Source organism: Epinephelus fuscoguttatus, linkage group LG9 (assembly GCF_011397635.1).
Source record: "Epinephelus fuscoguttatus linkage group LG9, E.fuscoguttatus.final_Chr_v1".
In the NCBI taxonomy this organism is placed as follows: Eukaryota; Metazoa; Chordata; class Actinopteri; order Perciformes; family Serranidae; genus Epinephelus; species Epinephelus fuscoguttatus.
Window position 1 is genome coordinate 14,480,078 of NC_064760.1, and position 59,737 is coordinate 14,539,814.

At 40.6% G+C, this 59,737-nt stretch overlaps 4 protein-coding genes across 9 annotated transcripts; 2 read left to right on the top strand and 2 right to left on the bottom strand.

Annotated features, from left to right (window-relative positions):
* Window positions 1-6,112: 6,112 nt before the first annotated feature.
* On the bottom strand, window positions 6,113-12,563 carry LOC125894672 (RE1-silencing transcription factor). Its single transcript, XM_049586238.1, has 2 exons — window positions 12,426-12,563; window positions 6,113-12,083 (listed from the first exon to the last, which is right to left on the bottom strand). The coding sequence occupies exon 2, from the start codon at window positions 11,989-11,991 to the stop codon at window positions 9,511-9,513; it is 2,481 nt and encodes an 826-aa protein (XP_049442195.1). The 5' UTR covers window positions 11,992-12,083; window positions 12,426-12,563; the 3' UTR covers window positions 6,113-9,510.
* Window positions 12,564-15,194: 2,631 nt separating this feature from the next.
* gsr (glutathione reductase) lies at window positions 15,195-29,036 on the top strand. Of its 3 annotated transcripts, XM_049585525.1 has the most exons (13): window positions 15,195-15,499; window positions 15,911-16,085; window positions 17,109-17,135; window positions 17,249-17,337; window positions 20,787-20,856; window positions 20,989-21,136; window positions 21,283-21,337; window positions 21,422-21,521; window positions 21,614-21,868; window positions 24,419-24,530; window positions 26,246-26,377; window positions 26,507-26,640; window positions 28,373-29,036. In XM_049585525.1, exons 1-13 carry the CDS (start codon window positions 15,438-15,440, stop codon window positions 28,520-28,522), a joined length of 1,509 nt encoding a protein of 502 aa, XP_049441482.1. In that variant the 5' UTR covers window positions 15,195-15,437; the 3' UTR covers window positions 28,523-29,036. The 3 variants fall into 3 exon arrangements, with proteins under 3 accessions (XP_049441482.1, XP_049441480.1, XP_049441483.1); XM_049585523.1 differs by lacking the exon at window positions 15,195-15,499 and having other exon boundaries at window positions 15,796-16,085; XM_049585526.1 differs by lacking the exon at window positions 15,195-15,499 and having other exon boundaries at window positions 15,803-16,077.
* Window positions 29,037-30,777: 1,741 nt separating this feature from the next.
* Window positions 30,778-45,081, top strand: slc30a9 (solute carrier family 30 member 9). 3 transcript variants are annotated; one of them, XM_049586244.1, is made up of 19 exons: window positions 30,778-30,908; window positions 31,320-31,469; window positions 31,590-31,787; window positions 31,934-31,951; window positions 32,046-32,093; window positions 32,243-32,342; window positions 32,624-32,716; window positions 32,870-32,952; window positions 34,503-34,561; window positions 34,938-35,005; window positions 36,499-36,657; window positions 36,856-36,991; window positions 37,158-37,197; window positions 37,286-37,357; window positions 38,890-38,997; window positions 39,228-39,393; window positions 41,417-41,546; window positions 43,335-43,448; window positions 43,579-45,081. In XM_049586244.1, the coding sequence occupies exons 2-19, from the start codon at window positions 31,361-31,363 to the stop codon at window positions 43,621-43,623; spliced, it is 1,746 nt and encodes a 581-aa protein (XP_049442201.1). In that variant the 5' UTR covers window positions 30,778-30,908; window positions 31,320-31,360; the 3' UTR covers window positions 43,624-45,081. The 3 variants fall into 3 exon arrangements, with proteins under 3 accessions (XP_049442201.1, XP_049442202.1, XP_049442203.1); XM_049586245.1 differs by having other exon boundaries at window positions 31,937-31,951; XM_049586246.1 differs by lacking the exon at window positions 31,934-31,951.
* A 5,668-nt stretch (window positions 45,082-50,749) lies between these two features.
* Window positions 50,750-59,076, bottom strand: grxcr1a (glutaredoxin and cysteine rich domain containing 1 a). 2 transcript variants are annotated; one of them, XM_049585925.1, is made up of 4 exons: window positions 58,547-59,076; window positions 54,312-54,545; window positions 54,161-54,226; window positions 50,750-51,026 (listed from the first exon to the last, which is right to left on the bottom strand). In XM_049585925.1, the coding sequence occupies exons 1-4, from the start codon at window positions 58,943-58,945 to the stop codon at window positions 50,847-50,849; spliced, it is 879 nt and encodes a 292-aa protein (XP_049441882.1). In that variant the 5' UTR covers window positions 58,946-59,076; the 3' UTR covers window positions 50,750-50,846. The 2 variants fall into 2 exon arrangements, with proteins under 2 accessions (XP_049441882.1, XP_049441881.1); XM_049585924.1 differs by having other exon boundaries at window positions 54,312-54,551.
* Between the last annotated feature and the right edge of the window lie 661 nt (window positions 59,077-59,737).

Sequence of the window (59,737 nt, forward strand, 5' to 3'; positions counted from 1 at the left end):
CAAGGCAATAAGAAGAGAGTAGTTCTAATAGGTGTCGTACTACACAAGAACATGATGAGGAATGCTAATGTAATGCACTTGTCTATGATCTATTATCTATTTCTGTATGAAATTGCATGAAAATAGGATTTCGCCATGTGATGTTTCAAAATTTTCTCGGGGGAGAACCCCCCAAATCCCACTTGAAATCTTTCTTTTTGTCACAACAGGACATATTACTGTATTTTTTAAGCAGATGATCAATACTACCATCAGATTGATGAAACTGACCTTGATCTGCGCCATAAAACAAATATTAGGTGTCTATGGACGTATGTGGGGCTTAGGCCTATAGATATGAATATGTAAACGTACGCTCGTTTCTTTTGTTTGCCACATGTGCATATTGACTTTTTTGGTAAAAAAAAAAAAAAAAAAAAAAAGTGCCGCCGGCCGTGTCCACATATGTTCATGACCACGCACAAATGTCTGGTAAGGTGGTACTCATAACCTTTCTTCAAGGTTGGCAGGTCTGATAAAGTTTGGAGTTTGGGGCACCACCCTCCTAATGAGGGAAGTGACTAATCAAATTAATAACTCCATAAACCAATTATTAGTTCCTCAGCACACTTATCAATAATGAATCAATCTCAATATTTGGGTTATGAATTCTCTATACAGTGATCTTAATTCCTGCTCAAAAGAGATATCCACAGAAAACAACTTGGTGATAAATGACAACTTATTTAGGCTCTCTTAGCAGCATTGGATCATTTTCCTGATTCTCCCGAGGACCCCTGGACTGTCGCCTTGCAACTCCGGGACTTCCCAGCAGAATGAAACTGGCAGGAACACAGTGGTGGAGTGAGTGGTTGAGCCTGACTGCGACGTCCTTTAGGTGGCTCTCAAACGTTGGTTCTCTTGAGCTGCAGAAAGTCTCTGGGTTTGGCAAAAGAACCACTGTGACAAGTGGTTGGCAGCCGCTGGCTCTGATGAACTTTTGATGGAGTGACAGGTCGAAAAGCTGATCTGTTTAGCTGTGGCTCCTCGCTTATAACAAAGTTGAAAACAATCTCATCGGCCGTTCGATATTATTATCAAAATTATTAAACACGTAGAAAGAATGTTGCAATCGGCTGGCTTCATCACTGCAGGTATAATGTTACTGAAGGCACTGGAAACAAAAGAAAAACTGGATAAGTAAAACTTAAAAATTTAGAATAACTTTGATCGTGAGCAAGAAAGAGTTACGCAGGAACTGAGTTTAAGAGCGTAACGTATTCAAATAGAAAAAAAAAGAAAGTAAAAAGAAAAAGGGTAAGAGAAGTGACAGAGTGAAAGAGTCAAAAAAATTAAAAGAGGATGAGATGCGCCGAGCTCACTTGTTTTATCCCACCCTTGAGGGGGAGCGTCCGAAGTGGGGCGGGCCTCTTAGTCTAGACATTACTGTATTTCGGAGGAAACTTAATGAACTTTTAATGAAACTTTAATTTGTGAGATTATATACTTCAGCAAGTTACATGTGATGCACACACTCTAGACTAAGCAGTAGTTGCAATAAAACAGAATGAGACGGCACATATTCATGAAAACAAGTCAATTAATCAATCCAACTATATTTTAACTCTAAATATAATATGGGCCTCCTTAAGGTAACCCACTTTAACTACTGTCACAAGATGGCAGCATGGCTCCATGTTAAATGAGGGATTAAAAACCTTAATTCGTAATTTCCTTATATTTTGTCTTACAAGATTAAAAAAACATCATTCAACTAACAAACAAGGGTTATGCACATTTACAATATTATAACATGGATATATTTTCCATAAAACAAACTTCATAGACTGCATTTTTTCATCTGTGTAATATTGCGAAAATTAGGCCTATCCTGACCCGAAAAGATGCAGAAAAATTGGTCCACGCTTTTGTTACCTCTAGGCTGGATTACTGTAACTCTCTATTATCAGGTAGCTCTAGTAAGTCCTTAAAAACTCTCCAGCTAATTCAGAATGCAGCAGCACGTGTACTAACAGGAACTAAGAAACGAAATCATATTTCTCCTGTTTTAGCTTCTCTGCACTGGCTCCCTGTAAAATCCAGAATTGAATTTAAAATCCTACTGTTAACTCATAAAGCTCTAAATGCTCAAGCTCCGTCATATCTTAGAGAGCTCACAGTGCCATATTATCCCACCAGAACACTGCGCTCTGAGAACGCAGGGTTACTCGTGGTCCCTAAAGTCTCCAAAAGTAGATCAGGAGCCAGAGCCTTCAGCTATGAGGCTCCTCTCCTGTGGAATCATCTTCCTGTTGCGGTCTGGGAGGCAGACACCATCTCCACATTTAAGACTAGACTTAAGACTTTCCTCTTTGATATAGCTTATATTTAGGGCCGGCTCAGGCTTGCCTTGTACCAGCCCCTAGTTAGGCTGACTTAAGCCTAGTCTGCCGGAGGACCCCCCTATAATACACCGGGCACCTTCTCTCTATCTCTCTCTCTCTCTCTTATGTCCTGTTACTGCATGTCACTAACTCGGCTTCTTCTCCAGAGCCTTTGCGCTCCACTGTCTCTCAGATTAACTCATATCGCAGTGGTGCCTGGATGGTGTGACGTGTGTGGTTGTGCTGCTGCCGTGGTCCTGCCAGATGCCTCCTGCTGCTGCTGCCATCATTAGTCATACTTCTACTGTTAATATACACATATGATTATTGTCATATATGTACACTATCAGATATTAATATAGGACAAGCAGGGACAGGACGTATTTGGACTTGAGAAGCATTGTCTTATGACGTCGTGTTGCCCCAAGATGAATTCTTTTAAGATATTATTGACATTCAGGACATGGAGGGGTCTCAAGTGACCTTTTTACCTCTGCTTGGCACAAAGATGGCTGAAAGGAGTGTTTGTCAAGACGAGGGGTTGAGGCTGGGGGCAGAGTCCTAAAAATTTGACCCTTTGGTGGTCTCTCGTTGGTCTGTTCATTGATAATCCTGGTTCAGGGGGAATTCAAAAAGAGGGTGTTCCTCTACAGAAACAATGGTATCCGGAGCAGGTACCAACCTAATACAACATAAAATGTGTTCAAGCTCAAGTGTATTGGTCACGCAGGATCGCAGCCTTTCCCAAACACATGGGTTATATATGAGTTACTGGCTCAGGATTACGAGGGATATGTCCAAACTTTGGTGATTACTTTTTGTAGGAAAATGTCCCAACAGTGCACGAGAACGGTCTCGTTGAATACAGGTATAAACAGGAAAACAGTGTGAGAGAAGAAGTGTGTTTTTTCCATTGCAACATTTAAACATGTTCCTGTAGAAACCCAAAATACAAGTATGAACCTGTAAATGATCATATTACGGGACCTTTATAGGATACGACAACAATAGGGAGGCATGACTCACACCATCTCGATGGGGCATGAATGAGAGTGACTAACACACACAAACACACGCTCACACAAGAATGTCTGGATTATTATGTGATCTCACTCTTGGTACATGTTATTGCTAGTTATGTTTTTCATTGTTTATATGACTTAAAGTAGTGTTTTATTGCATGGTGTTTACTCTATGCAATATTTTCAGTGATGTCTGAAGTCATGCAGCTGTGAATCTCTAAATATCAAATGTAAGAAAGCAGAGACGGTTGACAACTGGGAGGGGTCTGCTTTATGCCAGTTTGGTACCTGACACTGCCCTTCAAAATATTGCTGTTAATTGGAAATGACCCCCACCATCTCTCTCTTTTACTCCGTCCTTTTCTTCTATCTGCACCCTACTCGACCCTGCAGTTGACACTTTATCCGTTTATCCGTTATCCAGGACTTCCACACTCTTTCTGCAACTCCCTCCTCTTGAAACACATGCAATCTGATCTGTATGAAGGTATTATTGGAGCAAAATAACTGAGCACCTGTTACAGTGGAATTCATAGTTGTAGAAAATATAGCAAATATGAAGTCACAGAGAAAATGCTTCAGATGTTTAACCTTTTTAAATTCTTTGTTGCAGCTGCACAAATGCTACAAATTATGGTATTGTATTCTAATTAATGTTACTCGAAAGCATCAGTCCCTTTCTTCTTAGTTTCAGGATCGCCATTGTGTGTTGATGTATAGTTTCTGTCTCTCTGGAATGTGAGAGTATTAGCAATCCCCAGGTTAATGTGAGTTCAGGGGACTGTTAATTGGGCTGTCTGTCACTGGCTGTCCATTAGAGCCAACCTTTGAGTTTTACCAGACCTGTCCAGAGCCCAGTCGTGGGTGAGTCCAGTCATTTAACCCTTGGAAAGACAAATCCTGATCCTCACACTATAGTATCAAATGCGAAAATACTAATTATGCAGGGAAAAAAAAGGAGGAGTCACTTTATCTATCTACCGTTGGGCAGTTTGATCATTTTCATATGTAAACTTTTGACAAACAAAAGCGCTCAGGTCTTTTACATAAGCAAAAATAGCAGCAATCATAGTGTAGAAATACTCTGTGAGAAGTCCGTGTTGTAGAAGAGTTACATTCAAGAGCAGAGTGGTTTAAACTGATCTATAGGTACAACTGAGTTAAGTTTTAAAGTGTGTTGTTAAAGGTTTCAGGTGTGTGCAATAAAAGGCTAAAAATGGTTTTCTCCTAAATTTAGTGTGTACACATGGGACAATATAAATACATCAGGCAGCAGAAACCAAAGAATGCAGAAGGGGAGGATGAACCATCATGGAGGGACAAGCCCCTGCACGGCATGTACCACAGACAGACTGAAGAAGTGGCCGACATCAAGAAATCCTATTAGAGAAGGCTGGACTGAAAGACAGCACAGAAGCACTAATCATGGCTGCACAAGAACAGGCACTTAGTACAAGATCAATAGAAGCAGGAGTCTACCACAGCAGACAGGACCCCAGGTGCAGGCTGTGCAAAGATGCTCCTGAGACAGTTCAGCTCACAACAGCAGGATGTAAGATGCAGGTAGGAAGAGCGTACATGCGACGCCATAACCAATTGGCTGGCACAGTGTACCGGAACATCTGCACTGAGTATGGGCTGGAAAACCCAAGGTCACAATGGAAGACACCTCCTAAGATGGTGGAGAATGACTGAGCTAAGATCCTGTCACTGACAAACTGGTGATGGCTAACCAACCGGACATTGTGTTAATTGACAAACAACAGAAGAAGGCAGTGGTGAGAGATTTAGCGACAGCAACATCAGGAAGAAGGAACACAAGAAGCTCGAAAATACCAAGAGGAGCTAGAAAAGATGTGGGGAGTAAAGGCAACAGTGGTAATCGGAGCACTCGGGGTTGTGACCCCAAAACTGGGAGAGCGGCTCCAGCAGATTCAAGGTTACAACATCTGAGATCTCTGTCTAGAAGAGTACAGTCCTAGGAACAGCTAAGATACTGCTCTGAACCCTCAACCTCCCAGGCCTCTGGTGAAAATCAACTATACCAAAGAAAATAAATAAATAACTTAATCATTAAATACATTACACCCTAAATTATAATCCACAATTGTTTTACATTTTTGATCATTTTACATTAAAATCATTTTGCATTTTCAGGCTTTTTCAAATCAGCACTGAGTCCATTCCATAATTTGACTCCCAAAAATGAAACACATCTGTATTTTACACTGGTTCTCACTTTATGCATTTAAGAAATAAAACAACCCTCTTAAATTATAATTTCCTTCTCTTAATTAAAAAAATGGCTTACAGACAGGAATGTCCTGATGGAGGATGAAGTATAAAGTAGCATAAAATGGAAACACCTACGTAGAGTAAGTCATAGTATTTTACTGTAATGACCACCAGCCAATCAGAAACAAGATTTTTCCTTGGTATACTCTAACTGAAATCTTAAAGTAAGGACTTTTTGCCCTGATTTAAAAATATATCATTAACAGGGTGCACATAAACATGAACTGATGTGTTCTGACAGAAATCATAGTCTAGTTTATTTACATAGCACATTTCATATGACAGTTGAGACTCAATGCGTTTCAATTAAAAAACAAATAAATAAATGTAAAGACAAAGATCATACATGATAAAAACATATACAGGAGCAATTAAGATAAGGAGGTATTACAATGAAACAAATAAGATAAGTAGATATAAGTGAACGGGAATAATAATAATACATATTAATAAAATAAAGGATTTTCCGTTAACCAAAAACTCAGAACTTAACCCTTTTATATGCTTTTAAAAGAAGACACTCTTGCTCTTTTGGTGCAGAATTCTAAAACGTGGCATTGACTAAAAGCAACATAAAGTAAGTGATTCAGAATTTATAATGGGAAAAGTGAGGAGCTCTGTGAATTCAGGAAGGAGCTAAACCATTCATAGATTTAAAAACAAGCAGTGTTTTGAAGTCAATTCTTTGTTTTACTGGGAGCCAGTGAAGAGTTAAAAACAGGAGTTGTGTGTTCACACCTTCTGGTTCTAGTCAACGAGATACAAATGCAAGAACCAGCCTTTCAGAATCTGACAGGTCGTCTTTCCTTGAAGACATTTTGACTTATCGCAGTAGAAAAACACAGGTGTAAATGATAAAAATGAATTGATGAGGGCTGAATTCTGTTCAGCTGCTTTCGCTCCAGTGTCCTGGTATTGTGCCTGCTGCACTGTGCTGTCATACTTAATGGCACACTTGTACAAAATGGAGCCATCATTACTGTTATCACATACACCTGTGCTCTTTACTGAGGCAGGTCAAGCCGTGTGCTGTGAATGACACGCAATAAACCCCGCTGTCGTCATGCTCCAGTGGTCTCACTGTTAACCAATGGGGCTTGAGAGTTGCTCAGTATGTTATGAGCCCTGTTGACCTACCATGAGAAAGGTCACATGACGATCCTGTGCTCTTTATGTAATGCCATTCTGATTAACAAAAGGGAACAGGCTGAACAAATTTGTGATCATGTTTTAATAGAAAAAAGAGGAGTTACACAATTGTTATTATAAAAGCATGAAACACGATAATGAACACTGAGAATGTTGTAAAACCAAAAAACAGTCTCAACAGCAACATGGGGTCATTGTAACACAAATGAGGAGTGAGTGAAAAGCAAAGGAAAAACATTAAGAAACAACTGCCACGCCCTTAAACACCTTTAAAATAACTGTATATATAACAAAGACAACACGGCAGCTTCAGGCGCCGCAGTGCCGGGAGAGTAAAGCACAACGTAACCGCTGTCGCAGAAGAGGCTGTGGAACGTTTAACCATCCCCTACCGAATATGACCACCAGTTAGCACGTTTTATATTTATAGGTATGTACACGATAAAATCTGTGGGTGATCGAAACATATATACACAATAAAAACTGGGCAACCAAAACCTATACATTGGATCATAGGTCTAGCACCTCGTACATCATGGTTACATTATAAACAAGAACACACAGGTGTCGTTATGCTGTCGCAGGAAGATTAACAGGGAGAGAGTTTGTGTCCCGAAAAATATACATGTTTTTTTTAAGCAGGTTCCCAGAATCACCACAGTCACTTAGTATGTACAGGAGATAAAACACAAGTATGTGGCTTTCTGTTACAGTAATAAACCAGCTGCTTTATCACGATCCATCCGGTACCACCAGTTAAAGCTGCACAGAGGCTATACATGGAAGTGTAACATTTAAAAAAAGGCAAACTATATGGCACAAGGAGTGACAACAATCCAACATGGTGTTAACACTTTTTCTGGGACTGTTACCTCTAATAAGTTAATCACAAAATATCTGTGATGAGTTATACATTGAAATTTTATTAAAACAAACTAATGTCATAATAATAATAATAATAATAATAATAAAAATCATTAGTAATCAGACTGAAAATGCAGAATTATTCTTTAAGACTTAGAGTTCACCTTTTTTTTTTATCCATCCGTAAGGAAGTGAACGGTTTAGCTTTTAGCTTCAGACGCCTATAACTAACGGTGCATTCAGGCACTCTTCGCCATCTGGTAAAGACAAAAACATTCAAATGTACCACCAAGTTGTAAACACTTGTGTGAGAACAAGGGGGCAGGCTCCAAGTTTACAGTACAGCCATGACATTTCACTTCGCACAGCACACACAGGACGACTGGCACACCTAGTGTCTGTTTCTCCGCAACACCGTGATTCACGACACACTCAAACTGATAACAAAGACAAACAGCGGCAGGCACACCCAGCGTCTGTTATATACACCTTGCAGTGCCTATTTCATTAGCCCAGCTCATTTGATGAATCTACCAGTGACTGGTGGCCGTGTGGCAAATACGACACGGTCATGCAACATTTCCCCAAATGTAAGAGTTTGCAGAGAGTGCCTGAATGCACCATTACACCACTGACCGATACTGAGTGCCGCACATGTGACGCTGCCATTTCTCTTCCGAGCTTTGGAAATGAGATGGGCCTCAGTCACCACTTTTAAAGTCATCAGTGCTGAAATGTTGAGTTTTTTGGAATGCAGCTCCTGCATTAGTGTCTAAACAAGTAGCCATCATCACAATAAATGAGGAATGTGGGACAGTGTCCAAGAAGCAAAACTTTTTATAGGCGTTTAAGTACTTAATGCTCATATATGCTGACTGTTTGTTTTCCTTGCCTTGGATTGGTCTGTTAATGTGAGTGTTAAAAACAGAAAAAATGTGGGTTATACTGTATTAAGACATTCTTTCAGTGTATATTTTTTGTGCTAAATATTGCATGTGAGAAGCAATGACGTCTCACACAACACGTGATGGTTACTTAAAGGTATACTACGCAGGATTGTCAGTTGAAAGTAACTATATTTGCATTTTTTTCAGCACTATGTCTCTGCTGCTTCCCTGGTTGCAACCTTTTTCTAAAGCCCCGACCTCACCTAAGTGCTGTGGGGTCACACACCCTTAACACCCGAACACAGAAAATGGGAATATACAGAAAAGAAGAATAATAAAAACACATGGCCACACACTTCTAGTAGGTCGGAAGTGATGGTTGAGAGGGATACTTTTAAATTCATACATTTCTTTAGGACAGTCCTGCATAGTATACCTTTAATATCCACCACTGATTTCCCTACCGTCAAAATAAGGAGCCATGCATGGTCCATATCATGGCATTTTAGTATTCTGAGATTAGCACACAAAGATTTCTAGTCTCAGGTGCACCTAGCGGGAGCCACGCGAACTGCAAAATAATACTGATGCAAATAAAAATAAATACAGTATCCTTTTTAAGGTAAACAGCATGCATTTACACCTCTGCTCTGACGGCTTGTCTGGTTTCTCACACTTCCGAAACAGTACTTACACTGACTGCAGTCTACTACAGCAGATGGTCCGTGTTTCATTTTCATTGCACTTGAAATAATCCGTATCCCATGCCTATATAAACATAACACAATGTTCAGTGATAATCACATGTCCATTCTTTGCTCCCATAAAGAAAATAACTGCCCTAATATTTTGATGTTTTTCAAGTCGGCATCTTCCCACTGTAATAATAGTTATTTTCTCGTTAATGTACACCTCTCCCTGCTGACATGTTCATGGAAAGACTCCAACAGTGCATCCCATCACCTCGTACTTCTGCCCCACCACTTTGCTCAGCCTCATTTTTAAGATTTGGCACTTTGGAGCCGCCTCAGAAGCGCCTCCCGCATCAACTAATGAGTCTGCTCTCGCTCCCTGAAGCGAGGACCGCGGCCTCGGGTGATTGAGCACCACCACAGGCTGGTTGGGGCCTGGTCGCTTCACCAGCTGGTCCACCTTCAGCGGCATCGGGTAAACGACTGTGTAATCTGTTAGACTGCTCATGGGTACCTGAGTCTTGTATTTGGATATTCTAAGTTTCAGTCCTTTCTTGTTTTTTTTCCACACGCCAACTTGTACCCGTTTCAGAGAGACGGTGAGGAATTTTGAGGAGACATCCTGCTCACTTTTTTCCATTTGCTGAACAGGCTCAGGTGAATTTACACGAACGGACACAGAATCTTTTTCTGTTGAAGATTTCGGAGGAGGAGTGTGGCTGCATTTGTTATTGTCTGTTTGCTTAGTGCTATATTTTTCCTTCTTGACGTGGATATGGTTGTTGGTCAGCGCGGGAGGGTGCTGAGTACCTTTATCCTGATCCTCTACCTTCACAGGCTCACTAGTCTGCCTCGTCAATATGAGGTTGCCGGTGATGGCTCCATCTTTTGTGGCCATCCGGGCACAGAACCCCACTTTTGGCGCCTCCCTCACCTGCACCGTGCTGTTTGTTATCTTGATGCGATCTGGAGTTGTACTGGCAGAGCTGTTACTTTTATCCATCACTATCCCGCGCAGAGCCATTACAAGTGGTTGCATGTTGCCTTGAACATCTTCTGGTTGTTGACTCAAAGAGAACACAGACGAGATGACAGGAAACCCCTCAGGCTCCGCCATGTCTCCTTCTCCGGCTCTCTCATTGGATCTGACTTCCTGTGTCCAAGCCGACGTCTTTGAGTTTAAGCAGTTTGAAAGCACCGGTGTTTTGACTGATATGGGCTCATGAACAGCCCTGGGTATTGAAAAGGATGTCTTTGCAACGTTATCCTTACAAGATAGAGTTGTTGGAGGCCTCACCTGGGCAGCTGTACCCAGGAGACGACTCAAGGAAGGAGAAGCAGATTTTTGCTGGTTCAAGCCCACTGCCTCTTTCTTTATTTGTGAAGACGTGTTGTTCTTCATCTCCCCAGGTTCCAGCTTGACAGCCACCGACATGTTATCCCGAGAGATTTTCATGTCGTTCGCCCTCCTGGGTGGGATGCTCTTGGAATGCTCTGGAATTAAAGTCCTCCTCTCATCCATCGCTCTCTGAGAAACACAGGCTCCCATGTTCTCTGGATGCAGGGTGCTTGTGAACCTGTTGACAGCCCTGCTGGAGATGACAGACGGCAGAGCTGCACTGTGGTTCACAGGTTCTCTCTGCGTAACTTTGATCCCGCTGTTTCCCTCTCGTACAGGATTGAGGATGCTTTTGGGAACCTTGTTTGGAACGACTGTGTGACTCTCCAAGTTGATTACCTCTGACGACACTCTTTTCAAGGCGCTTTTGTCTTTGCTTACTTGACTCGGGATGTTTTTGGAAACATTGACTGAGCGCTCAGTAGGGCGCTCCACATTCACAGTCTTTGTTTCACACTGTTTCCTGTTGACGCTGCACATCCCCATGCTCATAGACTTCACCGTGTTTGGATGATTTAACGTGGATAAGAATGGCTTTCCCACAGCGGTGTTTTGAGAGACCGTGGTCCTTGTGTCTTTAATCACAGACTCGTTTTCTTGCTGAGAGACGAGCCTCAGCTTTAGCTCCTTTGTCCCATTGACAGTTTTCACCTCGACAAGTTCAACCAAACAACCGGCGGGGATTGTTACTTCCTCTGGAAGAGACACCGTCAGAGCCCTGTTCTGCTGAATGAGTCCATTCAAGGGGGACAAAAGTTCGGCGTTACCATTAGTGGTGTTTGATAAATTTGTTTCCAGTGTTTTCCCTCTCTGTTCATCTTTCCCCAGCCTGACTGCAGGTGTACTCAGGGGGGGCACCATCACCCGAACAGCTGGTCGTAGTGGTGAGGGCTCAGCAGTGGGCACACTTGATAAGGCACTGGAGACAGGAACGTGTGGACTTTTTGTCGTGCCAGGCTTAGCGGGAACTTGATTGATGCTTTTACTGTGCAAACGCTCGATGTGTTTCACAAGGCACAGCCTCCTCATGTAGCCCTGTCCACAGTGAGGACACTTGAACGGATACGTTGAGTTGTGTAGCTTCAGGTGAGCGTTCAACTCTGCCTCACTGAATGACACCTTGTTGCAGTAGAAGCAGTAAAACCTCGTCAGCCCCTTGTGCTCCTGCATGTGCTTCCTGAACTCTGCAGTGTCTGTGCATGCAAAGCCACATTTCTGACAGCTTTTCAGGTTTGAGGTGCTCAGTACGCGGTCCAGGACCAGACTGGAATGTCCACCGCTCACAGACGACAGCATGCTCTGATAGCTGACGGGATTCATGATGAGCGGTGAGGTCTGCTGGTCATCTGGCAGCACGTCCCACAAACCCAAAGGCTGAGATCATACAGTGGAGACAGGCAGACGTCTTGCCTCTGTGAAAAACAGGAAAAACCACAGTGAGCCCATGAACCTTACAGTGCTGACATTAACACAAGGCCCTCAGAGCCCCTCCCCCTCACACAGCTCATGCAGATTTTTTTCTAACGCCTGCAGCTGTTTGATCTGCAGTTAACGGATTGCAAGCTAAACACACAAAGCGGTTCCCTAAATTAAACGTAGTCATTTCTATGTGCATTTTCCTGCAGCTGTCCCGGGCTGCCTTCCGTTGAACACAACGTAAGGCCCTCTCTGACCACAACAAGGGGGCTCGCAAAGACGACGGCCCGCATTTCAACTGTTTAGTTTCCCAACAGAATCGAATATAACGCACATACCTGACAGGAGTGTTGTGTTTTTATCTGTTAAATGTTTTAAAGTGGATAAATCCTTTCCGTGGACGTGATATTAGCGCTTGTCAGGGCGGCCAAACGAGCCGCTTTGCTTTACCGTTAGCTTGGAGTTAGCTATCTGTAGCTAGCAACAGTGCTACCGGAAGAGGGTCGCTTTTTCCTTCAAAATAAGTGCAGTGTATACAAATACATTTCTAACAATAATCTGTATATTTTATTTGATTTTTAAAGGCATTTTATGTGTTACAAAACGTTACAGTGTCGCATACTGTTATGCTCACGTACACGTGTCAAAATATATTTACTCAAGAACAGTAGGTCTGTTGAGTACATATTTACACACTGGTTTTTGCAACATGTACACATCACTGTCAAATATACATATGTCAGTATATATAACTACATATATGTCAGTACAATTACACAAATATTAATGTATACTGACATGTATAAATGAATACTGCAGTATCCACTTACATTGTGTATATAAAGCAACCTGTTAGACCTGTTACAGTAATCATTCAATATTTATTTCAGCATATTAGCAATTTTATATATGTATATTTCACACACAAGTAAATTACAAAAATGTAATGTTACAGTTACTGCGAAAAAATACATAATTACATTACAGTTACTAATCAAAATGTTGGTGGTTGCAAAAAGAAATTACATCCAAATATATATATTTTTTGGTAGAAGGTTTATATGAAGAAGAAGAACACAGTTATTTAGAGGTTGTAGGCAGTTTTGAAGAGGTGTGTTTGTGTTTCTTGAAGGTGGAGAGTGAGGGGGTAGTCTGTGATGTATTTAGGGAGTGAATTCCAGAGGGTGAGAGCAGCAGTAAAGAAAGCCCTGTCCCCCCAGGACTGAGATGGAAGAAGGCTGTTTTGGTGATGTGTTTGATATGTTAGTCAAAGGAGAGGGTTTGATTGAAGATGACATCAAGGTTATGGACATGGGGTGAGGTGAGCACAGTGGAGCCGTCGATGAAGAGGGAGATGTTATGGGTGGATTTGATAAGGGATTTGGGGCCGATGATGATGACTTCGGATTTGTCACAGTTAGGTTTGAAGAAGTTGGTTTGCAGCCAGGATTTTATTTCAGTAATGCAGTTGGTGAGGGTGCCAGAGGATCCATGATACGATACTATCATGATACCTGAGTCACGATACCATATTATTGCAATTTTAAATGTTAAGACATGCTGAGTGTTGCGATAAAATACATTGCAATATATTGCAGTTTATCCCCTTTTTTTCAAATGTAAATTATGTCCCCAAAGAAAAACTTTATCAACACCAGTTTTATCTAATCAGATAAAGTTTTCAGTCCATTTTGTGGTTGTTTTTTTGCAGCAAACTGTATTTAGTGGACTGAAAAAGCAGCCGGGTTATATTATTCTAGCTTACTTAAAGTTTAATTTGTATTAGTCATATTAATAATCTGTTTCAGGAATGCAAGATCATGGATTTTTGCCGATATGCCAATATGTAACAACTCATCTGAAAGATAACTGATACTGATATGGATATATCCACTTTTTCCCCACCTCATTTTAGTGATCATCAAGTCTCTTCTGTAGTGGAATTAACATCGTTCATAATATGATGATATCTGATAGTTCATTTTAAAGCCAATAATGGCTGATACTGTGCATTCCTAATTTATATAATAAAAAAATCAATACTTGGCACTATGTGAGGAGACAATAATAAAGCAGAGTAAAAGTGAGTGCAGGAGTCATCTTTTCTTTAAAAGCACAAGTCCAAGGGGATCAACTCCTAGCACCACAAAAAAAAAACAAAAAAAAAAAAACAGTGAGAATGTGCATGTTAATTGAACTTTGAGGAGACAATATTGCCACACAAAAATATTGCAATACTATGCTATTGAAGGCAACATGTGTACACATAGAGCTGATTCTGATTAATAATAATATACTAATTTATACTTTTACACCACTAAATTTTGGAGGCAAATATTTTACTATAATATAATAATATATTTTATGTAATATTTTTAATAGTATTACTTTTTAATCCACTCCATCTGTTTTACATTATTTAGTAGTTACTTACATTAAAATGCTTACATAAGATCAGATAAGATAAGAAAAGACACACCTTGATTGATCCCATAATTGAGAAATTCCAGTGTTACAGCAGTCAAGGGGAAAGAGACAAAATTTAAACTTAAAAACTTAAAATTTAAAAAACTAGGCATGCAAAATAAGTACAAAAATACTAGAAATGGCAATAAATAACAATAGCAATAATAATAATAATAATAATAAGCAGAGAATGAAAATGAGCAGTGAATACAGGGAGCACATCTACATTAATCAATCAATATTTAAATTTAATAGTATCATACATATTCTAAATGGGCCCTTCTGATTAATGACAACTTCTATAATTATATTTTTACACTGTGTTATTACATTAAAATCTGAGTACTTCTTCTACCACTGCTGTAATGAGAGTGAAGTTTTATTTTGAAAGCCGTGACCGGAACTACTTTTTTGGTCTTGTTTATCTTTACAGCTGACAGGCTGGGTGCAGCGTAGTTGCTATTCTTGAACAAATCCGACGTAAACGTGCTCTGAAATCGCAGGATTATTTACGCTGGTTTCTTTACGTGCTACACAAAACACGTAGAGCTCTGATTGGCCAGCTCCGCTATCCACGCCTTCAAATATGTGACAACTTCCAACATCACAACATTAATTTAAACTCATCGGTGTCATTTTATTATTTAATCTTCATAAGTAATATTAGTATTTGTTTATAGAGACAGGCGGGAGGTGGTGTGGTCGCATCAGCTGGTGTAAATGTGTGTGTGTGCTGTGAGTTCAGTCAGTGACACAGGAAGTGCTTTGAAGCTTTTGTGTGTGTCGGGATAATGAAGCCAAAGCTCAGGCCTCCAGCAGCTGGGAGATAAACACCGACACGCTGTGGATGCATCTCAGTAAAATGCCCTAAAACACATGTAAACATGCTGTTTGTGAGGATCTGCAGACTGCTGCCTACTGTGCCTGCGTCTCTGGCACGACCCAGGTGAGTTGACACCATCTTTATGACCATTATTCACAGTTTTCAAACTGTTGTCACGATGCTGTCTCCTCTGCATGTTATATATTTATTTAACTTTATAGTGTGACAGATTCTTGGTGCAGATCGAGCTGTGATTTACAGGTGTTGTTGTCACCCCCATACTGTAGCTCATGTGAGGATCACCATGACTATTGTGAAAACACTTTCTGGGATTTACACACCATTGTTGTAATTCATAATGACACAGCAGTGGCTTTCACTTGACCCTCCCATTCCCCGTCGGGCCGACACACACACCCATGCACACACGCCTGCGAGCTTCCTGGTCATGGCAATATTAATGCAGCTAACCCGGATGCGAGCTCCCTGCTGCTGGTCCATCCTCAGACAGCAGCCTTTCTCGTCTTTTCGCAGACACGGAGGGATCGTCCGCCGCAGCATGGCCTCAGACCCGACGGCGACGGACACGACCCGGTTCGACTTTCTGGTGATCGGCGGCGGGTCGGGAGGGCTGGCCGGTGCTCGGAGGGCGTCGGAGCTCGGAGCGGTCACCGCCGTGATCGAGAGTCACAAACTCGGAGGTACCTGCGTGAGTAAAAATTAAACAACAAAACACTGTTATCCATCCCGACCTCAGTCACTGTGCCTCTGCAGCTTTCACACACATACACACACGCACACACACACACACACACACACACACACACACATATGCTGGTTGCCAGGTTCACTGCGAAGCCTCCGGACTCCTTTTGTGGAAGTTTTTTGTGTGTGTAACAAACACTGTGGGTTTGTATGAAGTTTAAAGCGTCCCAGCCCTCACACACTGGAGCTAACAGCCTATGTAGGTCATGAAACAGCACACACACAGTCTTAACAGTAAAATAAATTACATTAACACCTCACTCCTCTTCAGTTCCTTCATTAAATATAAATAGACATATTAAAAATGCAAGTTTGGACACAGGTGTTTGTGCACAAAGACTTTTTATTATTGCAAAGCTATTGTAAAGTAAAAAAATAAGATTGTAGGTGTTCATATTTTTTTGTTCACCCACTACTTTAACTTTTAAGTTGATTTAACACATGGGGAGTTGAAATATGTTGCTGGGGATGTGTCCTAAAACCACATCCTGTTTGCAAAACTATTAGAAAACTTCCCAATTCTGGTAATAAATAAGGAAATAAGCTCATATAACATAATTTTGTACATAATTCTATATAACAAGGGACTCAAGCATGGTTAAATTCAGTCAAACACAATTTAAGAACCTTAATATTTGCAGAAAATGTTAAGCACAGCTTAACTGATGATAAAATTTAATTAAAGTCCATATTAATGTTCTCATTTATGGACTTTCACTGGTATTAATCATGATAATAGGGTCATACAGGGTCTGTAATTTTACACCTGATGTCTTATCCTAAGGTCTAGTTTACTCTGGATTGAAGTTTAACTTGTAAGTTTTCATTTAACTGTACCACACACACTGCATCTCACTGTGCAAATAGACTTAAGATCTCTGCAGTGTTGCTCTGAACTCTTTTCTTTGTGTTTACTCTCTGATCAAACTCACACTGAAGTAATTCCCCCCGATTGAATGTTTTTCAGGTCAATGTCGGCTGCGTCCCAAAGAAGGTACAATTATCTTTAAGTTCTTGTTTGAAAAGGCCACATTTTAACTCTCACACATTACAAAATTTGTGTCAAAGTTCACTCAGTCTAATCCCATGTCTTCACCTGTCGCGCAGGTTATGTGGAATGCAGCCGTTCATGCTGAGGTGCTCCACGACCACAGCGACTATGGCTTTGAAGTTGGAAATGTTCGTTTCAGTTGGGAGTAAGTCACGGCACAGCTCGGTGTCTTTTCTCACTTGTTTTTGTGCAACAACAATGAGCTCTTTTGAAACCTGTTGCAGTTGTTCCCGGAACAAGGAGGTGTCCGTTTCATGGCTCAGTTTCTCAGCCCGTCGAGTCTTTTCTTGCCTCACTTCAGCCCACTTCTCTGTCCCTGTGAACGCCGTTGTTAAGTCAAGGTGATAGTTAGAGATAAGCCTGTGGAGGGAGTGGCAGCCTGAGACACCAGGAAACAGTAGTCAGGGATACAAAACACCAGCGTCAGTCTGGTCAGAGCTGGGAGGTCAGTTAAGGTGCGGCTGCATGGAGTTATGTAAATACTACTTATCAGTGGTGTTTTATTTCGACATATTATTCACATACACATATTTTACTATGTTAAATATGTTTCAACTACACTCAGTTGTGTTGGACTGTATTATATTATGATGTGTCTGTGTTCTTTTGTCCATCCCGTGCATGTTGCAGCAGCAGGATCCATTTTAATGGACAATAGTTTTTATAAAATGTACCGTAAAACTTCAATTAAACACCCAGTGCCTTTTACTAGCCTGGTTTAGCTACACATTTTGACAAATTAACATGTCTAGACACTTGAAAAAATGAACCCAAGTTGTGAGGATTGTTTTAGCAGGATAAAGTGGTGTTGTGTCGGTATGCTGGGAGCCATAATCCTCAATAATTCACTACCTTTGATACTCTGTCTGTCTGAGCTAGATCAAATGAATGATTCATAATTGATACATTATCTGAAGCCGTATTTTTAAACAAGTAATATTCATACTGGTTTACATAAACAATTTCGTTGTATTTCCTGATCTTTGCTGAGCAACAGTTTTGTGTGAAAGGAATTAAAGGCCTGTCCCAAATATAGGTCTGTTGGTTTCAGTGATTTAAGCAAATAATACCCCGGGGCTATTATTTTAAGTTTTACGGTAGATTCCATCAAACAACTAATAACCTTTAAATACTTTCATCCTGCTCAAAATTAACAAATAATATGTGTAATCAGGGTTTGACGTTAACTTTTTCACTGCCTCCCACTGTGGCAGGCTCAGAAATGTTACCTGCCACATTTAAAATCTATGCACCAAATGAAGGTGCAACATTTAGATAACTTTAATATGATTTAATGTAAAGAATTATGTCATTCAATGTTAGATATATTTACATAAAAAACATTACATTCATGGTGTATTCACAGTTTTTAAATCACACTCCGGCTTTTTGGGAGCCCTATTTTTCTGGGTTCAAAGGGTACTCACAGTACTCACCCCTTTCACCACCTCTTCACACAGCTCCCCTCTGGAAGATGCTACACTGGCCTGAAATGCTGCACCTCCAGACAAAGGAGCAGTTTTTACCCAACAGCCATACACAAAATGAACTCTCTCCTCCACCACCACAACAAATTAAAGCTGCACTACCACAGACAGATGTACAATAACTGCATATGCACTGTATTTTGTCCTTTTTATAGCACCTTATTTATCATATTTTAGCCTTATCCTATTTTGATGTGTAGGTATGTATAAGACACAGCAAATTTCTTTGTATGTGAACATGCAGTGACAGTAAAGGCAGTCATTCGTACTGTACAGTAGCATAAATACATGTCAATTCATACAAAGAATATTTAGTCTGAGCCAACCGTTGCAACATTTATTTAACTGATAGTTATTGGCTAGGACTCATGAACTTTGACTGTCAGTCAAAACAAATAAGGTTCTATGGCCAACAGCGTTGCTTCCATATAGCAGTTGAGAGCTACTTTAAAATGTTTTAGCTCCATCCAATAATATGCTGCCCTACTAAATGTGTCTTTCTGTTGTGCATTTTCCGATAGCCTGATGATTTAACCTGGCACTGGCAACAATTTACCTGAATTTGGCAGGTAGCAGGCACTAATTTCAGACCATGGTTGTGATATGTTTTAGTAGTGTCTCCCAGCAACATCATATGAAATGTGTTATTAGTGACATATTAAATGAAGTTCTCTATAAAAAGTCATCAAATGTCTGCAAATGGCAACAGCAGTATCATAATACAGTGGTTCTCAAATGGTGTGATGTGATGCCAATCCAGGTGTGCCATGGGATTTTGTGATAACCTCACATTGTTATTGCAATATTCAATTGGGCCTCGACTGTATCAGTATGTTGTGTGCAGCCATTTCCTAATAAAGAGGAAAAACTCCAGCTAAAAAATGTAGTTTAATTTGATTTGATTTAAAAAAAAAAAAAAAAAACTTCACAGGGAACTTTGTGCGTGGGAATAAAAGTGTATGACACATCAAAAGCCAACCTACCACCGAATGAAAAGAGGAAAGAAAATGTCAGTAGACAGTAGGGGTGTAAATCACCAGCTTCATCACGATACGATATTATATACGATACAATGTTTGACGATATCACAAAGTCTGTCACGATATGATTTTGATTCGATTCAGTTCAGGAGCCTGCGATCGATATGACGTGATATCATATGCCCATCAAACACAGTCATTTACATCAACTCACAAAAACAACTAGAATATGATTTGACCATTTTATTTCTGAGCTCTTCCAGGTATCAGGCATTTAAATGAAAAACAGTATTCTTCTGTAACAAAAAATAATAAAAATAGACCTGTTCACTAAAGTTTCACAATCTCATGTTTAAGTGAATTTCAAAATAAAGGTGTATCTTTAAGATGACAATATGGATCGATGTTTTCATTTTGCATCGATGTAATCCGATCGTTAATCAATGAATCGATGTATCAATGTGGATCGATGTATCGTTACACCCCTAGTAGACAGTTTCATGAAAGGTACCTGTCTCATTTTTACTTGTTTATGATACTGCGGGGTGTTATTTACAGATGCAGGCTGCAGGGCTGCTCAGATCGTGTTTGGCCCTGAGCTCCAGCAGTAGACGGCTGCAGACTTATGAGCTGATGGTTGCCAGTTCCAGTCATTTGACTGAATCGCGTGGGAATTCTGGTTAGGGGAACAATGGCTTTTTTTGTTCCCCTTTAAGCTACGATAAGGAAGTATGGAAACTTCCGTCTGACCTCAACACTGAATATATTCTTACTCCAGTGTTTTGTATCTGTATATATGGTTGTTTTTTTTTTACTGTGGCTTGACATGTATTTCTCAGGCAACACTTCCTGTAGTTTTTTTTCTCCCCTGGTGCATAGCAGCAATGTGCTCAGCATGCTAGGCCTCTACCCCAGAACATGTGCTGGGATGAATGTGTGTTTTGGAGCATTATTGAAGTGTATGTTCTATTTTTAAATGTAGGATTTATTTGACCCTGTTGTAACCTCATGAAGTGTATCAGCTTCATGCATCTGTTAAGCATACTTGAGTGTCAGGACTTCCTCGAGTAAATGCTGGTAAAAACATAAACAGCCTCTAATCGTTGACCATTTCCTGTTTGTTCCAGAGCTCTCAAGGCAAAAAGGGATAATTATGTCAGTCACCTAAACCGCATTTATCGCAACAATCTTGACAAAGTAAGTTCACATTCATGTCGTCTTATTATTTCAGTGTGTCTACACAGTGTTTTCTTTATGTAAAATGTGCTCATGTTTGTTTGTTACTTCCCAAAGAAGGAAAAAAAAGCAATAACATGTGATTCATTTCAGGCTAAAATCCAAACTATTCAAGGTCACGCCAGGTTTACCAGTGATCCCCAGCCGACTGTGGAGGTCAACGGAAAAAAATACACAGCTCCTCACATCCTCATCGCCACTGGAGGGCAGCCTTCTGTTTTGAGTGATGATGAAGTCCCAGGTAAGACATGTTGTTCTCAGGTAATCCTCTCTGTGTTCGGCTCTGTTGAGTCTGAGCAGTTTATTATATTTAACTTATTAATCAAATAAGATCACTTTTATGAAGTTAAGAAAGTGTGCAGAAATGTTGTTTATTGATAATTTCAGGGGGAAGTCTTGGCATTACCAGTGATGGCTTTTTTGAACTTGAAACTCTGCCAAAGTAAGATTACTATATAATCTCTGTAGTGTTTGTACCATGTGTTAAATTTGTGCCTATAATTAGAAGTTTTGTTTTCCCCAACAGGCGCAGTGTGATTGTGGGTGCAGGTTATATTGCAGTGGAGATGGCAGGCATCCTTTCCACCCTGGGGTCCAAAACATCCCTCATTATACGACAGTCAGGAGTAAGAAACAAATACAGTCACAATTAAATACTAAATTCCGATGTTCCACGCAGTAATAAAAATACATGCTTATTCTCATTCTCCCTGTGCAGGTTTTGAGGAACTTCGACAGCTTGATAAGCACAAACTGCACCAAAGAACTGCAAAACAATGGTGTGGATCTGTGGAAGAATTCTCAGGTGAAGTCTGTGCGTAAAACGGACAGGGGGCTGGAGGTGACGCTTGTCACCAAAGACCTGGAGAAGAAGAACGACGAGGAGAAGGTCAGCACCATCCAGGATGTGGACTGCCTGCTCTGGGCCATCGGCAGGCAGCCTAACACCTCCGGACTGAACATTGGCGAGATGGTAACAGTCTGCTCATGATGATTTCTGTAAACTGGAAATTCATAGGTGAAAGAAGCACTCTTCTTAAGTAGAAGTAGCATTACCATAGTGTTTTAAGTAAAAGTACAGTATCCTAGCTGACCACTAACGTTGTTGGACATTGATATGTAATTGGATTTAGGTTGTGATGTCAGGCAGTTTGGTTCGGTTCAATCAAACTCAAGTTTGTATGCCCCCTAAGTGTGGTTCATTTGGGCAGGTGTGAACACAGCAATCACACTCAGGTGCGCACCAAAACAACCGGACCAAGACCTTCTTGAAGGGGTGGTCTCAGTCCGGTTACAAACGAACTCTGGTGCGGTTCGTTTGTGGTGAGAACGTGTTCCGACCTGGATCTGAACCAACTACAGTCACGTGACACATTGTTTGGGTTAAACATGAGCATGTTACAGTCCTGGAGGATTATTAATGTGCACCTCCTCCTGTGCTGCCTTAATATGCACATTCAGCACATCCAATGCATCAAAACATTGTTTTCTAGTTGGAGCCGCGCCTCGTTTTCAAACTGTATGGTTTGACTAAAATGAACAATGACAGCAATATAGTCCACGATGAGCAGCGCTAAAATCAACCTGCGTAGTTGTCCCTCCATTGTGACATTAGAAAGTGTCACATTTATCTTGCAAGTGTACTCTTCTTCAACGTCTTGTTTACTTCCTGGGTTTTTCCCACATGGAAATTCTGACCAATCAAGAGCAGCTTTCTCGCCAAGGTGTTTGACTTGGTCCGCTTGTAAATGCTGCCGTGAGAACATGAACCAACTCTAGGCAGTTATACAGTTTTGTAACAAAATTAGTTACTGATTTAGACCAAAGCAAGACAACTCTAGACACCCTAGAATTCAGGGCAATGTCTAATGCCAACATCAAAATGACATAGAATAATGACGACAGATGACACTGATATTTTGTTGGTTTTCTGATGTCATACTGACGTCTGGTGATAGCTAGGTTAGCATCAAATGTATTAGCATTAAAGTGCACTAAAGGTACCAAAAGTATAAGTACTAATTATTCAGAATGGCCCATTTTGAATGATATATTTTATCACTGGATTATAATTATTGATGTTATAAACATCACTAATGTTGCAGCCATTATAAGTGGGGCAAATTTAATTACTAAATGTGCTGCTGGATAGCTTAATCCATAAAAATACATCATGCGTCTGAATCTGAACCTGCAAAGTAACATGTAACTAATGCCGTCAAAGCAATGCGGTAAAGTAAAAAGTACAGTATTACGTCCATGATGTAGGGATGTAGAAGTATGAAAATGGAAATATTCAAGTACTTCAAATGGTGCTCAAGTATAGTACTTGAGTTATATTCTACAACTGCTGAAATGTGCAGCACGAAAAACAACGTATAACAATGGGAAAATATGCAGATGTACCTAGAAAGACAAAGTAACTTTTCCTGTTTGCAGCTGGATAAAAACAACCAACATCCTTAAGTTAAAAGTAACCGTGCATTTAAGACAGATGACTGCAGCTTATCACCGCTGTCTGTCTGCAGAGGGAATTAATTAGTGTTTGGCTCTACGCAGTTTTTCCTGTGTCCCTGTCATCATGGCTGCTTAACTGTCTTCATACATTATGGCAGCCATTCAGATAATTTAAGATATGTGCTGAGAACTAAAGAATTAAATCCACTAACACACTACTGGATGTACGGTTTTATAATTTGACACCTTTTATTTAAAAAGAACTCAAAATAACCCAGGCTTAGGATCACCTTAACTCAGAGATCAGGGTCTAATCCGCGAACGAGACGAGACAAAAGTCAATTAACAGTCGTTGTTACGTTGTTTGTCGGAAGAGTGAAACGCTTGTCAGCTCAGGATTAACAGGCACATTGTTAACAGATTAAAGGGGCAGTTAAGTCTGTCTTCTATTTAAGGTACTTAAACGTACAGTAGCTCAGGGAAGTGGGCTATCAGATCGTCCACTGTAGGGAAAGATTTATGTCAGAGATGTTTGCACCTGATTATTAGCATGTATTCTGACTTATTGTCTAACCTGGAATATGAAGAAAAATGTGACTGAGCAATCGAAGCAACAGCTCAGCAACCAGGAAGCCACTAAGTTTTATGTGGAAAGGAAGTGTGAAGGAAAAAGTGATCTGACATCATTCCTGGTTTTAGATGGTTTACAGAGATTTGTCTTTGTTTACACATAATAATGTTGTTCCTGCTCTGAGTATCCTGGTTTACATTTCATGCTCTGACCCTCCTCAGTGGGGTGAGTCATTAGTTTATCAATGTTGATAGAAACAAAATGTTTCTGCTCTGATGCTCACTCCTTATTTTAAACTTGACTTCACTGTCTGCAGCTTGTGAGTGGTAGTTAGGGAGAGAACAGAAATGACTGTGATGTACAGTGTCTTTCCTTGTAATTGTGCACCCCAGGAGAGCTTTGGAAGAAAATAAGAAAGACACTATATATATATATATATATATATATATATATATATATACAGCTATATAACAGTTCTTTCCTGTGTGTTTGCAGGGTGTGGACACAGATGAAAGAGGCCATATCATTGTGGATGAGTATCAGAACACCAGCAGACCAGGGATCTACGCTGTAGGGGACGTTTGTGGCAAAGCTCTGCTCACACCTGGTAGGAAGTTGCACGAATAACTGAGATCATTTCATGGAGGCTGCCTGTAAACAACACAGTCGTGTTTATATTTGAGCTTGGCCAGTATGGGCTAAGACTAAAGACAAGGACAAAAGGCTTCAACAGTATTTTGTGTATCTGCGTTGCATGCCTTTACATTTGCATTTTTATACTGGTAGAATGAGAAGTGTTCATACACAAGGGACATTTTAGATGGGTCAGCTGAACTTAAGAAGTTTAGGTTACTTTGTTTGAACACATTAGAACCAAACTCAGATCACTCAGACAACTTTGGAGGAATCAGAGTTCTTTTGGAGTGTTCACATATGTGCAAAAAAATGCTGAGTCACTGCTCTGAGTCCACTAGAGGGCTGAAAGGGACCAAGTACAATAGAGGCTAAAACCAACTGCACTAAATTGCCAGAGAATGCCTTGTTCAATCAAATCCTGCTATTCTGAGTGACACCATGCATGTGAGAATTATAGGAAATGCGTGTTTTTGTCAGTTTGCTGTTGCGTACAACAAGATATTTTGATCAGAAAACAGCCATTATGACACACCTTGTCAACAAGGTGTAAATCTTGAACCACAATGAACTTAATACAGAAACATGACAAGGAAGTCTTTTCAGCGGCGGCTCAGGTCCAACAAAATGTGCTGGTGTGGATGAAACTCTTGACTGCAAATCTCACTCATTAAAAAAGGCATTAAAGGAGTAATTCACCCACAAAATGATTATTTGTATATCAGTTACTCCCCGTGAGGTTAGACTGAATTTGTAGATACAACTTTATGTCTCTTGCATGCCTCCACGATGAACAGAGAATCCAAAAACGGAGAAAACTCTTGATGGATTGAAGTCATAGGGGTCCGTATTTAACAACAACATGTGTATTTCTTTAATTTTGATGACACTCGGCCTTTGGGCCTTCTTCAAGATCAACAAACAAGGCTGAAATGTCATCAAAATAAAAGAAAAGCACATGAAGCCAGAGTGTGTGACACTTGTTTTCTACAATCAAGTCTATTACAAGTGATCAGCACCTGAGAGTTTGCAAACAGATATTTTGATATAATTTTGCTGGTGTTAAACACAGAACCCCATGACTTTAACTCATCAAGATTTTTCGGTTTTTGGATTCTTCGTTCACTATGGAGTCTTTCAAGAAAAATAGAAATTAAACGCAGCACGAGGGGAGTAACTGATATACTAATTTATGAATCATTTAGTGGATAAAGTATTCTTTTAAGTAACCCGCCTCTTTTAGTGGTGTCTATAAAAAAGCAGTAGGAAATGAAAATCAATGATTAGAAATAAAAAGATAAAAATGTAATTTTCCTGCACAATTGCCTGGCGCAGCCCACAGGACACAGATAACCTCTGTAGTTACAGTTTACGACAATTAAATTAGATATTGGCCGTTTTATAGTCAAGGGATAAACTTTGACCTTACAAAATGAGTTGGTCTCACAGTGAAGTGTTTTTTATGCTGCAAGTATTGATGTAGTTTTGGCCTCTCTGGACTTTTGTTCTCATGCACTGTTGAAGTAGCGGAGGTGAGCCAGGAATCCCCAACACCAGCAGTGTTGCTTTGTTCTTGGTTTTCTTGTTTTAGAATAAAGGGTTTTTATCCTTTGTGGGCACCTGAAATGTTTTCTTAGAATGTGTACTGCACAGATGCACTCTGATGCTGTGTTGTGTGTGTCGGGACAGTTGCCATTGCTGCAGGCAGAAAGCTGGCACACAGACTGTTTGAGGGCAAGAAGGACTCCAAGCTGGACTACGCGAGTATCCCCACAGTGGTGTTCAGCCACCCACCCATCGGGACAGTGGGCCTCACAGAAGGTGAGCAGAAGTGGTTGAAATGACCTGTAACTCACTCTGGATCAAAGTGCCATCTAATGTAAATACTGTATTAATCCCAGCTACACTTACTCGACGAGAATTGAAATGCTTAATTTGTTTTGTTCACAGAGGAGGCCATTAGAGCCAGAGGAAAGGAGAACATAAAGATCTACAAGACTTCTTTCACTCCGATGTATCACGCCATCACGACCAGGAAGAGTCAGTGCATCATGAAGCTGGTGTGTGAGGGCAAGGAGGAGAAGGTACGACTCACCTGTTGTTTACAGTTTGTGGGAAAAAATGCTGCTGCTCCTGCTTAAAAACGTATATGTTGTACGTAAATTGATCATTAAAGGACTAATCTGCTCAAAACCAATTTAAAGAAGAAAAACATGTCTTCATCCTTTGATAGAGTGTGCAGTAAAAGAAACATATTCCAGGCACTTAAGTGGATGGCAAACTTTCATAAATAAGGCCTAATGACTTTCAAACAGTGCTTCACCAGCAAATGTCAAACTGCAGAGGCTTCTGTCTCAATGCTCCGACACTGTAATCAGAACTCATGCAGAGAGAAATCAGTCTGTCATGATCAACGCACAAAGAGAAGCTTGACAAGTCCAGAGTGCAGTTCAATGCAGTCTGTCTCTTGCTGTTTCTTGTCTCAACTTGGATTATGTCTCCTTCTCTTTCTATGTGGAATCAAAGTTGTTTTCTCAACCTTTACATACTTGTATAAGCCACAGCTCACTGCCAACATCTTCACACCCAATATCCACAGGATCTTGCAAGTCACTGTGGGAAAAGTAGGAAGTCAGCTTAAAGGGTAACGTCGTTAATTTTCAATCTGGACCGTATTTTTGTATGTTTTTTGGCTAAATTAATATTGGGAACAACAATTTTTTAAACTGGTCAAGACGGTGAAACAGGCTGCAGTGTAGCCACTCGGGGCACGTTCACACTGTCAGTTTACATCCACTACAAGTGCTTGTTTTTGCTACTGATAGGCTCAGATTGTTATTTAAAGTGTCCATCAACATTATGGAAAGGATCCCTACAAAGACTTTTTTGTTAAAGTTAGTTACATATCTGGCTGTCCACATTCTGTGTGCGGTCCACATCCTCCTCCTCTTCATCATCATCATCATCCACCTGTATATAACGATCTGATCCATTAAAAGCAGCTATCTGAGTTATGAAATTATTCTGTGTGCCCCGTTTCTCTGTCTTGTCGGGGCTGTTTCCTGCCGCCGCATTTTCTTCACTGATTCTTGGTCAAACGTCTCCAAAGGCTTCTGACAGACGCGAAAAACGGAAATCCTCAGAAAATTTTAATGCTAGTCAAAAGTTTCGGACTTAGTATGCAAACGTGATTGACACAGCGTGAGGTTGTTTTTAGTTTTAGTCATGCAACAATTTTGGACAAAAAAAAAAAAGGACTCAGTGTGCAAAAGCCTTTGATTCACCCAGTTAGATGTCACTGTCTGTATTTTCTTATTTTCATCTATTTTCTGTCTATGGGGACGTTTATGGCCGTGTTTGGGCTTTCTAAAAAGGCAGTGAGAAGGGGTCTCATGTATAACCATTGCATACGCATAAAACCAGGTCTGAAAGAGACGTACGCCACTTCACATGCAAAAGTTGTGATCTATAAAAACAGACTTGATGGGAGAAACTTTGATCCATGCTTATGAACATTTTGGAGACAGAAAATTGGCGACCCAGATGGTGAGGTGGAAGCCCAATTTAAGAAATTGTCCAGTATTTTTTGGCGCTCCCATTTTTGGTTTTTGCCTGTACCTACATTTTTACATAAATAGGGAAAATGGGAATATACGTAGGCTCAAGGTTGAAAAATTCCAAACTTCTCCTTTAATAAATCAGAATAGATGAGGCAAGCTAAAGAAAAGTCGTAATGTGTTTGACTGTGTACTAATTTTTGACTGACCACAAACCACTGCAGTGATTTCCAAGCACTGACTCGTCTCCTCTCCACAGGTGGTGGGCCTGCACATGCAGGGCCTGGGCTGTGACGAGATGCTGCAGGGCTTCGCTGTGGCCATCAAAATGGGTGCTACCAAAGCAGACTTTGACAAGACTGTCGCCATTCACCCCACCTCGTCTGAGGAGTTTGTCACGATGCGTTAAGGCGAACCCAAACTCTCCCCTCGCTTCCCTATACAACCAGCAACCCAGACAAGCATACCAGGACAGAGTCACTCCTCTGTACCACTCTCGCATCAGCTTGACGACTTGCTTTCTAAAAACTATATACTTCCATTTTCTCTCATTTAAGTGACCTTATTCGTGCGCAGTGTTTCATCTTTTCTAATTTTTACCTAAATGGACCAAGACCGAGTTATGGCCTTCTTAAACTCTTAAACTGTACTGTGGGTCTTGATTATTGATTGAATTTTCCGAATTCCATTTTAATGATTGTGAAATGGAAGTGATGGATCTGCAGGTATCGTTGTCAAGTGATTGCATGGGAAATCAAAAAGACCTCTCTCCTAGTGTATGTGTTTGATTTGTCAGTCATTTGTCAAATTATTATTACAAACACTGCTGCTCCTTAAGGCACCTATTTACTACCAATGCAAGGTCATAACATATCTACTGTACTGTTCTAAAGATTAAATAAACATGCAGGTTTTTTTCTTAACCTTTGTGACTCCTTTCTCTTTGTTCTGTGGCTAAAGCTTTTGCCTTTATTTCAGTGCTGCGTTGCGACACTCCTCCTCACTAGTGCCCTTCCCTGTCTGTGTTTACAATTCACATAACATAAGGTGAGCATTGAATGAGATACTTCACATAGTTAGACAAAGGGAGCTGCTCATACCTCAAGTTAAAATGTGTGGCAACATTAAAGACAACTCTTTGCAGGTTGCAGTATTTTTTTACCACAGTATCACAGCATTGTACCTGAGTATAATTTTGAGGCACTTGTACTTTACTTTTCCATTTTCTAACACTTGATAATTCTCTTCAACTGTATATCTTTGGCAGCTAGAGCAACTACACACTGTACAGTTAATGATTTTTTTTACATACAATTTTTTTTTTTATATAAAAATAGGATATATTATCATAGACTAAACTTCCTGACATAGTATAAAGTACTCAACTTAACTTGACTCAAATTTATTTATAAAGATCATCTAAAAACAACTCACATTGACCAAAGTGCTGTACAAAAGGAATAAAATGCTAAAAATGCAACGTAACTGTCAGGTACACAACTCACACATTTAGAGACACAACACACACAGATGTGTCAGGGAAAGCCACATCAGGCTGACTCAAACACTAATTAATAAAAGTAGGATTTGAGCATGGACTTAAACAAGTTAATGGAGGGGGCAGATCTGATTGGGAGGGGGATGCAGTTCTACAGTTTGGGGGCAGACACAGCAAAGGCACCATCACCCCTGAGCTTAAGTCTGGAGCGTGGGGTAGTCAGGAGCCCCAGGTCAGCTGACCTGAGGGACCTGGGCGTAGAATAGGATGGGACCAGACCATTAAGGGAACCTCAAAGTCAATTCTGAACTTTACAGGCAGCCAGTGGAGAGAGGCCAAAACAGGTGTGATATGGTCTCTCCTTCGGTTATCCGTGAGGAGCCTGGCAGCGGCGCTCTGAACCAGCTGGAGGCAGGACAGAGAGGACTGACTAATATTGGTGTACAGAGAGTTACAGTAATCTAAATGTACTACAACCATGTACGTAGCCTACACAATAAAATGCTGTTTAGATGTTAATAAACTGGTAATATTCGATAGACATAATGTTACTCTCACAGAGGCTTTTTGGCTGCTAGTATTTTTGGGACCCATCTGTACTCATGGACATATAGGGGATATATGTGTATTTGTCCCCTCCAGGTGTAATGTCACTGTTACAAATATAGTATGGTAGAATCTACATTGCAAAGTAACAACAGCAGAGCTCTAAGGGTTGATCGCTGTCCCTGGCGAACGTTTGTTTATCCCCAAGGTAACAGATATGAAAAGCAAGAGGGTCAAAGTTCAGGGCGTAATGTTATGAGAAAGTAGTATGTCCTGATTGTGTGCATACTGCACGCAACAGAATATAATTTCAATGCCCCTATCTGTACTTCTACTACAGTAAGATTTATCATGCAAGGGTTTGTGAATTGCCTGTTTTGCCTAACTAAACGATCTTCCATCACTGGGCAATTTAACAATAACTACTTAAAGATTTCTTTACATCAAATACACCTTTAACCTTTCCTCTGAACTGATATAGTTTTATATAAACAGCTGCATGAAGATGTCAGGGACTATTACACGTCAATGACCTTGTTTGCACAGCGGTTTACAGAATATCGCGATATCGTTGACGTAACACTGGCACTGCCCACACTCTCGCGAGAACAGTCAACGTCACTATAGTGTCACAGGTCACCAGTGTGTGTTTGTAGCAGTTACCTTACGTCCATAGCGGCGTTACCATCAGTTGGACCATAGATTCTCAAAATGGAAACAGATTATGCGGAACAAACCTCACAATAGAAAGGTAATGGCTCTTTTTAAACAAACTAACCTCGTCTAAATGTTGTCGCTGCTCAGGTGCGGTTGTTTTTGGGTAAATAAAATGTTACACAGCACTTGTTACTTAGCGGCTAACGATATTAGCTCGTAGTGCTAGTTAGCTAGGTTAGCCGAGTTTGTGGCTCCGTCGCCGCCGGGTTTGGCGTTAGCCGGCCGGCAAACGCAATATTTGCCTAGTCAACTGGTTATCAATGACGGGCATGTCAGTTAGACACCGGTGACAGCTGTGTTACACGTTTGAGTTTGTCTCTAGACGCGCTAAGGTGACACTGTCAGATGTTTAGAGGCGATGTCTCGGCGTTAATCTGTCTGAATTGGGTTAAGTTGTCAAGCTAACATAACACTGATGGAGCTGTGTGTGTGTGACTCCGCACAGCAAGTTCCTGCACTCCAGTCCCGATCCCCGTCACAGCGAGGATGTTCCCCAGCCTGGCCCACAGACCATGGCATGTCATCTGCAGGATCTCCTTGCAGCACAGGGCCCCCCTGTCACAACGGTCCCCGAGGTTCACCCAGCTGTGCTATGGTGAGGAAGAAGTGACGTTACAGCTGTTACACTCTGTGATTCTTACTGCTCTGCTTGCTCTTTGACTATAGCTCAGTACAACCTGCAAAACAAACTGATGTCATGCATTTTGTTGCACAGGTTGGCAAAGTGGAGGCATACACAACTTTTGGTTCAGCCTCCCAGACTGCCGTGTTGCTTCTTTAGGACTTAGCAAGGTGCACTACTACTCTACCTCTGGCGACAGTAAAGATGGCCCCCCAAAATCAGCACCAGGTGATGCTCCATCAGCAGAGAAAGTCCTGTCTGCTGCTGCTAAAGCTACGGCAGCATCACCAGGTGACTAACTTTAATGTTTCAGAATATTGCAGATGGTGGTGTCCGTCTGCTCCTGACATTTTGTGTGGCGTTCCATTGTGTCACTAATGTTTGCTTATATTCCCCTTCTATAATTGATGTCTTATTGCATGCCCTGTCAACATAAGCAGCAGAAAATGCTACTGGTAAGTTTATAGTGTTGAGGAAAATGTAAAAGCCCCCAGAAGAATTTCTCTTCAGTTCACGTCTTTGATTACATTTAAATGTTTGCTCCCGTAGATTCAACACCTCAGGGGCTGACGAAAGCAGAGACAATTCAAGTGAAAGGTAATGAACTTGCTGCCTTACTCTTGATTTACCTTTTATTTTTGGTATCTTAAGAATGTGGGTGTGATTTGGTGGCCTATGCAAGAATGATGACTAATAAAAGCAGATCAAAACTGTGTATCATAATTTCCATCTGATGTCACACGCAGTTCGGGCAGTCCTAAAAAAAAGGGAATATGGAGCCAAGTACACAAAGAACAACTTTATCACAGCAGTCAGAGCCATGAATGAATTCTGCCTGAAACCAAGGTAACTCCTGTTCACAGACGTAACTATGTCATGTTGAAATTATTTGATAAAACAACACTGAACTGCAAGTCACCATGGCAAAGCTGAATTGAACAGTATTGAATGGTCATATGTTCAGTGTAACCATGTTCAGTGCAAGCTTAGATGCTGGCAGACCCCAGCACAAATTCCTTTGAGTTAATAAGTAAACACGCTGTTTTGATTAGCTGATTTAAGATGGCCTAACATTGTCTAACTCAGGATTTCCTCAATCTTTTTTTCTTCCCCTCATGTGTTCGCAGTGATCTGGAACAGCTTCGAAAGATCAGAAGACGCAGCCCTCACGACGACACAGAGGCGTTCACTGTCTTTTTGCGGTCAGATGTGGAGGCCAAGTTAGTTCTTCATCCTTTTTTCCTTTACACATCAAAAGATAGCAAAAATATAAATGCTATATGTCCTCCAACAAATTATTGCTCAAACCACCATTTTTCATTGATATGTTCTCTATCTTTTGTTTATTCATTTATTTCTCTGTGTGACTTCAGAGCACTGGAGGTATGGGGGAGCCATGAAGCTCTGGCCCGAGAGAGAAATCTAAGGAAAGAGGTGGAGAGAGAGTACCAAGAGAGTAGGTTTTTAATTTTTCCCTGGCTAGATGTGCCTCTATGTGAAAATGCAATGATACATAAGAAATGATCTTAAAGCAGAAAATATTTGGGAATTGTGCCTGTTTACTTTCTGGCAGGGAGTTTAATGAGAAGATCAATACCATTTTTATCATAGGCTGTTAGATTTGAAGCTACAGCAGGTAAGCTTAGCTCAGCACAAAGACTGGAAATGAGGAAACAGCTAAGCCGAGTTCACGAGTAAATGAAATATCTCCTACGCAAAACCCAAGTGTAATAAAAATTATTAAATTATTTTTTGATGTTTTTGGGAGGTTATGTGCTGGACTGTTTCTTGGCTTTGAGCAGTTGCCAGGCAACCAATGGATACTCCAAGAATACACTACTCACAGCCAAGATATAGTCTGACACATAACCATCCGTAAGATGGACGATTATTGTTTTTACACTTTGGATTTTGCACGGATTTAACAAATGAGATGTAACATGGTAATAATATGGGCTGGGCTGGCTCAGTACGTGATACCTTTAAGGTATTGACTGAAATAACCAAGTACCAAGTAGTATTGAAACGTCACCTGTCAAACAATACCTACATTCGATCCATTTTGCTTCGGAGGTCTGATCCCAGGCAGTCCCGATTCCCTGCTGGATCAGCACACTTTCTGTTGATCAGGTCTCTGGGCTAGAAGCTGCTCTCCTCCTGGCAACTTATCTGTTTAACATCTGCCCTGTTAGCACGAGATATCACAGCAGCAGCAGTTAACATCCACGACCAAGCCGTTAAAAGGTCCCAACAAACCCAATATAACCATTAGCTAACGTCAACTGTGTGATACTAACAGTTAGCTCTGTCGCTGGGTGTACAGCCGGCAGACTCTCACAATTGTCCCAAAAGCGATGCTCCCGCTCTCGCTGAAGCAGAGACAACCCATACAGTCTCTGGTGAAGTTGAGCATGGTGTATTGACAGAGGTGGCAGCGCAGCGAGGTGCTGAGATGCTACCGAACATTTGAAAGTATGGCTGTTACACTACACCCCACTCCATTCATATCATGGGTATCAAATGAAGGACTCTGTTGGTATTTGTATCACTGTAAGTGTCCTAATATTGGTTCTGTTATTGTAATTTTTTAAGCCTGAGTATTTACTGAGCCATGAATGTGCTGGTAGGCAGATTTAGTTACCTTTAGACAGAGCCAGGCTCGGCTATGCTGGCTGTAGCTTCATATTTAACAGTCTCATGCTTTGCAAGAAAGCAAGTAAGAATGTTCTCCAAAATATCTAACTATTCCTTTTAATGGTTAGAACTGAGCTCAAGACCCATTTTGACTGCAGTAGAAATGTTGTGACTATTTGTAGAGTTGCAATGATTAGTCAATTAATAGATAGCAACTGAACAGAAAATTAATTGGCATAGAAGTTTTGTCAATTTCTGAAGCAAAAAAGACTGTTTTCTGAGATTTTGTTAACAAAAACATTAATAATAAATAAAAATAATCGCATGAACTGTTGACGTATTCATTTGTATCTCTTGTTTCCTGACATCCAGATATTTTTCGGAATCAGCAGTTGTTGAAGGAATACAAAGACTTTTGGGGAAACACGAAGGTGAGCTCTTTTGCCATTTTGTTTAAAAACAGGATAAAATCTCCACATTTAAATGTGAAGACAATAAAGTAATGTGGACATTAGTGGTGTGTTTGTGTGACTCTGCTCCAGAGGTCACTGCATCTGTATGTCAGTGTCATTATCTGTCGTCATTCATGCACTTCCCCCTCTTTACTGTTATTTTAATAACCATACTGTACCGTTCTACCCTTCTCTGGTATGTAATGGTTTACTCTATACTTTGCTGGCCTGTTTTTCCAGAGTGTTCCCACAGTATCTTTCATTAGATAACATCAACTGTTTAAATTGAGAGGTGGAAATTCCGGACCATGACGTAAAGCCAGTTGTTAAATTTCACTTTTTTTGTTCCTTAAAGCCTCGATCAGGCAAGAGGGCAACTTTCCTACAAGGGCCAGGGAAGGTGGTCATGGTCGCTATCTGCATGTAAGTTTTAACACTCTCACCCTTGTTTCCAACTGCTGTGAAGTCTGTCTGTACTTTACTGAGCTGTAACACACACAGCAGGATGTTCAGGATTAGAGAGGAGCCACGAGGGTGCTCTCAGCAGGGTCACTGCGTACAGTGTGTCAGAGGAATATCAGAGTGTAACATTTGGGGAAACTGAGCAAAAATAGTGACTGCATGAGAACAGTAGACCTACTTTCAGTTGAGATCTTTTATTCTTAAAAAACACAACCCTGCACTTCAAAGTTTTGATGCTCACTGAAGTAAAGATCTAAAAGATGTGAAAATTTGATGGGGTACGGATGGGAACTTGTCTCACATGAGATCTCTATTGGATTAGGATGATTGTGTTAGAGAACATGTGCAGTCACATGAACGGCAGCTTCATTCACTTCGTATGCACAAGGACTCACAGGACTCAGTTAGAGGAGAGGTCCAGTCTGGGTGTCAATTCTGTGATTCAGGAGCATCCAAACAACAAGGCTGAAACATTTTGTAATAAACATGATACAAACCTTCAGCCAGATTTATTTGTCTACATTTCATAGCCATATTATCAGGTACCTAACTATGTTTTTATGTCCAGTACAAGCTACCTGATCAGTGTGAGACCAACTCAGTCAGAACTGCTGTTAACCATGAAATTATGTTTTAGATGATGCATTATTTTATTGCCCTTTGAGTGCTTCCTCTACTTCAATAAATCAATCAGTCAAACTTAATTTGCACATTTTATACAGGTTCAGTTCAAAGTGCTTCACAGATGACTGACAAGGCAACAGTTTAACAACATGAAACCAAAGTACTCAAGACAATAAATGAAACTGTTACAATATTGATTTAAAAGCTGTAACAGCAGCAATTGTAGTAAAACTAAGTAAAATAAAAACAAGATAAAACAGATCAAAATGATAAAAAAGAATAAAAATAATGACAAGAAAAATGCAATAAAATAGATTTAAAAGTCATAATAAAATTGTTATAAAAAGTACAATAAAAAAGGAAATAAAATAGATTAAAAAGACAAAACAAATACAAATAATGAAAATAAAAATACAATAAAATAGATTTGAAACATATTATAATAATAAAATTGTTCTAAAAACTAGACTAAAAACTTAATAGATTAAAAAGACAAAACAAGAATTGAAAATGACAACAAAAATACAATGAAATAGTTTTAAAGGCTATGATAAAAAAAAAGTTAAATAAACTAGACTAAAAACTAAATAAAGAGATAATTAAGACAAAACAATTAAATAGATTTAATAGGTATAACAATAATCGTAAAAATAATAAAAAATAAATAGTTATAAAACAAGAATAAAAAATAGATAAAATAAATTAAAAACAAAAAAAACAATAAGAGGGATACAAATATATAATGATTTAATGATAATAAAATAACAGATAAAATTAATTTTTCCTTTTATGTTTTGTTTTTCCTTATGCTTGTTTTTCTGTGTCCTCAGCAATGGGCTGAACTTCTTCTTCAAGCTCCTGGCTTGGGTCTACACTGGATCAGCTAGCATGTTCTCAGAGGCCATCCACTCTCTGGCTGACACCTGCAACCAGGCTCTGCTTGCCCTGGGAATCAGCCAGTCTGTCCGCAACCCTGATCCCGGGCACCCGTAAGCACCACACTTCACTATAATTAATGAATAAAAGAAGTTAATGAGATGATGTAGGTCAAAGTCTACAGTTTATGGATTTAGAAGTTTGCAGAAGGAACTATTAATCAGAGGCTACATGTGTGTGTGTCCTTTACAAAGTCCTGGTCCTGGCTCTGTTTAAATGACACCATAATAGAGACCATACATCTTTTCCAGGTACGGTTTTTCCAACATGCGCTACATTGCCTCCCTCATCAGTGGGGTGGGCATTTTTATGATGGGGGCAGGGCTCTCTTGGTACCATGGCATCATGGGATTGCTGCACCCAGAGCCCATTGAATCTTTATTATGGGTGAGTGGCTGTTTTTAAAGCAGACATTTTGAGCGCAGCACCTGCACAGTTTTGTTTATGGATGTGCTGCTTTTCACTGGTTTGAGTGACTGTTTTTGACCCTTGTCTGTAATAACAGTTGCTTATATAGAACATGATAGTGATCCAACACATTTCTGTGTTCCAGGCGTACTGTATTTTGGCGGGCTCTCTGGTGTCTGAAGGAGGTCGGTAATATGAAGAAAGTTATAGATAATTGATGACGTGTTGACAAATGCAGTTTGAACTGAAACATCTTCTGTTTTCTTCTCTCAGCCACGTTACTAGTAGCCATCAATGAGATAAAGAGGAGCGCCCAAATGAATGGACTGTCTTTTTATGAATATGGTATGTACAACCGAAATATTTATGTTTTACTGATGATGCCCTGCAGTTTATTTAGCTCTCATCTACCTAAAGATGCAGGCGACATGAAGCTGATATAAGCTGATATAAGATATAAGGGAGGGGAATGAATTCTGAATGAATTTAATTAGTTAAAATCCCACACGACACTGTTTTTATTTATTTTATTTTATCCATATTTAACCAGGTAAGTCCTGTTGAGAGCAACAATCTCTTTTACAAGGGAGACCTGGCCTGACAGCAGCATACAACAAGTTACAGCCAAACAACAACACAATTAAAAAAAACATGAAAGATATATAGTAACATGCAGAAATATTAGAACACCTGCGATGACAATGATAAGAACCAATCATACATCATATGCCCTTGTACTTATGACAGCTGTGAAGTCAGGCAGAGAGACAAACTCACGTAGTTTCAACTCTTTTTGAATATTTTTCCAAGTGAGAGGCAGAGCGTAAAACGCTTTCTTTCCCAGCTCAGTCCGTGCACTAGGAACAGACAGTATATATACAGAGGAGGATGGTTTAAGGTTTGTTCGATCTGAGTGGACCTGAGGACTGATTAGTGATATGTTGAGTCTAAAGCCAGAGTCTTACATCTTACAAAGGTCTGTCTTTTTTAACCTGGCTAGACTGCCATTACACTGAATGGTTAACCTGGTCCAGACCAGTGTTTGTTCCTGGTTTAGGCTTGAAATCTCTGTCGCTAAAAAGTGGTTTTTACTCCAAACAACAGTGTTGCTTTTTACTGTGATAATTTCCTGAAGAAAGCCTGGGTTAACAGAGACAGTTGACAGCTAAATGACTTATATCTGTACTCTGAATGGGCAAAGTTTATGCCAGAAGTGCGTGGAGTTTAAATCTAAAGTGGGTTGGGCCTAATCAGACATTGTTATTTTAAGCCTGAAATGTATCTGGATTAATCAGAAGATGCAACATTTATTAACTATAACTACTCAGTGATGAACTAACTAACTACTAAGTTTTTAGAACAGCCTCAGAATTGAGCTTCAGATTTTATTTTATTTTTTTCACAAAAGTAACAGATGACTCACAGCTACCAAAATGATGATTTTCCTTTATCACCAGTACAGATAATGATACATTTTTCTCGTATGATGCTCGTACTCAGAAAAAGTACATTATCTGTACCAGATACTTGTTTCATGCAGCTCAACCCCGTTGATAACCACTGTCATGACACCCGTTATTTCTGACTGAGGCTGTAGGGTTTGTCAAGACAGCTCAAGCACAGAAAGTCTGGCCAAGTCAATTAAATTTTCCTTCTGTTCATATACTAGCTGTATATGTCTCGTATTTTATTTATTCATATTTTTACTTGTCTGTCTGCTTATTTCTGTCTGTGTGCTGCTGTAAGAGCTGACTTTCCCCTGTGGGAATCAACAAAGGCTTATCTTAGAAATTGGTGTAATGTGGATACACAAAGCTTGAAAACTGAGCTGTAAACATGGTCTTTTGTTTTTTTTTGTTTTTTTTTTATACGTGCAGTAATGCAGAGTCGAGACCCCAGTACTAATGTGGTGCTGCTGGAGGACGCTGCAGCAGTGTTAGGAGTCATCATGGCTGCTGGCTGCATGGGACTCACCTCACTCACAGGTAAATAAGAGTCATGCAATTAATGAGTTCACATTTTATTGCCTTGGTTTATGTTATCTGCTCTACCTGTTCTATGATTTATTATTCTTCTATTGATAAAAACAATCAGGATAATCTTTCTCTTGTGTTTTTGTACTTTGGTCTGTTAATGGCAGTGATCTAGATTTCTTAAGTTCTGCTCTTTATTTCATTTTCTTTCCCTCTGTCCCTCTCCGTCTGTGTCGTCCCAGGTAACCCATACTATGACAGTTTGGGCTCTCTGGGCGTGGGTACGTTGCTGGGCACAGTCTCAGCCTTCCTCATCTACACTAACACAGAGGCTCTGCTGGGTCGCTCCATACAGGCTGAACGTGTACAGAAGCTTACAGAGTTCCTGGAGAACGACCCCGCAGTAAGGTCAGCAAATGAACAGGCACAATCTGGTGCACGCACACACACACACACACACACACACACACACACACACCACACACACACCTCCACGGCTGTAAAATAATTTATGGTTCTCATCATGGTAGTAATCCTTATTTACAATCCACAAACCACCAAGCGAGCCGGTCCACATGGTCTAACTTGACGTTATAGGTCTGCTGATGTTGATGGACAACATTCAGGCTTAAAAAAGACCAGGTGGTATTTACTGGTCTTCACATGCGATGGTCTTTAGGGCCAGCTATACACAGGGCAGCTGATCCAGTTTAATACCTCTGTCACAGCAGGAACATGCGAGTAACACACCTCGCTGTAAGAGGTTAAACATTGAAGGAAAAAGAAGGAATGACGACAGTGACAGCCTTGCAGCACTGCAAACAACACTATAACCCATTATATCTTTGACGTTTCAACTTTGACTGAAAAATCCTTCCACCAGATTAAAAACACACATAATATGATGCTCACTGACGTTATTTCATTCAAATATTCGCATTTGTTGTCCTTGTTATTGGTCTCCAAAAAGATCATGGCCCTGTCCGGCAGAGGCTGACAGTCAGCCAGTTGCCCGATCAGGCCAGTGATGGGGCAATTTTCCAGACACTGATCACAAGCAACATTACTACGTCCGCTGTACTCTCCAAGACTTCACTTTGCTCTCTTTCTGTATCTGTCTCTACTCAGAGTCACAGGAACATGAGTACAGCTCGCTGTGCAAAGACAGACACAGGCAGGCTTGTTTATTTCATAGATAAAATGGTGGTCAATATAAACAACATATGAGCTAAAACACATAAAACATTTATAGTGTCTTAGTGAAAAACATGTGACTGGTGTTATAAGAGCAGTGTAGTTGCTTTAAGGAATTGCCTGTGCTGCTGGTGTGTGGTTGAGGGAGACAGAAACAAAGGCTGCACTAACAGAGAGAAGGTGAGAGAGATGTAAGAGCAGAGACGTAAACCTGCAGTCCATGCTACACAGCATAATCAGACTCGTGTGCTCTCTTCCCATAGTGTATACACTAAACAAATTAAATTGCTTTGTGCAGTGTCGTACGATCCAAAAAGAGTGCCAGTGTGTAGTTGTTAAGGAACCAGTTAGCCTTAGAAATAGAATACGAGTAGAGCGGATGTTGAACTGTTTGCTGTGGTCATTTGACTTGTCAGTAGGGCCGTAAAATATGAAGCAGTTGAATCAAGTCATCCTCAATTTCTTTTTAGCAGCAAGGCGATGGAGATAGTGCACAAATAATGCCTCTCCATGCTTCATACCTCTCCACCGCTCGTTTGGTCATTACTGCAAAACCTCACCTCAGTGAGTTCACAACTTGTCGCAAGGCAGTCTATAGGGAAGTTAGCCCACTACAACGGTCACAGTTCTTTGCAGTGTCAACAGGACACATTAAAATGGCTGCCACTCTGACCATTCTGCCATGTTGATTTGACTGGGAATGTCCATTTTACTCCTATTCTATTTCTATGTTCATTCATTTTCCCTAACCGCTTCAGCCTATCCCAGCTGTCACTGGGCGAGAGCCGGGGTACACCCTGGACAGGTCACCAGACTATCACAGGGCTGACACACAGAGACAGACAACCATTCACACTCACATTCACACCTACGGACAATTTAGAGTCACCAATTAGCCTGCATGTCTTTGGACTGTGGGAGGAAGCTGGAGTACCTGGAGAACCCACACTGACACAGGGAGAACATGCAGACTCCTCACAGAAGGGCTCCCCCATCCTGGGTTCGAACCAGGAACCCCCTTACTGTGAGGCAACAATGCTAACCACTGCCAGCAGAATTGAGATTTAAATTTCTTAATGATGCCTTAAGGATCTGAATTTTGGAACCGGTTGTCGATGCCCAACCCTGATCATGTTGTGGCAGGAATCCACAGTAGCGATGTTTTGTTCTCTGTGATAGTTGCTTGTACCTGCCAAACCTGCAGAACTCCTGACATGCTTTGTTTCATTATGAGCAGAGCCATCCATGATGTGAAGGCCACTGATTTGGGACTGAGTAAAGTGCGCTTCAAGGCTGAAGTTGACTTTGATGGTCGAGTGGTGACGCGGTCTTATCTGGAAAAACAAGACATTGACCAAATCCTCAATGTAAGTTTGTTTTTTCACTCCCTCTGGTATATGTCATTTAAAACAGAATCCTTTTTCTTTAATATTGCAACTTTAAATTTTGATGTCTACTTTTTATAACTGTGATGTGTGGTAGGCTATAAACATGTCTTTTGAACCATATTATGAATCAGTCTCATTGTTTGTTTTCAAGGAAACATTGAACAAATCACAAATCCATTCAAAACAAAGATTTTTCAGTCATTAGGGGATAATTACGGGTTTTTATTTTTCTTTTTTATGCCATCATCGCAGTAATGAGTCATAAAATAAAGAACAAAATGTTGTCGTTTTACGGACTATAAATTTTTATGTTCCTCTTGTTGGCTGAAAGCGCTGCTGCACATTACACTTTTACAACTTTTTACAACCCCCTTACACTGCAGATAACAAAGTGACTTTTAATAACAGAAATTGATTGGCTGTCAGGGCATTTTAGTTTAAAAAAAAGTCCCTGGTGCATTCATCTAACATTGGAAGAAGTACTGTTTAGGTTGAAGTTTATTTATGTAACATTTATAGTTATAATATACAATATAATCATTATACAAATTAATTATAAATGACCCTCAGCAGATGAGGATTGAGCTTCAGTTCAGTCAGAGTGACCAAAAATAATAAACTTTTGCAACAGGAATCTGGACAAACCTGACCTTGATTTTTCATGAAATCATTTGTAACTCTGTATCCCCCAAATGAGCATGTGTATATCAGTTACTCACCCCGTGTTATGTTGAATTTGTGAAGAAAACTTTCTTTACTCGCATGCCTCTGCGGTGAACGAAGAATCCAAAAACTGAGAAAATTCTTGATGAATCGGTGTTAACGGGGCCCATGTTCATCAAAATATCCGTTCACAAACTCTCAGGCAACCGGTGCAGTATAATCCCAGTCTCATTTATCCAGTCATATGCTCAGTATTTCCCAAATAGACAACTCTTTTCAGCAGGCCAAGTGACCCAAGTGAGAGTGAAAATTATCTGTTTTCTTCAAAGCCCAATTCCACTGACAAAAACAATGATTTCACCTCAGTGGACATGGGAGCTACTGGTCTACCACGGCCTTGATCAGTGAGTTTATTATTTTATTCTGTGACTTAATGTTTTAAAGGGTTAGTTCTACTTCACCAAAGTCATACAATAACACAAACTACCGATCGAGGTAGCGGTAGACCAGCAGCTCCCATGTTCAGTGAGGAAAAAATACTGGTTTTGCACGAAGTCTGACTTTAAAGAGAGCATAGACAAATTTCACTTTGAGTTCAGTTTTAAATATTAAGGTTTTAACGAAAAGGCATGTGTTTGGGAAGTACTGAGCATTAGATTGGATAAATGAGACTTGGATTATACTGCATGAGTTGTGTAAGAGTTTGTAAATAGATGTTTAGATATAGCTTTGCTATTGTTAAATGTGGACCCCTTTGACTTCAATTCATCAAGAATTTTTTCCATTTTTGGATTCTTTGTCCACTTTAAAGGCATGCAAGAATAACAAAGTTTTCTTCACAAATTCAACCTAACATGGGGTGAGTAATTGATAGACAAATGGTCATTCGTGGGGTAAAGTACTCCTTTAAGTGGACTATCAGTCATACATATGCTCTTTCATAGACAGACAACATAGTCAAGAATGTACGTGAGACTATAAGGACAGACATACACAAACCTTTTTTCATTTTGTCTACCTTACAGGTACATACACAAATACTGATAGACAAAAAAGACACAAGGAAAAAGAACCTGATCAAAATATTTGCTTTTGTCTCTGCAGGACATTCAGCAGGTGAAGACCCCCGAAGAGCTGGAGAATTTCATGCTGAAACATGGGGAGAACATCATTGACACCCTGGGGGCCGAGGTGGACCGCTTGGAGAAAGAGCTCAAGGTACTGAAATATTAAACTTGTCCAAGTTGTTGTGTACAAAACACTCACTTTTTATTATATCAGGGTGCTGTTGTTATAGTTATCAAAGACAAAGACAGATTTGTACATAACTCTTTTTGTTCCTCCGCAGCAACGAAACCCAGAGGTTCGTCACGTAGACCTGGAGATACTATAATACCCAGCAGGTCTCTGCTGAGGGAGCATCCTGCTGTACCAAGAAGAGGAAATGATGAAAGGAGGGCCAAGCCCGCCTCCGCTTTCTGCCTCCAACCCCGACCTCCACAAAACAAACCTCCGTCTCTGCACAACTCATCAAGTCTTACTGTAGAATAGTCCACAACCATACTGGAGGTCTCGGCATTTATCGTGCTTTCTTTGCGTTGCTTGAACTCCAGTTAGCCGTGAATCCAACCTGCCAGAGATCCAGCGTTTCCTGCTGAAGACTAAGAACTGTCATTAGTCACCTTAAGTTTTAAGAGAAATGCAAGTCTCTGTTGCAGTTCATACACATCTATAGTCCAGTTTAGTCTTCTGGTCGTTTGCTTGAGCTCACATTCCTGCATGAATGTGTTTGGATTCGGTTCAGAAACAAACAGAAATGGACCATTACCATTTACTAGACTTTAATGTAATGCTCGAACCACAGTGATAGTGTTTCCTTCATTAGGACGAAGGAAACCTGAGAGGTACATATTCAACCTAAATTTATTTAACTTCTAGACAATATTAGATGTTTTTTTTTTTTTCTTTTAATGTAAAAACTGAGGAACTGACGATGGTGCGATCCTGCTGCAGGTTCTCAAATGAAGACGGTTTGTGATATAGATTTTAATGCTATTACAGAGGAAGAAATACAAATTAAAACGTATTATTGAGACATTTCGCTGCATTGTATGTTAGAGTTGAAGAGTGAACTAAGGTTGAAAACAGTAGCACTTGAGCTTATGCAAATCATGAATACTAGAAAACAGGGTGTTAGAGGACAAGTTGAAAGTCTAAGAAGACAGACATGTTGATCTTTACAATCCCAAATGACATTGTAGGTAGCAGCATCCCTCTCTTTCATTTCTCTCTTGACCAGCTTCACACTCCAAACTTTGATGCTCTCCAAATTTAGTAACTTTGTCTCGTTAAGTTTGGCAGCTGATCAGCAGGTGACTGATTGTACTGACCCAAAGATGAAGTACTGAAGGGATGCAGCTTCCCTACTGTAAATAAGCAGTCCATGGCGACAAAAAGTACCAAACGAACGGACCAGCCCCATCTCTAAAAGTTGTTGTTTTTTTTTTTTCTTTAATCATCCGGGACGTCACCCTGTATAGTACATGTATCAAATAATCAAGTGCATAATCTCCAACTTTGGTGTTTCTGCTGAATAATCTGTGTGAAACATACAGCGACTGTGCTTTTTGGCTTTTCATTCTGCTTCTTACTTCAGTCAGTCACAGCAGCAGCACCGGACACACCTGCCTCACTCTGCTTCAGGAGGTGGGCCCGAGGCATTTCATCTCTGCTGGGAGGGTGCATATATATTTTTTTGAAGGTGTTAATAGTGTAAAATTTTCCTGTTGGTTGTAATGATGTTGCCGTTGCTGAAGGAGTTGGAATAAATTTGAAATAATTTATTAAATTATTTTTGCTTTCCTTTTCTGTCATGTGGTCGAATTTCATTTCAACACTGCTTCATGTGTCGTATGTGAGCAATAGAGGATCCCCCTGTAGGTGAAATAGGCGACGGCCTAGGGTGCCATCCAGAGAGGGGTATGCCAACCCCACCTTCCAATTTTTAGAGTTTTTTTATTCAGAAAAATTAAACATAAGGGGAAAATTATCCAAAAGTATGATTTTAAAAAAAGTTGGTCAGTAGTAGGGGTACCTGGGACGGCAGATTCAAACTGTTTCGGTGTTTGTGTGAGACTGTTGTGACCACTTAATAGCTTGGTGTTGGATGTAGCCATTACTGCAGTGTTAGCTCGTGCTAACAGGGCCGAGATGGTAGGAGGGGAGTGGCTCACAAGGACGGTCCTTCAGCGCTCCTTTGAACAGCAGCAACGGCTGATTGTCAGCTGTCAGCCACCACTCCCCTCCTCCTACCAGCACAATTAAGCCCCTTTTACACTGCCTATTCAAGTTGGGAATGTCACACTTTTACGTCACCTCGCCATTCTGTATAACAGGTACAGTTGCAGAATGCAGGGTTGCTTTTAACAGAAACTTCATTTGTATAAAAAGGACAGTTGGCGGTATGGGATCATGGGCAGAAGGGGTGTGACGTTTTGACGATGTGTTATAAGGGAGACTTAAAAAGCAGCTGCTAGCAGTCAGCAGCTAACTCAAAGAAGCAGAACAGCATACAAATATGTCCACAAATTTGGAAAACAACCAGGTCCTAACCCTCCGAGCACAGGACGAGATTAGCTGCCATATAATAGGGATGGTAAATGATTGTTATGTTATACCAACATTATTGTTTGTAAAGCACTACTAAGGCTTTCATTACATGTCCCACCGGAGGTCAACGGTATTGTGTTATGCGCACACCCATCACACCTCTTTTGCTTGTGCAATGCCAGCCTGCTGTCTTAAATCACACACTAGAGCGACATGATGCTGTCATTGTTTAGTTCTGTGTAAAAATGCAAAGGCAGCATGAAGAAGAGACTTCTTAGCGCCCCTGTAGTGCGATCTCTGTGTTATAAGGGCTATTCTAGATTCTAATTCTGTGGGGAACACTGAATGCTCAAAATAAAATGTCGGTGAAATCCGACATTTCAGATCGCAACAACCCCAAAGAATGCCTGAGAAATCCTGGAGCAACTGATCACAGTCAGAACATGCTAGATCATCGATGAATATGGTGGAATGGAGTATACACAGATCTGCCATGCAGTACGAAAAGGAGACAGAAAAAAGCCTAAATTTGCACATATTGTATTCTTTTATTGTTTATTAATGCTGTTACCTTAGGTGGTCTCTCAAGCTCTTATTCCTGTCTGTATTTCAATTTTATAGTATTTATTTTATTGAATTACTATTATTATTATTTTTATTTTATTTTTTTGTGGGAGGGTAGGTGGGGGTGGGGTGCCCAGGAATGCTTTCCCAGGGCGCTGACAGTGTTAGGTCCGGCCCTGTATGTGATTAATATTATGGAGGACATTAATGCCAACTTCTCGAGATGTTTGGGGATCTTCAAGGACCCGGATTATAAACACCAATGAATGATCTTTTGGTGCACTGAAGACCTTCTGAAACATCTGTTAGAGAACAAAGGTACATTTTCAATCCTTGCATTTTGGATTTGGGGGGCCTGTTTCCTGTTTAAAGCTCAGATGGTTGACTGGAATGTAAACCCAAGTCCATTAGATGGTGCAGTTGTAGGGATGAGAGAGGAGGGGGGAGGGGGGGGGGGGCACTAGCCTGTACGCTGACGTCAATAAAAACAGTCATTTCCAACCAGTCTGCGCATTGACCGACCGTTCAAAACATTACGCACAGCACCGCGGCTGGACCCACGCTAGACTACTCGACTGAAATAATTTTTTCGCCGAGCCCCGGAGAGCGGAGACAATGCGGACAAACTCCACTGCAGGTTTTTAGACCATTAAATGTTGTCTTAACATTTTTGGGTGTTGCGCGCATATCAGTGTCATGTCTCGTCATACCATTCCCAAGTCAGTTGTGCAAGTGCCGCTGCCCATCTTGTGTCCTTTCATGTCTCCCCTCCGCAGAGAAGCAAAGGGTCGCTTGTGCACGTTGATTAAAAAAAAATAGCAGCAGATCCTGAGGCTGATTTGGCTCCATTATTATACAGGAAACATGCGTCGAGACGCGCCTGTACACGTCTGGAGATCACCAAACACATCTTGAATCCTTCCGCAGCCTCCTGCACATCACACCGTCACTTTCACCACCATTTATTGCTTTATTTCACGAGCGCATTTAATTAAAATGAAGCTGTTTTGTGATAATATTCGATGCATTTCCCCCCCTCTCTCCAATATTTTCTTCTCCAGCAGCCCACAGATGGGGGCGCAGTAAACCCGCACAGTTGGGGTCTCTGATTTTCATGCAACCTCCCCTCCATCACCACAAGCCTGCGGTTACCAAATCCCAAACCCCATTACTCTTCGGTGCGGAATTGAATTAAAGAAACGAGGTTTTGTTCTGCGATGCAATCACCTCCCATTACCCATGCACAAAACCCATCAACCTTTTGTTTTTGCTGTTTTTTCTTCCTCTAAATAATCGATTTGCTGTTTGAATCACAGGTGCAGGAGCATCTAGAACAATCCAGGTAGTGTGTGATGGCAGGAAAGGTCTTCATGGCGGATGATCACCACCATCACCACCATCATCATCATCACCACACTGCTCTACGCTTTTAGCCTCTTTACAGTGCTGCCTTGTCTAATCATGTTCAAGCAGCATTGTACAGGGCTATGACAGCATAGAGAGCTGAGCTGCACGGGCGCTGCGTTTCTCTGACCCTTTGGATGGCAGCCAACGAATGACATCATCCGTTAAAAAACACTAAACGGCGAGGATCGCATGCGAGGACCACTGGCAGCGGAGTGACTTGTCTTTTCATGCCGATGTCGTCAAATACTGAAATGCACTGCTTTGGTTTTTAAGGTTAAAGGAAAAATTGGGGCACATTAAGTTCTCCCTGGGCTGAATTATTCAATGCAAAGCTAAATCCCTCTGCAGCCAATGCATTATTGAACCAATTAGTCACATTGCATTGTGTGCTGCCTTCTGGATTAACTCGTTTGTGCATCTCATGTATTACAATTACATTCAAGTCACAGGGCTGAGCAACCCCATTTTACTAGAAATCTTTCATCTTTGGAGAAGTCATTGGAAACAAGGGCGTAGGTTTGGGGGGTTTGCTAGAATAAGCATCAAAAAACTAATTTCTTGCATTTTGGTTAATTTTAATGCACCAATTTGTGCCCTTTTCTGCCATGATGTGTTTTTATTTATTTATTTATTTATTTATTAATTTTGTATGTATGATTATTGTGTATTTATTTATTTATTTATTTATATTAATCTGGTTTTTTTTAGTTGGCATATTCTTCTATTTCTTTATTTAGTTTTTATTCTGCCTCTGGTGTTTGATTGATTGATTGAGTAATGAAAGATTTTTAACCCAACTTACAATCATGAGAGCCACAAACTGAGGCTGGATAGGTCATTGTTCCGTGTGCATGTAGACCAGGACTGCAACTATTATTTTCATTATCGATTAATCGTTTGGTCACAAAAACTCAGAAAATACTTTTAAAAATCACAATTTCTCACAGATACAAATTCTTGCAGTCGAATGCGACCTCTTCAAATATCTTTGTTTTGTCCAACTCACAGATGGACAAAGGAAACCAGCAAATCCTCTTGATTAAAAGAAGGGTCTTTATCCTTGAAAAATTACTTAAACGATTAATCGATTATCGAAATAGTTGCTTTTTCTAAGACAGGACAGCAAAGGAGACGCCCGCTCACCAATATAATTGGGCTAGACAGCCACAAAATAGGTTCCCAGGCTAAAATCAATACAAAAAGATGTCAATTTATTTAAAAAAAAAAAAAAAGGTGCTCAAAGTGCAAAAAATGAGAAAAAGTGAATACAAAACAGAAGCAAACGTTTCAGTCCTTGACTGTCACTGGTAGCACTGATGATAGCCCCGTTGTATCGGTGTGTGGGTATCTCCTCTGTCGTCCTTTCTTGGTTGTCCATTGCACCAACGCAACCAGGATTAACATTTTTGTTGCCCTAAGTAGACGCCGTTTCACAGCAGCTTTTGTCAATCAATCAGCCATTTGTTTTAGCTAATGTAGCACCAGAAATATCCAATATACTATTAAAATGGTTTAAAGTTGTTTGATTTCTTTGATTTATTTAAATTTAAAGTTCTAGTGTGTAGGATTTAAGGGCATCTAGTGGTGTGTGTCAACCGTGTAGGACAGGGGAAGGCAACCTGCTGCTCTGGAGCCAGATGTGTCTCTTAATCTCCACTACAGCGGCTCCTTGTGGGTTTGTCAGAAATAAATAGCAGTTATTTTTTAACATTTTAAATTCCATACATCTTTGTTTTAGGCCTACAGACATTTTACAATATCTGATTGTAAAAATGTGTAGCCTACACACAGATTAAAATGATGTTTTAACATTTCGTCAACTAAAATGAGCATCATATGTCTCCGGCCTGGCACCTTTTCCTCCAAATTTTGCCAAATCTCAATGGCGGTGGCCCCTCTTGAGTCTCCCTAGCTAGGCAAATCCAAAAAATAATGGACAACAGACAATTTAGTGGTGTGCGGGCAGATTTGTTTGCTTTAACCACCAATGTTGTATAGAGGAGCAACCTTGTGTTAAAAGATAGCAATGAATGCTCAGTTGGAGCCATTAGTAATGTTGATAGGCTCATTTAGATCGTCATTATAAGGTTCAGGTATGTTTTGCGGCTCCATACAGATTGTTTTTGGCCAAAAATGTATCTTTTTTTATAGTAAAGGTTGTTGACCCCTGCTGTAGGAGAACTACAGTGGCCAACTTGAAAACACGAACATGGTTTGTCCAGTCTGGGCTACTGTAGAAACACCATGGTGGACTCTGTGTAAGAGAATCCTCTCCACATGAAGGCAAACAACTCATTCTGACATAATGAAAACACAATGATTCTTATTTTCAGGTGCTTATACACTAATTGAAACATAGTCATGAATATTAAAATCAATTCCTGCCAAAAGATGCTCCTAAATCTTACACACTAGAACTGTGTGTGTTTGCCATATTTTCTGATAAACACCCAGTTGCCAGTTTTTTAGGTACACCTAGCTAAAACTAATCTTCCATTTTTAAAGTTTTATATGAAGTTTGAATGATGTCAGGAGCTCCGCTGTGAGCACAGGTCCAGTTTCATGCCCTCTACTGGCTGCAAATTGAGCCCTTTCCCTTTCCCTCTCTCCCCTGTGTGTCTCTGTTATCCTTAACTCCGTCTGATAAGGGATTAGTAATGAGAGCATTGTTAATGAAGGAGCGTCCTTGCTAATTAAATAACAAGCTTACCAGAGGTGAAACTAGTTCACAACTCCTTTTTGGACAGACGTGTTTACAGACACCTCTCACTGTGACTTTTGCAGTAAGCTAATGGAGGAACCTGCTGTTATGTGTCAGATCATAAAGAGTTGAAGATATACAGAGAAATGTACGACACCAACAGATCCACAGATTCACAATTTTATTACAAATTCCTTTTCTCCTTACTAACAATGGCCATGGAGGAAGAGTCCTGCTGTGTCTCATGTCACCGCCTGTGTTACAGTCCAGTTGAAAGTCCCGCGTGAAGTCCCACAGAGGGAAGTTAAGGATGTTGGGTCAGGCACTTAACATCCTCAGTGGCTGCAGCTCACGCAGGGCTGCAGGCCGTTCTCGTTGCAGGAAGTGCACTTGAGGGCTTTGAAGGAATCCGTGAAGCAGTTGCGAAACACGGACATCTTGCTGCCATGGCACATTGGACACGGGATGAAGGCGAAGCCCCCGCAGGTCTGGCACGTCTGGGGCTGCTGCACCCTCTGGATACAGGGATAGATAAATAGTTACAGTCCAGATAAGATGGCCAACTTTTAATTACTGAGACCTAAAAAAACTACATTCCCTGCATTCCTTGTTTTGACATGCAGAGTATACATGTTGTCCTCTTATGTGTAGTGCTATTTATTAATCTCGATTATTTTGGTGTGAGTTGTTGAAGATATTAGTCGTAGAGATGTCTGCCTTCTCTCCAATATAATGGAACTAGATGGCACTCGGCTTGTGGCGCTCAAAATGCCAAAAAATTAATTTGAAAACCTCAACCAATGTCTCTTTCCCAGCTCCTCGGTTACTCAAGATAATCCACAGACCTTGTTGGGAGCAGTTTCATGTGGGAGCTATTTTCTGTCTACCAAACTACATCCGGCGACTGCTCCACTACACAGAAGGCTTATGCTCGTGCCAGCATGAAATGTAAACATTAATGCCGTCCTCCTCGGCTGAGCTGTAACATTAGCTAGCTCAGGTGCTGGGTGAGCAAGCAGTAGAAGCATGCATCTTTCTGTGCGGTGATGCGGTTAGCAGGTGTAGTTTGGTAGATGGGAAATGGTTACTACATGAAACTGCTCAGGACAAGGTCTGCGAATAATCTAAAGTAACTGGGTTGTGATTTCTGGAAAGAGATATTGCTGTTGAGTTTTTCAAGTGTTTTTTTTTTTGTGGCGCTTTGAACACCACAAGTGCCATTTAGTTTGGTAATTCCCAACTGGTCCAGTCATGGGGTCCAGATTTCACTGTAGTCATTAGTCCCACAGTTTAATACATTTAGCATTATACTTGCGTTTGGCCATGTTGTTGAGCTGGTTTGCTGTCTCTTTTATGTAGCTGTCTGTTAGTCACTCTCTCTACAACATAAAACAGCACTTGGAATTGAAAGCTCTGTGCTGAAATTCACTGTACTTAAAAATAAAGTTGTTGTTGTTGTTTTTTTACAAACTTGACATGTTTGCGAGTCACTTGCGGTCCATTCAGAATGAGCCTGCGACCCACTTTTGGACCGTGACCCATCAGTTGGGAACTACTGGTCTAGATCCATTGTGTCAGAGAGAAGGCAGATATCTCCACGGCTGCTATCTCAAACACTCAGCAACTCACACCAAAACAATCTAGATTGATAAATAGTAGCTAAGTAACAGGAAAAATATGTGTTTTTGATTTTTGAGGTGAACTGTCCCTTTAGATAAGTTGAATTTGGTACAAATAACTAACCTTAAACTTTAAAGGAATAATTCAACATTTGGGAAGTACTCTTCTTGTCTTTGTTGTAAAAGTTAGATGAGAAGATCGATACAGCTCACTACTACGTTAGCTTAGCTTAGCTTAGCTTAGCATAAAGACTGGATACAGGGGAAACAGCTAGCCTGGCTCTGACCAAATGTAGAATAAACCCCCTACCAGCACATCCAAATCTCACTCATTATATCTCATTTGTTTAGTTCATACAAAAACTAATTGTACAAATTTCAAATTTGTGGTTATAGAGAGCAATGTGCCAAACTATTCCTGGGCTAAAACAGAGACTAGCCCAAACTCATAAATAGTCTGGCACATATGCCATGTTCATTTCATATAATTTAGACCAGTGGTCTAAAAGTGGGTCGCAAGTTCATTCTGAATGGACCACAAGTGACCCAATAACATGTCAGATTTGTAGAAAAATACACTTTATTTTGAAATACAGTGACCCTCTGGCACAAAGCTTTTACTTTGAAGTAGGCAGCTAACAGGCAGCTGCTTAACAGAGACGGCAAACTAGCTGGATGACATGGCCAAATGCAGGTATGACGCTGAATGTATTAAACTGTGTGGACCTTGAACTAATGACTGAGGAGAAATCTGGACACCATGGCTGGACCAGATGGGAACCACTCATTTAGACCATAATTAGAAGCAACCTTGTCAGAATAACTGTTCACGGCATCCTCTGAGGTGTAACTCCAAGTAGAAGACACTGGGAATTTCCTACAGGGACGGTATCTCCAACTTGATAAAAAAAAAAAAATAGAGACGTGCTTGTCTTTCTTGAGAGGCCACTATGTTTCAATAGCTGCTGTTATTATTTTATTGTGGATTTTTGTGTTACATGTTGTATTTGTTGCATTTAATGAATTTTGATTGGCTGCTACTTTGGCCAGGTCTCTCTCGTGAAAGAGATTTTCAATCTCAGTGGGACTTCCTGGTTAAATAAAGGTAATACATGTACTGTATTATGTACTGTATTACCTGTATGTAAAAAAAGAAATGTCAACAAGCTGCTGCCTGTTCCATCTACATAAAATCCACATCAATCAACATTAATACAGTTAATTCAGCTATTTATTAAGGTATCAATCCTTTCATCTGACTCTCAGCAAGAAAGGGCATTTTCCAAAATATTAAATTATTCTCTTAGTCCTAACTTCTGTTCCACATTTGAGGTTTTGTTGGGACATAGCTCTGCAGCTATAAACACACAGTAAAGCCATGTTACAGGCCAGTTCTGGACTGATTAGAGTATGCATGACCTTTCAGAGCTGCATACTTTTTTTAATAGCCTGCAGTGACTGGAATGCATGACTTAAATGTCATAACACTGCTTTGTATTCGCTCATGAAGACTCTTGTTGGGTCCAAATTACAACCGAGGCCTGGGAAAAGGCCAGTGCATGTGTGACAGGCGTTTGTGCAGCTCTGTGAGAAACAGAAATAGTTTACACGATGTCGGTTTGTACCACCAAGCGTTGTGCTCTGCGTCGGTGTGTTTGAACAAATGTGTTGGAGGCAGAATCAATAGCACGCCCTCCATTATTGATGGTCACTTATTGATGTGCATGCATCTTTTACATTGCAGTTTGCTCATGTTTTATTGATGACACGACTGGTGAGAGGGGAAACGACTGCTCCTGTTAGCACTCAGTTCGTCTCAGTCACATTGGGCAAACACAAAGCGTTAATTTATTATGACTTTATAATTACCTTATGCCTAATATGATATGTGCTAAACATGAAACACATGAATGATTTAACATCATGTGTCAAACCAAGTGGCTGACTCAACCTGATTCACAGGAAATCAGCTATTTGCCCAACATCAATTATTCAGAGTGTGATTTCTAATGCTAACACTGAAAACCAACCTCGATTTTTGTCAGAAGATCTTGAAGCTCTCCTGATTCATTCATGCCTAGAATTTTCTCAGCACCCTGCAAAACAAAAACTCTTTTTAATGACCTCAGCATCCAAAATATTGATGTCAGATATAAGACAGGAGGAAGAAAAAGAACTGACCCCAAGGTAGTGTCCGTCAATGAACACAACGGGTAATGATGGAGGTTCTCCCACACGTTTGCAGCGCTCCTCCAGCTCCTTCCCATACTCGCTGTCCAGAGCGATGTTCTTCTCCACAAACTTCACCCTGTGGTTCTGGAAGATCTTCCGGACCAGCTCGCAGCGCTCAAAGGTCGTCCTCACCACACGGAAGCTTGTAGTGTAGATCACTATCCGCCCAAATTCAAGAGAGAACTCCATCTAAGAGGAAGTGAAAGTCCTTAGTGTAGTCGTTTTTGTCCAGAAGGTTCAAATAACTATACAGAGATTAAACCTCCGAGCAGCAAGATGATGATATAAAATTTCAGTATATGTACTTCAGATATCAGCCTCTCAAATGCCTCTTAGTTATGTTATCAATACTGACAATATAATTTTTTCACTCTTACTGTTCTCTAATAGCAACGTTTCTTATGTTTGGAACCACATTTCTAATAAGTTGTGGTTAATGGCTGTAAAGATCCAGTTTGTCAGATTGTGGGGGATAGAGTCGTTGTGTTTTTGTTACCTTAGAATAAGCCGCTTATATGTGTATATCTACAAAGGGAACAGGTCCTCATCCACACAGTCCACCATGTTGCACGGCCATGTTCCAACAGTAGCCCAGAATGGACAGCAATTTGTATTTTCACCATAGTTAGCAGCTCTTCGGCATTGAGACTGTCGGAAAACTTTTCTTTTTTTTTAATGTTAAACTGCTTCATTCAATGTTTTACAAGTTTATGTCACTGATTCTGTTTGTTCTAGAGAGGAAGAGACCTCTGCAGATAATTTGCCTCCTGGTTAAAACCTCCTTAACGTTTGGACCTTAAATTATCAGCGAAAAAGGGTCTAGTGGCTTGTCCATGACATCTGTGGCGCGTGTTGGAGAAACACTGATTTGTAATGTGAAACATTATTACATTATTCAGTGTTTCTACTGTACTTTTTTTTTTAATCAAACTGTTTGTTTGTTTTGGAGATGAACAGACCCCTGTGGATAATTAGGCTCCCAGTAAAAACCCTCTGAACAATGAACACTGAAGGAATTCTAACCGGGATACATTTCCCCTGGTTGCAATCTGCTGTCTTCAGTGCCAGATGCCACTAAATCCTACACACTGCTCCTTAAATGCTTAAAAATCCACATTAACAACATTTGTAACTGCCTTAACACAAAACATCAACCAATCAAGCTAAAGGCTGCTCTTCTCACTGGCTTATAACTGATGGATATAAGTCCCTTTTTATGTTCACAAGCTGAAAATAAAAAAAGCAAAATAAACTGGAATACTTTGAAGTTTACAATCCAAAAGTCAAACTTAGTCAAAATACCAATGAAATAAAAACTTAAAGTGCCAGTTCACCCCAATATAAAAAATACACATTTCTTTCTTCTCACGTGTAGAGCTATTTATTAATGTAGATTCTTTTGGTGTGAACTGATGAGAGTTGGAGCAAAAGAGATGTCTGCTTAATCTCAAATATAATGGATCTAGATGGCACTTGACTTGTGCTCAAAGTGCTACAAAAATATATTTGAAAAACTCAACAGCAGCAGATGCATGCTTGCGTGGTGATACAGTTAGCAGGTGTAGTCTGGTAGAAAGAAAATAGCTCCCACATGAATCTGCTCACAACAAGGTCTGTGGATTATCTTAAGTCACTGGGTCATACTTTCTGGAAAGAGACATTGTTGTTGGATTTTTCACATTTTTTGTTTGGTTTTTTTTGGCACTTTGAGCGCCACAAGCCGAGCGCCATCTAGTTCCATTATATTTAAGAGAAGGCAGACTTCTCTAGAGCTGATATTTCCAACACTCTGCAACTCACACCAGAACAACTTACATTGATAAACAGTCCTACAGGTAAAAGGGACAATACGTACATGGGTGCAGATCCCAGGGGGATGGGGGGGACATGCCCCCCCCAAATTCTGAAAAACACAAATTGTCCCCCCCAATTCTAAATAGCTTAAATGATTGAAACTGAACAAATGTATACAGTAGTCCTATATACTGGGAGAAAAGGAAGATGATGAGGAGAAATGGGAATCCATGAGAGGCGAGAGATGAGAATGTGAGTGGACATAACATGCCTGAGACCCTGAAACTAGAAGTAGCATTAACTAGCAGTGAAGCAGTGAAAAGGAGGGTGATGGCTTGTTCCATGTACTACTGGCTGTTTAAGAGAAATAAACAGTAAAGGTAAGCATATGATTCTCTTTGTAGTGCTTTTTGAATGACTTGGTGATGGTGATGAGCCTCTATGAAATCATGAAATATGCTGGCAATCTCAAGCGCTCTGTGGGCATGATTTGCACGCGTGCAATTAAAAAAAAAATCACAACTGATTGTGTCCCCCCCAAACTTGTCATCAGATCTGCACCCATGAATACGTATATTTGATTTTGGGATGAACTGTCCCTTTAAGCACAAACAGTGCAAATCTTAATTAAAAAAAGTTCAGTATACAGGTCCTGTTGTAAATTACAGCCTAGTCACCAAAGGAAAACGTTTACATTGTGCGTTTCTGCAAACAATGACTATGTTACATTTGCACAGTTCATACATAGCATATCACTGTTTCTCAAGTGACATAGTACATGAGCTGACTTTGTCATCGGGAAGTGGAGGGGATGGTGGTTAGCCTGTTGAGGCAAGATGCCTGTAAAGCTGCGAACCACTGTTCAAACTAACAACATTGGCTGTGCAGTGTTTCCACCGTTGTTTGAGCCACCAAACCTGAGTGTTTCCTACTAAGTCATCCGTGCTTTTCCAGCAGCTTTTATGGCACTAAACATGGGTGCTTTAAGCCAAACGCGATCTTCTCCTCACCAGAACCAAGTGGGTTTGTGCCTTAACCTAACCACACCTTCAACACAGTGTTAGAAATGTAAAGTTTCAACGTATCAGCTACAAAATAATGAACAAATGTAACATGGTTTGAAGAAATGTACATCTTCATCTTCTAACCGCTTCATCCTCTTGAGGGTCGCGGGGGGGCTGGAGCCTATCCCAGCTGACATCGGGCGAGAGGCAGGGTACACCCTGGACAGGTCGCCAGACTATCGCAGGGCTGACACATAGAGACAGACAACCATTCACGCTCACATTCACACCTACGGACAATTTAGAGTTACCAATTAACCTAGTCCCCAATCTGCATGTCTTTGGACTGTGGGAGGAAGCCGGAGTGCCCGGAGAGAACCCACACTGACACGGGGAGAACATGCAAACTCCACACAGAAGGGCTCCCACGCCTGGGATCGACTGGCAACCCTCTTGCTGTGAGGCGAGAGTGCTAACCACCACACCACCACACCACCCGAAGAAATGTACAGTATAAACATTTTTCTCTGGTGAGTGCGTTGAAATTGAGCACCTGTGAGAGGTGTGTACTTTCACATGATGTACAGGTTGTCAAGGTGAAGTGAGGATCCAACTAAATGCCATCCCAAATATGGCAACTAATCCCCTCCTCGGCCTCATCTCTGAGTGGCTGTGTGTTTGGAGGTTAACACTTATAATCCATTTATTAAAGGTGCCTTATTAGAAAGTGGTACCGCATGTTATAACCATTTAACAAGTTACGTATTACGTATACGAGTTTGGAAACTGTACAGAGACAAAATGAATGTAAATTACTAAAGATGCTGCAGGTGGTCCATTAAAATGTTTTAAAATGTAATGTTTTATTGAATGCTATTGCAGGTGAAAGTAGATGGAGTTGTAAAGTCTGCACAGCTTTACCACACCAGCATAAATGTAGCTCAAGTGATAGACATTTAAACTTCCTCCTAAAGGAAAGATCAACATGATGAGACGCTTTATCTGCTCCACAGTGATGCTGTTCATTCACCTAATACCACTTTGCAGAGAAATGGCTTCTCCGATATGACCCTTTACATCACCTTTGCATCAGCACAAGGGTTACCTCAGCATAACAAACACTTGTTCCTGCGGGGATACTAGAAAGTGCCGAGAATTCATTAACCTGATTAGTTTCTCTTGAAACACTTAACGAAATGCATCATTAATCTTTAATTGCTCTGTGACCTTGTCCTCTATTGTGAGCTTTTATCCCAGCTGTACACCAACATGTAGCTCCTTCCTGTAAGTAGACATGAGGGCACGGACGATACTAATGGGAAGTGGCCTCATGTATAGGTTGTATTAAACAAGAAAAATAAAGCTGGCCTTGTCAGATGTACTTACACTGCTGGAATTGGGAAGGTTTTCAAACAGCGTCTGACCTGCGCTGACTTTGTGTTTGACCCCTCTCACTGTCCCGTTTTTACTGAGGATGTTGACCCTCTTAGTGGTGAACATCCAGTCCTTGGTGGCCCCTGCGTACATGAGCAGGTCATCAGGCTCACACTCGCTGTCGTCCAGCTCGGAGCCCAGGAATCCATACAGGTGTCCGTCTCCACTCGTAGAAGGGGTGCTGGCCCGTTCTGCATCAGAGCTGCTGGTGCAGTCTGAATCCAGGGAGTCTGAAGGCCCCTCATCCTTGAACATCTCCTTCAGCACGCGGCCGCTGTTCCCCGAAGCCACGCGGAACCTCACCCGCTTCTGTGGCTTCTCCTGTCCAGCCGTCATCATTGTCCCCTCCATTGCAAACCCTCTGCCACATTACATGGTCCACAACACTGCAGCGTAGCTCCTTGCCTCTCATTCAGAGGTAGACATGCAGCTCAGACACACCAGTTTGTCCCCCATGGATTACTACCTTGTTTAATCCTCGCTGTTTGAACAGATCTAAAAACGACTGAGAGCCTGTAAGCTGCCTCGCAGTCAGACTCACACTGACAGTAAATAATACATGTATGTCTACCATGGCAACCTAGCAAGCTAATCTCAAGTAAAGTGATCGTTGTCTTTGAATTATTTATCACAGTTTACACAGTTTTCACCAAAGCTTTGACAGAAGACTTTTAATGGCCTGACTTTGTGTGCTTTAATCAAACATACAAACATTTCTTCTCTCGGGGTAAGATGACAGCCGATGCTGGGAGGAAACATCAGCCTCTTCGTCAGCTACATTTCACGATTCATTACAGTTATACTCTTTTGCTACATGATAGCCTGGTAATTTAAAACATACAGTAGATAATAATTACAGTGTGACTGAACACACACCTTAGTTAACACAAACTATATCTGCTGGGTAGTCAGCCATTTTGGAATAGACCAAAATATCTCAACAGCTCGGCTAATTGATGAATAATCATGATTTTTTTTTTATTTTTTTATTTTTTATTTTACAGACAGTCATTTCTTTAACAAACACCCACTAAATTTACAATATTCCCATCAGCCTCAGCAGTGCTTTGTGATCAGGGCTAATAAGAAAAATTATAGCATGCTAATGCGCTAAGCAAGCTAGCATGTTAAAACTAGACGCTA

Excerpts from the sequence above, each read along its gene's own strand:
- grxcr1a (XM_049585924.1), bottom strand. The coding sequence starts at position 58,945 with ATGGAGGGGACAATGATGACGGCTGGACAGGAGAAGCCACAGAAGCGG. Across the intron at positions 54,552-58,546 it reads ACCTTCCCAATTCCAGCAGT|ATGGAGTTCTCTCTTGAATT; the intron begins GTAAGTACATCT and ends ACTTCCTCTTAG. Across the intron at positions 51,027-54,160 it reads ATCTTCTGACAAAAATCGAG|AGGGTGCAGCAGCCCCAGAC; the intron begins GTTGGTTTTCAG and ends CCCTGTATCCAG.
- LOC125894672 (XM_049586238.1), bottom strand. The coding sequence starts at position 11,991 with ATGAATCCCGTCAGCTATCAGAGCATGCTGTCGTCTGTGAGCGGTGGA.
- gsr (XM_049585523.1), top strand. The coding sequence starts at position 15,825 with ATGGCAATATTAATGCAGCTAACCCGGATGCGAGCTCCCTGCTGCTGG. Across the intron at positions 20,857-20,988 it reads ATCGCAACAATCTTGACAAA|GCTAAAATCCAAACTATTCA; the intron begins GTAAGTTCACAT and ends GATTCATTTCAG. Across the intron at positions 24,531-26,245 it reads CAAAGCTCTGCTCACACCTG|TTGCCATTGCTGCAGGCAGA; the intron begins GTAGGAAGTTGC and ends GTGTCGGGACAG.
- slc30a9 (XM_049586244.1), top strand. The coding sequence starts at position 31,361 with ATGTTCCCCAGCCTGGCCCACAGACCATGGCATGTCATCTGCAGGATC. Across the intron at positions 32,717-32,869 it reads CGGTCAGATGTGGAGGCCAA|AGCACTGGAGGTATGGGGGA; the intron begins GTTAGTTCTTCA and ends GTGTGACTTCAG. Across the intron at positions 35,006-36,498 it reads GTCATGGTCGCTATCTGCAT|CAATGGGCTGAACTTCTTCT; the intron begins GTAAGTTTTAAC and ends CTGTGTCCTCAG.